This window comes from Capricornis sumatraensis, chromosome 19, assembly GCF_032405125.1.
Source record: "Capricornis sumatraensis isolate serow.1 chromosome 19, serow.2, whole genome shotgun sequence".
Classification (NCBI taxonomy): Eukaryota; Metazoa; Chordata; class Mammalia; order Artiodactyla; family Bovidae; genus Capricornis; species Capricornis sumatraensis.
In genome coordinates, this window is record NC_091087.1 from 15,112,591 (window position 1) to 15,184,679 (window position 72,089).

A 72,089-nucleotide genomic window follows, 5' to 3' on the forward strand; every position below is an offset into this window, starting at 1 on the left:
CCTAACTAAAACAGTATCAAACTAAAAAATAATTACACAAAGAAGAATGGGAAAACAAAAAACCATTGAGAGTAAACAACATGCTGCTAGGAAACCAAGGTGTCAATGAAGAAATCAAACAGAAAATATAAAAATACCACGGCACAAATGAGAATAGAATGCAACTTTCCAAACTCTATAGGATACTGCAAAGGCATTTCTAAGAGGGAAGCATACAGAGAGAGAAACCTACCTCAAGGAATTAGAAAAATCTCAAGCAAATAACCTAGACCACAACTTAAAAGAATTAGAAAAAGAACAAGGATCAAAGTCAACAGAAGGAAGGAAATAATAAAGTTAAGAGAGGAAATAAAGACCAAAGAAAACATATAAAAGGCCAATGAAACCAAGAGTCATCTTTTTAAAAAATAAATGAAACTGATAAACTTTCAGCAAGGCTCATTAAGAAAGAAAAGAGAGAAGGCACAAATAAAATAGAAAATGAAAAAGGAAAAATAACAACCAATATCTAGAGATATAAAATATTATAAAAGAATAAAACAGTTACATGCCAACAAAATGGACAATGCAGAAGAAATGGATAGAAGCATACAATCTTCCAAGACTGGCTCAGCAAGAAATAGATAATTGGAACAGATGAATTGCTACTAATGAAACTGAATTAACAACAACAACAACAAAAAGGATGGGTTCACAGGACAATTTCAGCAAAAATATCAAGAAGAGCTGTTGCCTATCCTTCTCAAAATATTAAAAATATTTGAAGATGAGGGGATACTCCAAAATTTATTCTATAGGACCACCACTATCAACACCAGAAAAAGATATTGCAAAAAAATGCCAGGCCAAGATCTCTGATGACTATAGATGCAAAAATCTTGAACAAAATGTTAATGAACTGATTTCAACAAGGTATGAAAAGGCTCATATATCTTGGACAGGAGGGATTTATTACAAGAGTGCAATAATTTTTCAACGTATGCAAGTCAATCAAAGTGATACACCCCATTAACAAGAAGAATAAAGCTACATGATCCTCTCAATAAATACAGAAAATGTGGTTGACATAATTCAATATACCTTTATGATAAAATTCTCACTAAAGTTGGTATAAAGGGGACATAGCTAAACATAATAATGACCATTTATTACAAACCCACAGCTACCACCATACTTAACAGTGAAAAACTGAAAACTTTTCCTCTAAAATTAGGAACAAGACAAAGCTTACCAGTCTTACCACTTTCTATATATCATGGTATTGGAAATCTTATTCATAGCAATCAGACAAGAAAAAGAAAGAAATAGCATCCAGTTTGGAAAAGAAGAAGTAAAATTGTCACTATTTGCAGAGAACGTGATACTGTATATAGAAAACCCAGAGGTCTCCACCAAAAAACTATTAGAACAAATCAATGAATTCAGGAAAGTTGCAAAATACAAGATTAATATACAGAAATCTATTGTTTTAAGATGATAATGAAGTATCAGAAAGAGAAATTAAAGAAACAATTATATTTACAATCACATTAGGAAAAAGAAAAATCTAAGACACCCAGAAAAAACCTAAACCAGGAAGGAAAAATCCTAAACTCTGAAACCTATAAAATATTGATAAAGGAATTTCAAGATGATTCAAAGAAATAGGAAGATATTCTTGGATTTGAAGAATTAACATTCTTAAGATGTCTTTACTACCCAAAGCAATCTGTAGATTTAATACAATCCCTATCAAAATACTCATGATATACTTCACAAAACAATAATAAAATAATCACCAATTTTATACATAATTGCAACAAAAACCAGAATTACAAAGCAATCCTGAGGAAAAAGAACAAAATTGGGGGTATTATTTTCCCAGATTTCATACTATATTACAATAGAATTGAGTAGAGAGCCCAGAAATAAACCCACACACATATGGTCAATTAATCTAATTAGTTAGTTAATTATTATTTATACATGATTACACAGAAGAACTATACTGAAAAGGTTCTTAATGACCCGGATAACCATGATTTTGTGATTACTCACCTAGAGCCAGACATCCTGGAATGTGAACTCAAGTGGGTCTTAGGAAGCATTACCACCAACACAGGTAGTAGAGGTGATGGAATTCCAGCTGAGCAATTTCAAATCTTAAAACATGATGCTATTAAAGTGCTGCACTCAATATGCCAGGAAATTTGAAAAACTCAGCAGTGGCCACTGGTGAAAAATATCAGTTTTCATTTCAGTTTCAAAGAAGAACAATTCCAAAGAATGTTCAAACTACTGTGCAATTACACTTATTTCATTCACTAGTAAAGTGAAAGTGAAGTCACTCAGTAGTGTCCAACTCTTTGCGAGCCCTTGGACTGTAGCCTGCCTGGCTCCTCCATCCATGGGATTTTTCCAGGCAAGAATACTGGCAATACTCGCATGGATTGCTGTTTCCTTCTCCAAGGGATCTTCCCAACTCAGGGATCTAACCTGGGTCTCCCGCACTGCAGGGAGTCTATTTACCATCTGAGCTCAAAACCCTTCAGGCTTGGCTTCAGCAGTGCATGAACTGAGAACTTTCAGATTTACAAACTAGTTTTACAAAAGGCAGAGAAACAAGAGATCTTACTGCCAACATTGCTTGGATCACAGAGAAAGCAAGGGAACTCCAGTAAAACATCTACTTCCGCTCATTGACTATGCTAAAACATTTGACTGTGTGGATCACAACAAACTGAAATGTCCTTTAATAGACGGTAATGCTAGACTTTACCTGCGTGAGAAACCTGAATGTGGTCAGGAAGCAATGGTTAGAATCAGACATGGAACAATTGACTGGCTCAAAATTGGGAAAGGAGTACAATGAGACTGTGTATTGTCACTCGGTTTATTTAACTTCTAAGCAGAGTACATCATGTGAAATGTCAGGCTGGATGAAGCACAACCTGGAAACAAGACTTCCAGGAGAAATATGAACAATCTCATGCAGATGATACCACTCTAATGATAGAAAGTAAACAGGAGCTAAGATAAGCAAAGAGGAGAATGAAAAAGCTGGCTTAAAACTCAGCATTCAAAAAAATATGATCTTGGCATCTGGTCCCATCATTATATAACCAATGAAAGGGGAAAAGTTAGCAATAGTGACAGATTTTATTTTCTTGGGCTGCATAATAGCTGCAGATGAGGACTGCAGCCATGCAATTAAAAATGCTTCCTCCTTGGAAGGAAAGCTCTAACAAATCTTAAAAAGCAGAGACATCACTTTGCTGACAAAGGTCCATATAGTCAAAGCTATGATTTTTCCAGCAGTCATGTATGGATGTGAAACCTGGACCATAAAGAAGGCTAAGTGCCAAAGAATTAATGCTTTTGAATTGTGGTGCTGGAGAAGTCTCTTGAGAGTCCCTTGGACAGCAAGGAGATCTAACCAGTCCATCCTAAATGAAATCAGTCCTGAATATTCATTGGAAGGACTGATGCTGAAGCTGAAGCTCCAACACTTTGGCCACCTGACATGAACAGCTGACTCACTGGAAAGACCCTGATGCTGGCAAAGATTGAGGCAAAAGGAGAAGGGGGTGCAGAGGATGAAATGGTCAGATAACATCACCAATTTTATGGATGTGAGTTTGAGCAAGCTTCAGAAGATAGGGAAGGACAGGAAAGCCTGGCATGCTGCAGACCATGGGGTCACAAAAAGTGAGACAGGACATATTAACTAAAGAACAACAACATGAAATAAAAATCTAAAGACAAAAACACAGACAAAGCTCTTTGGTGTCCCACATAAAGCCTTCCATAATATGTTCAGTACTAAATTCCCCAGCTTCTGTATTTAGCAGAGCCATATTTTACCACAGGTCTTAACCTACCTTTCTATCCTACCCTGTACATACTATTTAGAGAACAAGAGTCCAAAAGCTGTATCACTGCATCAGTAATTCTCAACTGACTGTTGTGGTGGTGTGCCAGGGTCCAGCCCCAGTGGATCCAGGGTAATTCGAACTGGGGATGGAGTCAGCGTCCTAGGAATTAATTGCTTAATTAAGGATATAGAGGGAGATTAGAAAGAAATAGTGTAGTAGGAATATTATTGGAGAAAAAGAGGCTGAATACCTTGGTTTACATGGGATACCAATAAAGCTTCAAGACAAGAAGCTTGCACCACCTACGTAGGCCACCGGCGCCCACTTGAATATCGGAGGGTGCCCCGCCTTGGGCTCCCTCTCGTGTGGAACTTAAAAGCCAGGGCAAAATTAGCAGGCTTGGCGAGCACCCACGCTCCAGACAGGAATTCAGCCAGAAAAATGGAGAACAAGAAAGAACGACACGGGGGAATCAGTCTTTCCAGAAACTGATCCAATTTCTTTATTTTTAGGTTTGCTTATATACCTTTTGTTACACATACAGACAAATGGAAATTTTAAAGTCATGCGGGGGTCAGCAGTCCTGACCTTTATCAAAATCAGGTGTTTCATATAAATGTATACAAAAAAAGGTCTTAGGGGTTTTACATCATCTTCTGGCCATGAGGCCTGCTGACATTTTATGATCCTTTCTTTCTGATAACGGTCAGTCAACCAAAAAACTTATTTTCCAGGGATGATTTTTCTTAAACCAGGCACCACCCTCTGAAGGTACCAGATAAAGTCGCATTCCTATAGGGTGAGGGTGTAGTGGGTTACAATTAAGAAAGGAATTTACTTAGCCTAAGGTTTAACATGATTAATCTTAAAGGTTAATACTTATTTCTCCTATATGCTAGTTATATTCATTATAAGGGCAGGGAATATGGAGATTTAGCAGCAAATATTGGCTCAACAAATGAAAAATCCTCCACCAACATGATTTTTATCTTTAGAAAAACCCAATGCTAACTAAGACTTTCAAAATACTCCAAATTCTCTGTGCTGTTTATGGTTGAGAGGTTGTAAACAATCATGTACATAGTAGCAAGAGTGTGGATAATCCTGTCACATGAGCTAGTCTGCCAGCAGAGAGGTTTGACCTGAGACACCCTTGTCACACCCAGGAATTTTTATTAACTGGAGCTGTAGGTTAACTCCTCCTCCAGGAGAGGTAGGGGACAGCCCCCATAAAGTCAGAGGTGTAAGTGAGAGCATAAAGCAGTAACGTAGGCAGACTCTGGTTTTTGGGGGTAGATGTTCAGGAAAACCCAGGGGGAACCCCTGAAGCCAGATCACGCCTTTGCGTTTTGTCGGGCTTCCTTCCTCATGACCTTTGCCATGGGCGGGATTCCTCATGCTGGCTCCCGGCAGTGGTGGAGATTTACAATGTGTGGAGACATTTTTGATCACCCTGTCATAACTGGGAAAGGGTGGGGGTTGCTACTAGAAGCTAGTGGGTAGAGGTAAGGAATGCTGCTAAACATCCTGCAATGCACAAATTCAGTTCAGTTCAGTCTCTCATTCACGTCCAATTCTTTGTGACCTCATGCACTGCAGCACACCAGGCTTCCCTGCATATCACAACTCCTGGAACTTCCTCAGATTCATGTGCATCACGTTGGTGATGCCATCCAACTATCTCATCCTCTGTCATCCCCTTCTCCTCCTGCCTTCAATCTTTCCCGGCACCAGGGTCTTTTCCAATGAGACAGTTTTTCGCATCGGATGGCCAAAGTATTAGAGTTTCAGTTTCAGCACCAGACCTTCCAATGAATATTAGGGCTGATTTCCTTTAGGATGGACTGGTTGGATCTCCTGTAGTCCAAGGGACTCTCAAGAGTCTTCTCCAACACTACAGTTCAAAAGCATCAATTCTTCGGTGCTCAGCTTTCTTTAAGGTCCAACTCTCACATATGTGACTACTGGAAAAACCGTAGCTTTGACTAGATGGACCTTTGCTGGCAAAGTAATGTCTCTGCTTTTTAATATGCTGTCTAGCTTAGTCATAGTTTTCATCCAAGGAGCAAGCATCTTTTAATTTCATGGCTGTAGTGACCAAATGCAGTGATTTTGGAGCCCATGAAAAAAAAAGTCTGCCACTATTTCCATCTATTTGCCATGAAGTGATGGGACCAGATGCTGTGATCTTAGTTTTTTGAATGTTGAGTTTTAAGCCAACTTTTTCACTCTCCTTTCTTTCATCAAGAGCCTCTTTAGTCTTCTTTGCTTTCTGCCATAAGGGTGGTGTCATCTGCATATCTGAGTTTACTGATAATTCTCTTGACAATCTTCATTCCAGCTTGTGCTTCATCCAGCCTGGCATTTCTCATGATATACTCTGCATATAAGTTAAATAAGCAGGGTGACAATATACAGCCTTGACGTACTCCTGTCCCATTTTGGAAACCAGTCTGTTGTTCCATGTCCAGTTCTAACTGTTGCTTCTTAAACTGCATACAGATTTCTCAGGAGGCAGGTAAGGTGGTTTGGCAATCCCGTATCTTGAAGAATTTTCCACAGTTTGATGTGATCCACACAGTCAAAAGCTTTAGTGTAGTCAATAAAGCAATAGTAGAAGTTTTTCTGGAACTCTCTTGCTTTTTCAGTGAGGCACTTTGATCTCTGGTTGCTCTGCCTGTTCTAAATCCAGCTTGTACATCTGGAAGTTATTGATTCACATACTGTTGAAGCCTTGCTTGAAGAATTTTGAGTGTTACTTTGCTAGCATAAGGGATTTGATTTAGGTCATATCTGAATGGTCTAGTGGTTTTCCCTACTTTCTTGAATTTAAGTCTGAATTCTGTTCCAGTGGAAGTGACAAATAGATTCAGGGGATTAGATCAGATAGAGTGAGTGAAGAACTATGGACAGAGGTTCGTGACATTGAACAGGAGGTAGTGATCAAGACCATCCCCAAGAAAAAGAAATACAAAAAGGCAAAATGGTTGTCTGACAAGGGCTTACAAAAAGCTGAGAAAAGAAAAGACACAAAAGGCAAAGGTGAAAAGGAAAGATATACCCATTTGAATGCAGAATTCCAAAGAATAGCAAGGATGGAAAAGATAGTCTTCCTCAGGGATTAATGCAAAGAAATAGAGGAAAACAATAGAATGGAAAGACTAGAGATCTCTTCAGGAAAATTAGAGCTATCAAGGGAATATTTCATGCAAAGATGGGCTCAATAAAGGACAGAAATGGTATGGACCTAACAGAAGCAGATGTTAAGAAGAGGTGGCAAGAATACACAGAAAAACTATGCAAAAAAGATCTTCATGAACCAGATAACCATGGTGGTGTATCACTCACCTAGAAGCAGACATCCTGGAATGTGAAGTCAAATCGGCCTTAGGAAGCTTCCCTAGGAACAAAGCTAGGAGGTGATGGAATTCAGGCTGAGATAATTCAAATCCTAAAAGATGATGCTGTGAAAGTGCTACACTCAATATGCCAGCAAATTTGGAAAACTCAGCAGTGGCCACAGGACTGGAAAAGGTCAGTTTTCATTTCAATCCCAAAGAAAGGCAATGCCAAAGAATGTTCAAACTACCGCACAATTGCACTCATCTCACATGCTAGCAAAGTAATGCTCAAAATTCTCCAAGTCAGACTTCAACAGTACATGAACTTCTAGATGTTCAAATTGGATTTAGAAAAGGAGGAGGAACCAGAGGTCAAATTGCCAACATCTGATGGATCATCAAAAAACAAGATAGTTCCAGAAAAAGATCTACTTCTGTTTATTGACAACGTTGAAGTCTTTGACTGTGTGGATAACATCAAACTGGAAAGTTCTTAAAGAGATGGGAATACCAGACCACCTGACCTGCCTTCTGAGAAATCTATATGCAGGTCAAGAATCAACAGTTAGAACTGAACATGGAACAACAGACTGGTTCCAAATTGGGAAAGGAGTATGTCAAGGCTTTATATTGTCACCCTGCTTATTTAACTTCCATGCAGAGTCATCATGAGAAATGCTGGGCAGGATGAAGCACAAGCTGGAATCAAGACTGCTGGGAGAAACATCAATAACGTCAGATATGCAGATGACACCATCTTAATGACAGAAAGTGAAGAACTAAAGAGCCTCTTGATGAAAGTGAAAGAGAGTGAAAAAGTTGGCTTATAACTCAAAATTCAGAAAACTAAGATCATGGCATCCAGTCCCATCACTTCATGGCAAATAGATGGGGAAACAATGGAAACAGTGAAAGACTTTATTTTTTTTGGTTCCAAATTCACTGCAGATGGTGACTGCAGCCATGAAATTAAAAGATGCTTGCTCCTTAAAAGAAAAGCTATGACCAACCTAGACAGCATGTTAAAAAGCAGAGACATTACTTTGCCAACAAAGGCCCATCTAACAAAGCTTTAGTTTTTCCAGTAGTCATGTATGGATGTGAGAGTTGGACTATAAAGAAAGCTGAGAGCTGAAGAACTGATGCTTTTGAACTATGGTTTTGGAAAAGACTCTTGAGTCCCTTGGACTTCAAGGGGATCCAATCAGTCCATCTTAAAGGAGATCAGTCCTGAATACTTATTGGAAGGACTGATGCTGAAGCTGAAACTCCAATAATTTGGCCACCTGATGCAAAGAACTGTCTCACTTGAAAAGACCCTGATGCTGGGAAAGATTAAAGGCAGGAAGAGAAGGGGACAATAGAGGATGAGATGGCTGGATGGCCTCACTGACTCTATGGACATGAGTTTGAGTAAACTTCAAGAGTTTTTGATGGACAAAGAAGCCTGGAGTACTGCAGTTCATGGGCTCACAAATAATTGGACACAACGGAACTACTGAAATGAACTTGCTAGCATATGAGATTAGTGCAGTTGTGCAGTAATTTGAACATTCTTTGGAACTGACTTTCTTTGGGATTGGAATGAAAAGTGATCTTTTCCCATCTTGTAGCTACTGCTGAGTTCTCTAAATTTGATGACATATTGAGTGCAGCACTTTCACAGCATCATCTTTTAGGATATGAGTTATCTCAGTTGGAATTCCATCACCTTCACTAGCTTTGGTCATAGTGATTCTTCAAAGCACCCAGTTAACTTTGCATTCCAGGATGTTTGGTTCTAGGTGAGTGATCACACCATCATGATTATCTGCGTCAGTAGATCATTTTTTTATAGTTCTTCTATACAAAATTCTATATAAAATTCAAATTATTGCAAAAATTGGACTAAAATTGAAGAAAGCAGGGAAAACCACTAGACCATTTAGATATGACCTAAATCAAATCCCTTACAACTATACAGTGGAAGTGACAAATAGATGCAAGGGATTAGATGTGATAGAGTGTCTGAAGAGTGATGGACAGAGGTTCATGACATTGTTCAGGAGGCAGTGATCAAGACCATCCCCGAGAAAAAGAAATGCAAAAAGGCGAAATGGCTGTCTGAGGAGGCCTTACAAATAGCTGAGAAAAGAAGAGACACTAAAGGCAAAGAAGAAAAGGAAAGATATAAGCATCTGAATGCAGAGTTCCAAAGAATAGCAAGGAGAGATAAGAAAGCCTTCCTCAGCGATCAGTGCAAAGAAATAGAGGAAAACAATAGAATGGGAAAGACTAGAAATCTCTTTAAGAAAATCAGAGATCCCAAGGGAATATTTCATGCAAAGATAAGCTCAATAAAGGAAAGAAATGGTATGGGCCTAACAGAAGCAATGCACCAGGCATCCCATAAAAAGATTTACTAAACTCAAAATGTCAAAATTCCTGAATTTGAGAACACCTTCTCTGGACCATGCGCACCTATCATAATAAATTGACATGCAATTTATTTTTAATTGATTGACATAGGCTGAATACTCCCTTTTTCTCACCTTCCCCTTCCTCTCTCTCTTTAAGAATTTGTACAGTAAGTCACATAACTGACTGTAGGTTTAGTTGTTGTTTTTTTTTTAAACACTTTCATACCCTTGCCTCAGTGGATCATCAAACTTCACTGTACCAAGAGGGGAAGTAAAGTATAATAACAGAAATATTACTAGGCTTAAGGTCTAGGTTGACTCTGAATTCACTTATCAACTGTATAACCATGGGAAATGCAAAAACCACACTGAGTCTTAGTGACTTTTTATTGCAAAAATGATAGTATAAGATTGTACTTTTTCTTATTTCAGTTCTAACTCAAGTACTTGGGCTCAAACAGAATGGCAGCATTCCCATATTACACATCAGGAGACTGCAACTCAAAGAAATTAATTCAATTTCCCACTGTAATGTGATCTATAATATCCACAGCAGAGGACACTGATCTCAGAGGCACTCAGTAAGATGAGACTTCAATCTATTGAAGAACTTTTGGCTTCATTATTATTATCATTAATTCATAGGTTCATCTCAGTGTGAACACAAATATTACATACAGATAACTGAAACTCAAATGGACCATTCACTTTTTCCTCTTTTTAAATTGACAAATGGCCTTACCCAGGTGTGGAGGTGAGCCCGTATTCACATTATGACCCTAGCCTGAAAATATAGTTCTTTCATTTTCTTGGCTGCAAAATGTGGTTTTTTCTTCCTTACACCTTCACTTTCTAAGCTGCTTCAGAAACACATCTGTTTTCTATCTGGTGAGAGAGGAAAACATGAATGCTTTATTATCCCCTATATAATCTAATACATTGCATTGCCTATGGATTGTGTATTTTGTAAAAAAAAAAAAAAAAAAGGCAGAAATCTCTAGAGGTACAAGACAGATCTAGAACAGACAGCTTCCATGAACAAGCAGATGCCAGGGACATCCCTCAGATCTTCCAGTGGTCAGGCTCAGGGGTCCAATCTGCTCTTTTCAAGACGGACAGGTGATCACTTAATCCCCTAACAAATTTTATTTATAGAGGAGCATTTGAGATTGCAGGCCACCTGCACACATGTGTTTGGAAGAGCCAGTAAGGTCTGGATAGCAGCCTCATTCTGTAATCAGTGAGAGAAGTCAAAATAAGTAACGGCTGGATTCAGGCCCTTCAGAGTATCTTTCCTGGACACAGCCAAGGCTCTCTCCATTGTTATATCAGGCTGCTCTCCAGACTAGAAGACCACCGTGAGAATGGCCACCCCTCTAGTGCTGTTATGCTGAAAGAAAAGCCTTCTCAATGCCCAACTTGTCGTTTAATGAGATCCCAAATACTCTTATGTCCAGTGATGAACTTTAGTCTTTTTTGTTATTATCCTCTCAGAGAATAAAAATATCCAGTGGTCAAGTCCAAGTTGATATCACATATTTTATTTTATTCAATGAAAATGCATCTCTTGAACTATTTCCTTTTGGATGGATCTCTGGGAAAATAATATTCTAAAGAAGAAAGAAAAAAATCTTATATGAAATTGGGCAAAATATTTGGGCAAGTAATTCATAGAGAAAGACATATGAATGGACAATATATGAAATATTCTCAATCCCTTTGATAACTAGAGAGATAAAATTAAAATCCAATAAGATCTATCTTTACTCCCATCAGATTGGAAAGCACTAAGAAGTTTGAAAATGTTAACTTTGGGCCAGACTGTGAAGAAAAGGAACTCGTGTCTGTTGGTGATATAACTGATTTAAGCTCTTTGAAACAGATCAATCAATAGCCAGCCAAGCATTTTGTCACCTAGTGGTAAGATTCCTCAGTGTGAATCCTATCAGTGTTGTTCTGTTTAGATCTATGGTAAAGATCAGTGGATAAAAGAGTGTTATTCCAACATTTCTGGAGAAGATCCCTGGGGAGTCAGAAGGGGCTAAGAACTAGAGCCTATTTGAAAAGCTCAGACCCCAAAAGAAGACACAGCCCTTCCATCACAATAGGAGATGGGGAGAACGGCTACAAGAAGATTGTGGGTTTTGAGGAAGGTCTCATCTAATGGTTTTAATTTGGTCTACAAATTGTAGAATGGGTTGAGGAGAGGATGTGCTAAGGGTTTGACAAGAACCCTGATATTGTCTATTTCTAGTTGAGAGCAGGGAAACTGCTTATTAGAAAAACAATACAGTAAAATTGTGAAGCAGTGTTGTGGGGATAGTATAAAGATCAAGGAGGTTCATGAACTGGTGAGCTGAGACTCAGCTCTGTCTGATCCTAACACTGATAGCTCTTCTTGCCTTCCTTCCAAGGCTAACGGTTTCCTTCATGGCACCCACACTGGCACTTCAAAGCTGCCGCCACTTGCTTTCCATTCATTTCTTCTTCCTAATGCCTGCCCATAACTCTCCACTCTCTGTCCCCATCCACATCTTAGTACACAATCCAGAATTCTCAGTAAACGACTGGGAAACTCCCTAAGTCACAGCTGTGCAAGTTGGCAGAGGGGATTTAAATTGCACGGAATGACATCTTGAAGTGTGATTGGGCTTCCAGCTTTATGTTTTTGTTATTGGTGCACACTTATAAAAACAAAGGCAAAACCAATACAGTATTGTAAAGTAAAGTAAAGTAAAAATAAAATTAAAAAAAAAAAAGGTGAATGGTTTATTTTAGAGCACAGTTTCCCTAGAGGGAATCAAACACTATACACTGCAGATGGGAGATAACGCCATATATTTTTACACAGCTACTCAATATGTTTCTTCTATATTTTATAGGGAGGTGATACATAATATGTACGTTTACATAAACGTACATATGCATGCGATGTATATACATACATATGCTGTGGAGAGTAAATAGAGGCACATAACATACATATATGTATACACATATTAATGTATGTATACATGCATATATATATGTATGTGGGTGTGTATTTTATCGCCTTCCTATAAAATATAGAAGAAATACATTGTGTCAGTATGCAAAAATACACAGTCTTATCTGCCTTCTACAATGTATTCCATTCCCTTTTGTGAAAATAGGTGCTCTAAAATAAAATAAAATATCTTTGTGATAAGGAAAGAAAGAGAGAGAGAAAGGATATTACAATATATTTAGCATCTAGTAAGGAATGGGCACTGACAGAATAGATGGTAGCTAAATCATTGCTTTAGCCATACTGGGGCACACTGCTGAATGTCAGCCCTGCCTGTGTGTTCCCAGGACTACACAACGTTTAACGCTGGATCCAAAATAAGATAAAGACTTCTTATCAAGAAACTAAAGATCTTGATAATGCAAATATTGGAGGTCACCATTTCTGCATTAAAATGAATCACCTATGCGGGCTGTATGCTTTGGTAGTTCTGATTCTAATTTGGAGAAGGGAATGGAACCCCACTCCAATACTCTTGCCTAGAAAATCTCATGGATAGAGGAATTAAGACACGACTCTGTTAGTCACCATACTATTCTGAAACTCCATCATTTCATTTTGTTACCTATACTTCACATACATCCTTTTACACTCAGCAGGGGCACAGAAAACTTTGTCAGCATTTTGATTTGTAGTTCAGGAGGTAGATTCCCGTAGGATGGATAATGGTGATCTAACTTTTATCTGAACATGAACATATGTGTTTCTTTTTTTTTTTTCCCTCCCAAGAGAAAGGCACTAATGCCTAGGCAATAAATTCTAAGTAAAGACGTTTGATTTCAAGTCTCACAAACTATTCTCTGGACCTCTCCTGGACTTGAACCAGTCGATTGACATGAATAGCTCCCATTGCAACACTAACTGCTAAGAACTCTCTTGCCTAGCAGATGAAAGGCCAGATAGATTGATGAATGCAAATAGGCAAAATAACGATAATACATCTCGATGACCTTCAGATTCTCTTGATTCACCTCTCCATTGGAGGAACATAAAAATTTACTTGAAAAATATTTCAAATATCACCATGATATAGGGGGAAAAACAAATTAACAGTAAAGCATTGGTATGAAATTCTGATGACTCTGACCTTGACATGCTGGTGATTCAGATCAGTACAAAAGAATGCAGGGTAACTATCTTCAATGCATAAAAGCAACAGAACCCTTTGAAAGTTATCATAAAGGCCAGTTTTCATTTTTGGATGAAAATCTTATGGCCTGTAATCAGTTGCTTCATCAGAAACATAAGTTCAATACATTTTATAATGAATTATAAATCACGTAATGAGGAAGGCAGCAGCATCAATTCAGGTAATAAGCATTCCCATACAACAATGGCAGGCGGAACAATGCAACACAAAGTGCACTGAATCCCTGACAATGCTTCTTTACTTTACTCAAGGAAAAAATAATTAATATAGGTTGTGATGAAATAGAATTTGAGGATGGGAATCATCTGGTAAGTCGAAAGGAGAGAAGAGCATATCTGAGGAAATTAAAATATAGAGAAGGTGACTGAGCATCAGCAAAGACTCAGGGCAGCAACAATCAAGCAAACTTAGAAGTCTTCCATGCTGTCAGGATGACAAGGGTAATACTGGTTTTGTTCCTAGCTGTTCAGTTCAGTTCAGTCACTCAGTTGTGTCCAACTCTTTGCAGCCCCATGGACAGCAGTATGCCAGGCTTCCCTGTCCATCACCAACTCCTGGAGCTTGCTCAAGCTCATGTCCATTGAGTCAGTGATGGCATCCAACCATCTCATCCTGTGTTGTCCCCTCCTCCTCCAGCCTTCAATCTTTCCCAGCATCTTTGGTCTTTTCCAATGAGTCAGTTCTTCTCATCTGGGAACCAAAGTATTGGAGTTTCAGCTTCAGCATCAGTCCTTCAGGATATTCAGGACTGATTTCCTTCAAGGGACTCTCAAGAGTCTTCTCAACACCATAGTTCAAAAGCATCAATTCTTCAGCACTCAGATTTATTTATAGTCCAACTCTCACATCCATACATGACTACTGGAAAAACCAAAGCTTTGACTAGATGGACCTTTGTTGGCAAATTAATGTCTCTACTTTTTAATATGCTATTTAGGTTGGTCATAGCTTTTCTTCCAAGGAGCAAGTGTCTTTTAATTTCATGGCTGCAGTAACCATCTGCAGTGATTTTGGAGCCCCTCCCCCAAAATAGTCTGTCACTATTTCCATTGCTTCCCCATCTATTTGCCATGAAGTGATGGGACCAGCTTCTTCAGCGTTACTGGTTGGGGCATAGGCTTGGATTACTGTGATATTGAATGGTTTTCCTTGGAAACGAACATGGATCAATCTGTCATTTTTGAGATTGCATCCAAGAACTGCATTTCAGACTCTTTTGTTGACCATGATGACTGCTTCATTTCTTCTAAGGGATTCCTGCCCGCAGTAGTAGATATAATGGTCATCTGAGTTAAATTCACCCATTCCAGTCCATTTTAGTTCTCTGATTCCTAGAATGTTGACGTTCACTCTTGCTATCTCCTGCTTGACTTCTTCCAATTTGCTTTGATTCATGGACCTAACATTCCAGGTTCCTATGCAGCATTGCTCTTTATAGCATCAGACCTTGCTTCTATCACCAGTCACATCCACAACTGGATATTGATTTTGCTTTGGTTCCATCCCTTCATTCTTTCTGGAGTTATTTCTCCACTGATCTCCAGTAGAATATTGAGCATCTACCGACCTGAGGAGCTCCTCTTTCAGTATCCTATCATTTTGCCTTTTCATACTGTGCATGGGGTTCTCAAGGCAAGAATACCGAAGTGGTTTACCATTCCCTTCTCCAGTGGACCACATTCTGTCAGACCGCTCCACCATGACCCACCCGTCTTGGATGGCCCCCCACGTCATGGTTTAGTTTCATTGAGTTAGACAAGGCTGTGGTCAGTGTGATCAGATTGACTAGTTTTCTGTGATTATGGTTTCAGTGTGTCTGCCCTCTGATTCCTCTTGCAACACCTACCGTCTTACTTGGGTTTCTCTTACCTTGGACGTGAGGTATCTCTTCATGGTTGCTCCAGCAAAGGACAGCTGCTGCTCTTTACCTTGGATGAGGTTGCTCCTCATCCCTACAAGATATTTTTAGAACTAAAACCCAAAAAAGATGTCCTTTTCATTACAGGGAACTGGAAGACAAAAGTAGGAAGTCAGAAACACCTGGAGTAACAGGCAAATTTGGCCTTGGAGTACGGTATGAAGCAGGGCAAAGGCTAATAGAGTTTTGCCAAGAGAACACACTGGTCATAGCAAACACACTTTTCCAACAACACAAGAGAAGACTCTACACATGGACATCACCAGATGGTCAACATCAAAATCAGACTGATTATATTCTTTGCAGCCAAAGATGGAGAAGCTCTACAGTCAGCAAAAACAAGACTGGGAACTGACTGTGGCTCAGATCATGAACTCCTTATTTCCACATTCAGACTTAAATTGAAGAAAGTGGGGAAAACCACTAGACCATTCAGGTATGACCTAAATCAAATCCCTTATGATTATAAGGGTTGAAGTGAGAAATAAATTTAAGGGACTAGATCTAATACTCAGAGTGTCTGATGAACTATGGACGGAGGTTCATGACATTGTGCAGAAGACAGGGATCAAGATCATCCCCATGGAAAAGAAATGCAAAAAAGCAAAATGCCTGTCTGAGGAGGCCTTACAAATAGCTGTGAAAACAAGAGAAGTGAAAAGCAAAGAAGAAAAGGAAAGATATAAGTATCTGAATGCAGAATTCCAAAGAATAGCTAGGAAAGATAAGAAAGACTTTCTCAGCGATCAGTGGGAAGAAACAGAGGAAAAGAACAGAATCGGAAAGACTAGAAATCTCTTCAAGAAAATTAGAGATACCAAGGGAACATTTCATGCAAAGATGGGCTCAATAAAGGACACAAATTGTATGGACCTAACAGAAGCAGAAGATATTAAGAAGAGGTGGCTAGAATACACAGAAGAACTGTACAAAAAAGATCTTCATGACCAGATAATCATGAGGGTGTGATCACTCACCTAGAGCCAGACATCCTGGAATGTGAAGTCAAGTGGGCCTTAGAAAGCATCACTGCAAACAAAGCTACTGGAAGTGATGGAATTCCAGTTGAGCTATTTCAAATCCTGAAAGATGATGCTGTGAAAGTGCTGCACTCAATATGTCAGCAAATTTGGAAAACTCAGCAGTGACCACAGGACTGGAAAAGGTCAGTTTGCATTCCAGTCCCAAAGAAAGGCAATGCCAAAGAATGCTCAAGCTACCGCACAATTGCACTCATCTCACACACTAGTAAAGTAATGCTCAAAATTCTCCAAGCCAGGCTTCAGCAATACGTGAACTGTGAACTTCCAGATGTTGAAGCTGGTTTTAGAAAAGGCAGAGGAACCAGAGATCGAATTGCCAACATCCACTGGATCACCGAAAAAGCAAGAGAGTTCCAGAAAAACATCTATTTCTGCTTTATTGACTATGCCAAAGCCTTTGACTGTGTAGATTACAATAAACTTTTGTTCCTAGCTGCCTGATATGTAGGAGGTACTCAAAAAATCTCTTGTTCAATTTATTGATTTGATACAATATGTATTGAATTCCAGATTAAGCAATGTAGCCATTATTTTATATGCAAGTAATGGAAGTGGGGGGATGGAAATTGTTTCCAATAATAGCAGATAGGTCCTATTGGACAAACTTCTAGGAGAAAGCAACGGTAAACTCTGGACAAAATACAAAATTCAACTACACAAAGGCTCAGGGAAGGGAATAGGAGAGAGAATGGAGTAGGAATTGATACTTCAAAGAAAGGCATGGCTTTTGTGAGGATTGGTTTTATGTATCAACTGAGTCATAAAGTTGTCAGCTGAAGATTATCTCTGGGTGGATGCTAAGAGGGTGTTTCCAGATGAGATTAGCTTTTGAATCAGTGTATTCTGTAAAGTCCTAGTCTTCCACTGATGGCTCAGTGGTAAAGAATTTGCCTGTAATGCAGGAGACTTCCATGAGGCACAGGTTCAGTCCCTGGGTTAGGAAGATCCCCTGGAGAAGGAAATGGCAACCCACTCCAGTATTCTTGCCTGGAAAAATCCCATGGACAGAGGAGTCTGGTGGACTGCCATCCATAGGTTGCAAAAGAGTCGGGGACAACTGAGCAGGTAAGCAACAACTCAGTAGAGTAGATTGCCATCTGCAGTATGGATTGGATCATCAAAGCTGATGAAGGCCTGGATAGAACAAAAGGAAAAGTAAGAAACAGTTCAACCCTTTTTCCTCCTACTTGCCTACATGTGCTGGGATATCAAGTCTTCTCCTGACCTTTGACTGGAATATTCATCATTGGTTTTCCTGAGTCTCAAGCCTGTGAACTGGCACTAGAGTTCCTCCACCATCCTTACTGGGTCTCCAGCTTATAGCTGACTGATCACGGGTCTTCTCAGCCTCCATAATCATGTTAATCATGTCCACCAATTCCTCATGCGTGTATATCTACCTATCTACTTACTTGTTTCTCTTTCCCCAAGAATGCTAAAACAGTTCTGGGTGAATACTCTGTTTCTATAAATTATCTGAAGGAGATAGGTCCCCTTGTGAGTGCTACAAATAGGCAAAGCTACAACAGGAATTCTACAGGCTTACTGGACTGAAAAAAAAACAGTAAATGAAAACACATTTAAGCAACTATAGCCATTGGAAAGTGAGGGGAGAAATTCGGGAAAGGAGAAAGCAAGAGATGGAAAGCCCCCAATACTGTAAAATAGCTCTTCCCAGGTCTCTGCATGACTCTTGAGCCAGGTAGGTACAAAGCGTATTTCAGGTAGTGCCTCTACAACTAAAGGAACAGGCCTGAGAACAGATGGCCAAACATAGAGGAGACAGTTTGCAGTTGAGTTCAGCCAAGTTAACTGCCAGCTTAAAAATTTCTCAATACTCTTTGAAAGAATATGACAAAATCCATAATCCTAAAACACTGAAGTGAAATGGCTAGAATAAGAGCTAATTTTTTAGCATACAAAGAAAGAAGTACATTCTTTTAAAGAAAAAAGAAGATAACCTTGAGATGATCCAATGTTGGAATTAGCAGACAAATATTTTAAGGATATTGTATAATTATGCTTAAGGAAGGAAAAATGTGCTCATCAGGAGCTAAATATCATAAATCTCAGCATGAAAATAGATACCTGAAATACATAAGGAAAATCACTGGAGAAAAATGGGCTTGAAAAAATGGAGATAACAGAAGGAAGTCCTGATGTGGACAGACCACTAGACACAAATCTGAAGGACAGAGATAATAAAGGTCAGAAAAAAAAATGAGCAGAACCTCAGAATCCTGTGGGGGCAATATAAAAATGTCTAACATATGCACAATTGGAGTCCCAGAAGGAAAAGAGAGGCAGAAATGAATAGTGAAAAATAAATTAGAAGGAATAGTGACCCAAATTTCCCAAAGTCATACAATTATAAGTTCTATAAGTTCAGTGATCCACGTGTATAATAAATACATATACTACCACATCATTTCACATTAGCACCAAACTACAGAAAACCAAAAAAGGAGAGAAAAATTTAAATATGGATGAGAAAAATTATATACCATTTAGTTTTTATTGGTTTTCCATTAGATAAAATGGAGGCCAGAAAAGAAATGAAATAATGTCTTAAAAGTTCTAAAACAAAAAAGAAATATGCATACACACACAGAGAAATCTATCATCAGTGAAAACATTCCTTCAGAGTAAAAGTAAAATAAAGGCATTATATTTTTAAAAAAAGAACATTAAGGGAATTGTGCAATTAGAAATGCTAACATCTTCAGGCAGAAGGGAAATTATGCCAACTTAAATTTGATTTTAAAAAATCAAACATTTCAGATTGGAAAAAAAAGAGCAGTCATTGGAAATGTTCAATGGAAATGGCAAATATATGGAATGAACAAGATCCATAAGGGTCTTCAGGCATGAGCTTGAATTTCTCTGTGAGTTTGTAATCCATTCATTAATCTGTGAAATGTTCCAAGGAAATGTAAAGAAAATTTCAAAGATCCATATTTATAGCATAATAGAATACCTGGAAAATGAAAAACAAGAGAAAGCTAGTATAGAAAGTTAGAGCAAACACATAGTTTGCTTGGGTTTCCCTGATATCTCAACTGGTAAAGAATCCACCTGCAATGCAAGAGACCCCAGTTCGATTCCTGGGTTGGGAAATACCCCTGGAGAAGGAATAGGTTACCCACTCCCATATTCTTGGGCTTCCCTGGTGGCTCAGACAGTAAAGAATCCACCTACAATGCAGGAGACCTGGGTTCGATCCTTGGGTTGGGAAGATCCCCTGGAGGAGAGCATGGCAACCCACTCCAGTATTCCTGCCTGGAGAATCCCATGGACAGAGGAGCCTGGTGGGCTACAGTCCTTGAGGTCACAAAGAGTCCGACACGAAAATGAGCAAATAAGTACAGCACAGAGTTTGTACACAGCGTATCAATAAGGTCTTACAAATTTTTCAGAAGCCACTCAGCAATCTGTCTAGGAAATTTAAGTTTCATTGCAAGAGAAATTTAAAAGACATTGTTCACTTTTAGGTCTTCAGCATTTCTGGTGAAGAAGTTAAAGGAAGACATCTGAGAATCCCAAAAAGAGAAAATGTGGCATCGAAGTGCAGGCTACTGTTGGGAGAAGAGATGCTCCGTAGCAGATCTACAGGTTCTATAGGCAAGGACACCGTGCAGGGTCACAGGAGACAAGAGCTAGCTCTGACGCTAATGACAGGGAAATGCAGGATTTCTAGTTGGTAGAGATTTCAGAGACATAATGGTTCCAACTATTATTTTTAGGAAGGAAACTAAGGCCCAAAGATGTTTCATGACATCAGATGTCAGCAAACATTTTTGACATCAAAACTAGGGTAAGAACCAAGAAAAAAGAATAAAATTTGGCAACAAATAAATTATCATTAGCATATAGAGGACAATTTATACTTTATTTGCCTAGAAGAAGAGTGGTCTAGAAAAGATGTATCATACCTTCATTTAACTTTCTGTAAATTCTATAATACTTTGTTATTTTGTTTGTATCCACCCTTTCTCTTTCTCTTTGATAAAATAAATAAATAAAATACAATGTATTATACACTCTACTGTGTACTGAATTTTACCATACACATTATCTTACATTATCTCTCTCTCTTTATGTATCATATAAATCTATATTGAGAGGAAAAAAATAAATTGGATCTTGTTGGAGCCACTACATTTTTGTATCTTTTTTACAGCACCTTAGCCATGATTTAACTAATAGAGAAATGATAACAAGTAAGTTGTACATTGCCATAAAAAAAAAAAACTTTAAAACATTTGTTGTTTTCTTAATGGTTTGGTGTTGGGTGGCAAAAACACAGATACCACAGCAAGCAAGTTATAACTTTCAAGAAAGACTGTTAGTTTTTCAAGACTTACTCCAAAAACACTTGTTTGAAAACCGAGGAATGATTTTATTGGTTGGATGCTCCCTGCTTCTTCTGGCAAAATCTTATAAGAGGAAAATCTTGAGAAGAACAAGCTCAGGAGCAGGCAAAGTGGAATGAAGCTGAGCTCTGGGGATGAAGATATTCCTTTAAATTTAAACCAAATGGATATCCAGATATTGGGGAGCTTTAGGGTGGAACAGCTTTACTGCTACTGCAGCCAAAACAGCAAGTCACAAGATTCCAGCCCTTCCTCCAGCATTTCTCATTACGATTTGTCAACCAGAAAATAGAAGTCAGTGCAAATAAAGACAATATGATGGTGCCTTTTCCCTCAAGCTTGCTGCTGAAGGAATCACCACAAAAATGAAGGAGAGAGAGAGAGAGAAATCAAGCACAGGGGTCAGAAAATAAAACTGATTGCAGAGGCTTCAGATTTCTGTCTAGAAGAGAGTTTCAAGTCTAGTTTGTTGCACGTGGTACTGATAGAAGCAAATAAACTGTCTACTACAGCTGAGGAAGTTGTATTGCTAAGGAGACCAGAAGCCAAGTTGACAAACGCCTGTGATTTTTCACTCCTTGAAGCAATGCTTGTCCTATATCCCTGCGTGCATGCTCAGTCACTTCAGCTGTGTCCGACTCTTTGTGACCCCATGGACTGTAGCCCAACCAGGCCCCTCTGTCCATAGGATTCTGCAGGCAAGAATACTGGGGGGGGTTGCCATTTCCTTCCTTCAGAGGATCTTACGTCTCCTGCATTGACAGGCTGGTTCTTTACCACTAGCACCACCTGGGAAGCCCAAACAGTTACAAACCTATACACTTCCAAGAGCTGAGTATGTTCCCTCATCAGTTTCTGTCGCATCCAAAAGGTAATGAAAGAGAAGAATCTTTCAGATTGTGAAGTCAGAACGCCTGGAGCATAATCGACAAGACAGCTTCTCCCAGAGAGAACTTTGCTGACAGGTTGAGAATATTGGCCATGCCTGCCTGGAGGATTTGGTAACTACAATGAATCACTGACTTCTGTGTGCTTTCCATTTTTTCCTTTTCTCAATGGGAATTGAGTTGAGGTATATCATTGCCATGATATACTGGGATTGAGGGAAGGCAGATAACTTGCTGAGATGTTTGCTGCTAAGTCACTTCAGTCATGTCCAACACTGTGCGACCCCATAGATGGCAACCCACCAGGCTCCCCCATCCCTGGGATTCTCCAGGCAAGAGCACTGGAGTGGGTTGCCATTTCCTTCTCCAATGCATGAAAGTGAAAAGTGAAAGTGAAGTCGCTCAGTCGTGTCTGACTCTTAGCGACCCCATGGACTGCGGTCCACCAGGCTCCTCCATCCATGGGATTTTCCAAGCAAGAGTACTATAAGCTGCTAAACTTCAAGGAGCCAGAGCTGGGCTTGATGAAAGAGGAATTCATATCATACACAGACATGGACTTTGAACTGGTTACGGTAGGTGGATGAGACCCTGAGTTTTTCCATTCAAGTTGAGTAAGTTTTGAGAGGGTAATGCATGATTTGGTTGGCTATGAAGGGCAGACAGGGATAGAAACTTGATTTTCTCTCAAACGTTGTCCCCTCTTCTTCCATAGAAACAGAACCTAGGAACATAGACTTTCATTGGGTCCTCTATCTCTTTAGAGTGGCAAAGGCCAGTCAGCTAGAGGCTATATTTCTGGTCATCCCTTGCACATCAGTGCAGCCATGAGACAGGTTTCTCATCATTGATGTGTGAGTTGAAGTGATGGGAAAAAAGGGCATATCCCTGAGTGAACTCTTGTAGCAGAGCTGCCAGGCTGTCCTGTTCTACCTGTCCCCAAAGCTGTTCCTTGAGAGAATCACTGTGTTGTACGATTTCTTTTTAACAGCATCTTAGTGCATTCTTGCCTGGAAAATGTCATGGACAGAGGAGCCTGGTGGGCTACAGTCCATGGGGTCTCAAAGAGTCGGACATGACTGGTCGACCAACATTTTCATTTTTTCAGTGTATACTCTAAGCCACACAAGGAATCACTTTGATTACACAGTTTTCAAACTTAGACAATTACTTTAGGAAGCAACCCACACAAAGTTCACTGTCTCTGTATTGTGAGCCTTAAGCAAGAGGTTGTTGGCCAAATGATCCTTACAGTTCATCTCTGTCCACTCCCCCTTTCCCACTTCTTGAGAGGAGAACAACTGAGGACTGGCCAAGTTCAAGAGTGCTGGGCCATGTTTCCAATGAACCGGTACCTGGAAAGTTAATGATTCAAGATAGTTAATTTCCACCTTTCTTACTAGATCTTCCATCGGAAGATTCAGTGGCTAAGAGAACTAGAAGGGGACGAGGCTTGGTTTGCCCCCATCCTCCCCGCCCTTCTAACAGCCCAGCCACTCAAAAGGTAGCAACTGCAAGTCTTCTTTCTTTGACTCTCATTTGGTCCCCATTTTACACACTTTTCCTCCCACTTATCTAAATTGGTTTTGGTTATCGAGCTTTCTTTCTCTTCTCTTTTCCTCACCTTGACTTCTATTTGGGTGTTAAATCAAATTCTGAGTTTTCTTCTCTCTCTCCTGTTTTATACTGGAGAATGTGAATAAGTTCTCTGCCAATAACTTTGAATATTATATCTGCTCACTGCTGTTCAGTCTCTGCATGACTTCTTATTATGTGCGACCATAGGTACAGCCCCCTCTCTCTCAAGGACTGATTTCTTCTGGGTAGCTGACCATTTTCTCCAGAATTTTCTTTACAAAAGAGGGAAGCAAACTTCCAGGCTCCAGGCATTCCCAGCCTGTCCTGTACGACTGCTGGATTTTGTCTAACTCAAGAGAAGATATTGCTATTGATTTAGCTCTTGATTTGCAGATTATAACGCAGAAGTGTAAATCTCTTCCCACATTGTCGTATTTCTCTCCTGAGATGGTTACTCTGTATATGTCTATTGTGGATAGACCAGTCTTTTCCATGTTCCTGAATATTATATGGCATTTGAAAACTTCTCTTTCTGCCATACTCTCCCCTACTTACCACCTGTCCAAACTAAGCCCATCATTCTCTCCTTTCTTTTTTTAGAGACTTTGACTTAAATTTTACAAATAATGAAAAACACGTTTTTAAAAAATTTTCCTTGCTAAAAACTTTCTCTTTCTTACTCAGCAATATATTATGTATACTTATTCATCTAATTCATTGTTTTATCCATCTGTACATTATTATACAGCATTAATACACCATAAATTCAGCCCATCTGTCTTGATCCAATTCGAGTACCATCTCCTTCCCAAAGTCTCCTTCAAACCCTTTGGCCCATGTGGATTTTCACATCAGACATCTTTTACACACACAAGCTAGAGAAATGTTCAATATTGGGCTCTGTTTTACGCATTTGTAAGAAATCATAATCCTTTGAAACTAGGTACTGTACCTTAATTCTCCTTTTGTCTTTGCAGTGTCTAAGGCAACAAGTACTAGGTATTAAATATCATAATCCCTTTGGTTGCAAGTAGTGTCTTAAACTGTCTTAAACATCTATATCTTCCCAGTATCAAATTTAGAGTATGCTCAGTATATACTCATTCATGTGAATGAATACAGGAATAAATCACTCAATTAAGCTTCATCCTCTTATTTTGGGAATATTTTAATCTTTCTCAACTCCAATGTTTGAATTAAAATGTAACACCCATTAATCTCCTTTCTCTAATAAGACTGTACTTACAGAAGAGATGATAACATGTATGATGTTTTGACAATAGTGTCTATTAATAGAACATAAAGCAGAAAAATGAAAGCAAAGTGAAAATCCTATAAATGATTTTTTGGAAAGTTGGAAAACTACTTTAAAGCTGAAAACAATCTTGGAAATTAATTCTCAGGTGAAAGTAAAAAGGAAGACATTCTCTCAGAGTTCAAAACTAGCCCAGAAGCAGGAGGGAGGTGGGGGCAGAGGCCACACTTCAAGAATACTAGAAAAGATTTTATAACAAATTAGGCTGCAGATGAAACTGCTCCTGATGTTACAAGATATCATTATACACAGCTACAGAATGCTGGTATGCATTAATAATAAAGATCAGCATAGCCTTCTAGGGAAAGATAGAGTCTTCTTTTAATTAACTTACATTTTTTTATCAAATTGATTGAAAAGCTCTTATCCTTTTTATTTCTTTTTTACTTTCAAGCATTTTGTGCATGAACCCAGAGTACATTTATCCTTATCTGTTGGTGTTTTTTTTTTTTTTTTTTAATGACATTCTTGCTTTGTGGTTGAGAAATATTAGTGCCACAAACCAGAAAAAAAGCAGGGGATAGAATGAGAAAACGTTTTGCCAGAAGTTTTCATTTTTGTCTCGGTTCAAGGGATTTGTTAACAAAATAAGCCACTTGCTATATGCAAATAAATAATACAAATACTTATTAGAGAATTATCTAGCTTACTTTCAGCATACTTACATTAAAAGAAAAGAGAAATAGAAAGAGCAGAAGATACACCATCAAATTGGGTTTTGACCAAAATCCGGACTCAAACAGCACTGGGAAGTCCCATGACACAGCACATCTGGAGTCCCAGTTGGGAAAGAATCTAGGCAGCGTGTCTGCTTGGTTGGTGACACTTCAAAAGATTGCAGTGTTGAGGGGGGACTTATAATCCCAAAGTGAAAGTCACTCAGACGTGTCCGACTCTTGTGACCCCATGGACTATAGAGTCCATGGAATTCTCCAGGCCAGAATACTGGAGTGGGTAGCCATTCCCTTCTCCAGGGCATCTTCCCAATCCAGAGATCGAACCCAAGTCTCCTGCATTGCAGGTAGATTCTTTAACCAGCTGAACCACAAGGGAAGCCCAAGAATATCGGAGTGGGTAGTTTATCCCTGCTCCAGCAGATCTTCCCGACCCAGAAATTGAACTGGGGTCTCCTCCATTGCTGGTGGATTCTTTACCAACTGAGCTATCAGGGAAACAGAGTTATAATCCCAGGACGGATGCAGACTGACAGTATCATCAATCTGTGCCCAAACTGCAAGCCTGGTTTCATGTTAATGCCAGTGGTTTTGTCAAATAAAACTTGCAATGTTGCTTAGCCTATGTCTTGGCTAGTCAGGCCCCTTCCAGGGGCTCAACGATCTCAAGATTCCTTCCCCATCTTATCTATGATGCTTCCAGTCTTGCACTCATGGCAGGCAGTCACTCCAAGTCAGGGCAGTGCCCAGACAGGTTAGAAGCAGGGTCAGAGGCCTGCTCTGCTTTGTCTCTGAAGCCTAAACAAGATTATTTATTCAGTTTCCCTACCAGAAAACCTATATAGTTCATTGCAAGAAAAAAAAAAAAATCTTATTTTTTTATAGGCAAAGTGCATGCTAAGTCACCAGTCAGGTCTGACTGTTTGAGGCCTATGGCCTATAGCCAACCAGGCTCGCCTGTCCATGGAATTCTCCAGGCAAGGATACTGGAGTGGGTTGCCATGCCCTCCTCCAGGGGACATTCCTGACCCAGGGATTGTACCCATGTCTCTTACATCTCCTGAACTGGCAGGCAACTTCTTTACCACTGGTGCCCCCTGTGAAGCCCCACAGGAAAAGCAGAAACATAGTATTCCTTACACTAAGTCACTGAAGGGCAATTGCATGCCAGAAGAGGACTTGGGAACCTTACCCTAGGCAGTGCACCTGACATCAGTACTTCATAGGCCAGGAGGACTGCACTGGACATCTCAGGGAAGACAGTTCCTGCCAGCTCTTCATGCGTACGTGCACATATCTATGGTGGCTTGCTTTCCGACTGTGGCTCCCTATGAAGAGCCCACCTCTTTCAGCACAGAACTTAAGTCTCTGGAATTTACCTGTCAGGGGACATCAGTGAAAATTTTTCATGAGCCTGAACATATATGTTGGGGCCACTTGCATCTGAGCTGTAGTTGAATCCACTGAGGTGAGTGAACTCATCTAAGGAAGGTATCAAGGCAAGAATGGTTCTGTCTGTATTTTATCTTTATTTTTCTACAGATCTAGGATAAACAATGCATTTTGCTCTATGTGCTTATGCATTACATTAATACTAGTAGCCCTTTAATGGGCTTAAATTATTTACATAGTTTTGGGTTAAAAATAAGAATCATATTCTTTGTTTCTTTTTACTTTTTGTCTGCATTTCACAGCATGTGGGAATTTAGTTTCAGGACCAGGGATCAAACCTGTGCCCCCTGCAGAGGAAGCAGGGTCTTAACCAGGAAAACTCCAGGGAAGTTCCTATACTTATTTTAATAACAATGATGGTTGAAATGTTTAAAATCATTTATAACTGAAGCCATGTGCATTAGTTATTTAGAAATAGTTACATAAGAGTTAATCAATAAATAAATAATAGTTAACCAATAAATAGTTAAATAATTAGTTATTTCGGATTATATCTTAGTTCTAGGACCCACAACAGATTTCCCAACCTGGGGATCTGGCAAAGGGACTGAGAACCCCCACGGAATTTGACTTCGGAGCCCAGTGGGATTTGATTACAGAACTTACACAGGACTGGGGAAACAGACTCTTGGAGGGCACAAGCAAAACCTTGTGCACACCAGGAGAAAACAGCAGTGACCCCACAAGAGACTGACCCAGACTTTCCTGTGAGTGTCCAGGAGTCCCTGCAGAGGAGTGGGTCAGAGGTGGCTGCTGCGGGGTCGGGGTCACTGAGGGTGGCAGTGTGTGCATGGACCTTCTGAAGGAGGTCACCATTATCTTCTTTACCTCCAGTTTGGTCTCAGGTCAAACAACAGGGAGGGAATACAGCCCCACCCATCAACAGAAAATTGTATTAAAGATTTATTGAGCATGGCCCAGTCCATCAGAACAAGACCCAGTTTCCCCCATCAGGAAGCTCCCATAAGCCTCTTATCCTTATGTCAGAGGGCTGCTGCTGCTGCTGCTAAGTCGTTTCAGTTGTGTTCAACTCTGTGCGACCCCAGAGACGGCAGCCCACCAGGCTCCCCCATCCCTGGGATTCTCCAGGCAAGAACACTGGAGTGGGTTTCCATTTCCTTCTCCATGTCAGAGGGCAGACAGAATGAAAACCACAATCACAGATAACTAATCAGACTGATCACATGGGCCACAGCCTTGTCTAACTCAGACTCTTTTCAGTCATTTGGTAAGTACTTTAGAATAGCACACCAAAATGAGATATGCATCTCTTCCAAAATTAAAAAAAAAAAGTCTATTATGTAGGGACAATGCATAGTAGACTTTTTGAATCTCATTTTGAATCTCATTTTGGTGTGCTATTCTGAAGTACTTACAAGCGACTCAAAAGATTCTGAGTGGAGCCCAGGAAAAGAGAAGGTCTGCAACAGATCAAGGCTGCAATGAAAACTGCTCTGCATGAACAGTAAATGAACAAGATTTAAAGGAGGGGACTTTCCTGGTGGTCCAGTGGTTAAGACTGCACTCCCAAGGCGGGGGGCCCAGGTTCAGTTCCTTGTCAGGGAACTTATTCCTGAATTATTTTCTGTATTGTCCCTACATAGTAGACTACTTTTAATTTTGGAAGAAACACATGTCTCATTTTGGTATACTATTCTAAACTACTTACCAAGTAACTAGCCAGATGCAAACACTTGTTCTTTAGCTTGGACATAGTAGTGCAACCAATCTCAAACAGTAGAGTCCTGCATGGTTGACTGATCTCTCAGGCTCTTGAATTCTTATGGGATTTTGGCATTCCTATGTCATACCAAATTGTCTAGATATTTGTGACTTCCTAGTCATCAACTCATCCGTGTAACAGGATGATATAACTTCCTGTGGAATGGAGGGATGGTCAAGATGCCTGATGTTTAGACTAGAACAAAGAACTGAAGAGCTGATATAGCCCTGAATTGAGGCAGTGTCTCAGCACAGATCAAATGTGTAAGTCGAAAAGGGTGATTAAAGAATTTACTTCCTGTTTTTGCTTTTTTTCAGCACCTTCCACATTTCAGGCTCTTGATATGATCAAGTAATCTCTGAAATCACTCCAGAAACATGTTTGTTTGTTTACGGTTGCTACTTCAGTAGGTAAAGGCAACTCTACTGCCTTCTACACGGCCCTTTCTATCATAATTACATTCACTTCACAAATCAGAGACCCAGCATAAGAATTTTGCCAGTTACTATGTATGTCTATGGAAATAACCACAGGGTGAACTCAAGTATCTATTGAACTCTCTGTTACATGGACATGAGCCAAAATTCCACTGATCACCTAATCGCAATACGCTCCCATTCTCTAAAGAAGTTGTGATACATTTACACAGTGGAATACTATTCAGCCATAAAAAGGAACACATTTGAGTGAGTCCTAATGAGGTGGATAAACCCAGAGCCTATTATACAGAATGAAGTAAGTCAGAAGTAGAAAAGAAAATATTGTATATTACCATATATATATGGAATCTAGAGAGATGGTATTGATGATCCTCTTTGCAGGGAAGCAAGGGAGATGCAGAAATAGGGAAGAGGCTTTTGGTCACAGTGGGGGACAGAGAGAGTGGGATGCCTTGAGAGCACAGTACTGAAACATATGGATTACCATATGTAAAATATATAGCCAGTGGGGATTTGTTGTATGATGCAGGGAACCCAAAGCTGGTGATCTGTGACAGCCTAGAGGAGTGGGATGGGAAGGGAGATGGGAGGGAGGTTTGAGAGGGAGAGGACACATGCCTGCCAGTGACTGATTCATTTTGATGTATGGCAAAAACCACCACAATATTGTAGAGTAATTATCCTCCAATTAAAAATAAAATTTGAAAAATAAGCACCCCTTCTGGTTGGTAGACCACAATGGTTAATTCAGCAATTAGTGTTGATTCAGAGAAAGGTGGGTAATTTCTTCTTTCTTGGTTCATATTACTCTGATAAATAGCTGCTGGTCCCTCTGGAGAAGGCTAGCAGAATAAATTATGGTATAAAATTTTGGTGGTAGAGTAAGAGTGTTCCTAAAATTGACTTGATTCTCTCCTCCCCACATTTATACAAGTTTACCCTGGGACTGTTCACTGGCTCAAGTCTGGGAATTTGTTGAAGACTCATGTCTATAGCATGTTGATTCATTAATATATGTTTTCACTAGAAATAGAGATTTTCAACTCAAACACATAAGGTGATACAGCGGTGGGATGCACACCTATTTAATTTAGAAGGACACTATGATTAATTAGCCAATGCCAAAGATCTCTGTGGGTCAAATCCTTTTTATTACTACTCTGGTTTGACTTTCCTTCTGGTTACCACACCAACCCTGTCTCTGTGATTAAGTGCTTCCACTTGATACCTCTAACCTCATGTTTCCATCATTTTGATTGAATTCAGAGAACTCAGTTTGATGGCACTATTTGCTACTCTTACTTTTGTCCTGAAGGGAATAATCACCACAGAATTCTTTAGGATAATGGGGTTCTACTCATAAAGGTAATTCTCAAGCTTTATTGAGGGGAGTATTCTCTGACCTCTTTTGGAAGACATAGTTAGGAGCTGAGTAAGCAGTTCTCGCATACCAATCTCACATACTAACTAGTATTTCAGCTTCATTCAGTGTAGCCTATGATTCCACATTTCAACCGATCAAGGAACCAACTTCCAGTCACTCCCAACCACTCTGCTTATTGTAATCACATCTACCAATTTGACTCCATCCAACACTATTTTCCCTTCATTCTTATCCAACATCCTTAGGCTCCATTTCCATATACATACCCCCAGTGTCTGATGCTATAAGTTGGAAAACCAAGCAATTTATCTGTTCCCTTAGTATATTCCAAACCTTGTCTGGTTATAGGACTAGAGGCAACAAGAGGTGACCGGGTTAGGCCCTGAGAAGCTCAGTAATTCTCTGTAAGTTGTTTGCCACAGAAGAGGTCCCTACTATTTCTTCAAGAAAGAAAATGATCTTAGGTAGGATAAAATAATTGCTTATAGTGAGACAAAATATTTTTCAGAATTTAGAGATTCAAAGTGAAACTCAGTCATATCCAACTCTTTGAGACTCCATGGACTGTAGCCCACCAGGCTCCTCTGTCCATGGAATTCTCCAGGCAAGAATACTGGAGTGGGTAGCCACTCCCTTCTCCAGGGGAACTTCCTGACCCAGGGATCACTTTGTAGGGATCACATCTGCATTGCAGGCAGATTCTTTACCATTTGAGTCACCAGGGAAGCCCAATCAATGCCCTAAAGAGAACATAAAAGACTTTGCTTGGTTATTAATTCCATTTGAAATGTAATTCAGCAACCCATAGAAAGAGACCTCAGCTTTCTTTTAACAAATCTGGTTTTTGCGAATCCTCAAGCTCTCTACTGTACTTAAGTACTTAAGTACTTTACCCTACTAATTTTTTTTTAATTTAAATTTATTTATTTTAATTGGAGGCTAATCACTTTGCAATATTGTATTGGTTTTGCCGTACATCAACATGAATCCACCATGGGTGTACACGTGTTCCCAATCCTGAACCCCCCTCCCACCTCCCTCCCTGTACCATCCCTCTGAGTCATCCCAGTGCACCAGCCCCAAGCATCCTGTATCCTGCATCAAACCTGGACTGGCGATTTGTTTCTTATGTGATATTGTACATGTTTCAATGCCATTCTCCCAAACCATCCCACCCTCTCCCTCTCCCATAGAGTCCAAAAGACTGTTCTATACGTCTGTGTCTCTTTTGCTGTCTTGCATACAGGGTTATCGTTACCATCTTTCTAAATTCCATATATATGCATTAGTATACTGTATTGGTGATTTTCTTTCTGGCTTACTTCACTCTGTATAATAGGCTCCAGTTTCATCCACCTCATTAGAACTAATTCAAATGTATTCTTTTTAATGGCTGAGTAATACTCCATGGTGCACCCTACTGGTTTTAAAGGAAAGATACAACAGCAGCAGCTAATTTATAACACCAGGTTGTGCCTTCCACAGTCACTTACTTTTAGGTGTGCATAGGTGATAATTTAAGAATTTTGTCACTTCATGGTATGAACAATCAGAGGTTCTTTTAGTACTAGAAAACTTTATCTTTGATTTCTTTAAATTGCATCAAAACATAGAATCATTTCTAGACCCCCAAACCCATTTGGAAAGACTATACTGCAACATCTTCTAATACCAGAAGAGTAAAATTATAATGAGTCATTTGGAGAATGGGATTTATTATAGAAATTAGAAATTATACAATTTTGGAAGGAGCTGGGAAAGTATAAATTTCTGAAAGAATTTGTATAGTTGGAGGATAAGAGAGAAGTCACTAATAAGAAATCATGAAGAGAGGCTGGTAAAGAGATCTAAGGAATACTTTGTCTCTGTTCCTGGTGGTTCTGAAATCACTAAAAATCATCAGGGCAGAAGACTGGAAGACTGGGTAAAAGCCAGATGTGAAGCGAGAGGAATCTGGAACCTGCAAGAACAAAGCAGAACCCAGGAAAGCAGGGTGGACCCTGTTTCTATCAGTCACTGCAACTGAACCTGACAAGGCGGGTGACCTACAGGATGCACTCTTCCTCTTTTCCATAGGAAAAAAATGTCTGCTTCAGGAAACTGAAGCAGCCCGAATGTTACCCCACAGCCTGAGGTCAACAGTAGACTCGAGATAGTGCTTGGTCCTGCAGGGGCCTCCTGCATTTAGTCACATGTATTGGATGACCCTTCACTCTCACTGTATAAATCTCATGCAAAAACCTCTTAAGAGCAGCTCTAGGCCAGGCCCACATCAGGAAAAAAATACTGGAAAATCCTCTCCCCAATATCCTTGTATTTTAGAGATGTGCCACAGTTAGGATTAGAACTGTCAAGGGTAAGGCTCCACAGCTTAAGATCCTAATCCCTACTGTATACTGAACTTACAAATGAGAAAAGTAAAAATCACAGAAACCAAATAACTTGTGCAAATACCCTCTCAATCCCAAAGTCATTTATCAAACAGGTAATATGTATCAGGAATTTAGATGAGTTCTAAATAAAAATGATTTCTAATACAGTCTTGTATTTTTCTGTTATTCTTTGGACAGATTATTTCATTACTCTTCAAAGCTAAAAGCAAATCATTGTACCACTGTCAGAAGATCTTTATACCTGTTGAGTCTGAGAACATAAATAACCTAATGATCTTTCCTTCTTATGCGCAGTGAGTCTGCCAGATGAAGAAGTAAAATTTCTCATGGTATGGCCAACCTACACTTTGGGATTGTTGTTGGGGTTTGAAAGTCATACTTAAAGTGTATGTGTTTATATTCACTGGAAGATATTGATAGAATACTGATTTTATCTTTTCAGTGTGTTTCTCAGTATGAAGTCAGTGCTCATAATACATTTGTCAATGATGTGTCTGCTCTTGAGGAGAGGGTCTACCGTCTACATCCATGACACACTAAAAGTGAAAGCGTTAGTTGCTCAGTGGTGTCTGACTCTTTGCGACCCTATGGACTGTAGCCCGCCAGGCTCCTCTGTCCATGGGATTCTCCAGGCAAGAATACTGGAGTGGGTTGCCATTTCCTTCTCCAGGGGATCTTCCGGACCCAGGGATCAAACCCAGGCCTCCCGCATTGCAGGCCGATTCTTTACCTTCTGAGCCTCTAAGGAAGCGCTACTGGAGCAAAATACAAGCGGAAGAGTGAAATCAGCACTGAAAAATCAAACAATGTGAATCATATTGGCATGTCTGTCTTTTCCCAGGGTCCCGTCACAACACTGGGATGGAAAGGCACTGACTACATGGTCAGAGTTTCACTCCCTGTAGTCTCTTTTATTAAACAAAACGAACAATTAAATTATGTGTGTGAGAGTGAAGCCAGAAAGATAAGTCTGTACAATAGGATAAAGATGCTGAAGGAAAAATAAAGTGTAAATAGGGGTGATACCTTAATTTTTATCAAACAAACTGAAATCACGTTTTTGGTCTATGATCTATTGGAAGAATGTTTTCTATTGAGCCGTTTGTAAGTCACTCCCATAAGTCTATCTGAATCACTGCTGGCTACCATTCCCATCGCCTCCAGTAGTCCCTGTTCAAGCCCTTTAATGTAAAAAGACAGGCAGAATGCAGCCAGGCAAGATTAAAGGTCTTCCCTGACGAGGAATGAAGAGGAATTACACAATTTACAAGAGAAGAGATAATAAAGGAGTGAGTCTATAGAAATACTTTGATGAATTATATAGAGGCAATTTTCTGACATTAGCAATGTAGAGGAGAAGACAATGTTTCTGATATATAGATGTAAATTCATCATCCAGACTCCATTAAAGAGAACTACAAAAGATGAGTTGATTTGAGCATTGCTTACAGCTATTGGGTGATGTTAGCAGGCCCCTACCATGAAACTTGGGCTCTGTAATAAGTGAAGGCTCGTGTGGATGGAAATAGCAAGAAACTATATAATTCAGCCACCTGGATCTATGACTGTAATGCCAATCTTGGGGTTTGACATTACATGTAAAAGTGCATATTTCACAAATATTGCCCCTGACCACAGAATAACCTTGTGCTACAGTGAAAGCAATAATTGTGTCTTTTAAGAAATGGTCATTGAAAACTTTCCTTTAAGAAGCTGTGAGTCTTCTCATACCCAACTCTAGAAAAATAATAATTCTAGATAGCAATTATATTTTACAGTTGTAATGGCAATAGAAAAATGCCAATGATTTAATAGAAAAATGCCAATGATTTAATAGGAAAACTGTAAGAATGCTTTCTTTTCTTTCTTTAATTTCTTTATTTCACTTTTAGTAGCAGGAAAAAAAAAGAGGTGGGGGCTTCCCTGGTGGCTCACACAGTAAAGAATCTGCCTCCAACGCAGGAGACCCAAATTCAATCTCTGGGTTGGGAAGATCCCCTGGAGGAGGACATGGCAACCCATTCCAGTATTCTTGCCTGGAGAATCCCAAGGACAGAGGAGCCTGGCAGGCCACAGTCCATAGGGGTGGCAAAGAGTCAGATAGGACTGAGCAACTGACACACACAACACACACAGCAGGGAAAAAAAAAAAAGGAGCATCATCTGTGGGCATCCCAGATCTTTTATTGTATCCTATAAACCTCCTAGCTGATTTTGCATGAAATAATGAGAAGAGATCCTTCTTCTAGATCCAGATGTTTATTTTTTAAGAGCCCAGTACCCTTTCCTTCTTCCAATTCCACCTGTGTTGCAATCATTTTGATGCTTGTCTATTTTAAAAAAACAAAGGCACATGAGTCTAGGCAAGGCCATTAGATGTAGTTATTTTTTTCTGCATAGCAGAAAACTGTGTGTCTTAATTAGGTAAGTTGTTAATTTGTAAATCTTGTAAACTGATATATATATATATATATATATATATATATATCAGTTATATATATAATATTTAAGTTGCTTACAGATGGAAACAGGGGCTTCCCTGGCTCAAATCACCAGGTAAATAATCTATCTGCAATGCAGGAGACCCAGTTTCTATTCCTGGGTTGAGAAGATCCCCTGAAGAAGGGAATGGCTACCCACTCCAGTATTCTTGCTTTGAACACTCATGGACAGAAGGGCTTGGTGGGCTATGTCCATGGGGTTGAAAGAGTTGGACACGACTGAGTGACTAAGCATGAGCGCACACATTTTATATTACCTTTTGCTTATCCTTCTGTTTATCCTCTCATCCACTGATGGGCACTTGGGTTGCTTCTACAGTTTGTCTACTGTGAATAATTATGTTATTAAAGTTGGTGTCCATATGGGCCTTTGTTTGAAATTCTTTGGGTTATATGCCCAGAAATGAAATTGCTGGATAATAGAGTAATTTTATCTCTAACTTTCGAGGCACTGCCATGCTGTTTTTCATACTGGTTGCACCATCTTATATTACCACCAACAATGCACAGTAGTTCAGTTTCTCTACAATTTTACCAATGCTTCTTATTATCTGGGATTTTTTTTTCTTATTTGCTTATTTTGCAAATAGTCACCCTAACAAGATATATGTGAAGCAGAGACTCCTTTTGGTTTTAATTTGCATTGCCTTCATGCTTAGTGATATTAAAAATCTTTTCTTATGTTTTTTGTCCATCTGTATCTCTTCTGTGGAGAAATGTCTATCTAAGTCCTTTGCCCACAAAGATCAACTTAAAATGGATCAAAGACTTAAATGTAAGAGCTAAAATTCTAATACTCTTAGAAGCAAACATAAAGGAACAGAGCTTCATCACATTAGATGTGGCAATGATTTTTTGGATATGATATACCAAAGGCACAAGCCACAGAAGAAAAGCAGGCAAATTGACTTCACCAAACTAAAACTTTTGTGCATCAAAGGACACAACCAACAGAGTTAAAAGAATAATTCACAGAATGGGAGAAAATATTTGCAAAACTGATATCTGAAAAAGAACTGAAATCCAGAATATACAGAGAATTCCTAAAACTCAACAATAAAATTTTAAGTGTTGGACCAAGGGTAATCATGATAGTATTTGAATATTATCCTTCATAGCAGCTATCATTTTTAATTTTTTTTTTTTTTTTTTTTTACTAAATTTGTGCTAGGAAGCCTGAACTGGTGGGATCTAAATTCTGAAGGGTAGAAGTAGTGAAGGCATTTTAGAGTAAAAACCTTCATTTCCTTTGAGTTTTTCCCCAACATTTTCTTTCTAGTATTACATATTAGAAGATAAATGAAACACTTATGAAATGTTTATGGAATGAAACATATCTGCATTTAGAAATAGAGCAGGCACTTGTTATTAGCAAAATGTATTGGGAAGTTGGAGCAAATAATTAAGAAGAAAAGCAGACAATGCCAGACAAAAGCTACTGAAGGCAGGGAGCCATTTTAACTGGTGGAGGTGTGGTTTGGCATGTGGTGGGACTGAAGTCTTGATTCCTAGTCACTCGCTCTTGCATTCACTGTGACTGAAGACTGTCAAATTGTAACTAAAGGTACCGATCAGGAACGGGGGAAGGAGAAAAAGAGCCCAACGGTGGATGGAAATTACTGCCCAACTTTGGATGGAAATTGCTCCTCAGCTTTGTAGGACAGAAGTGAAGGGAGCTCACTGGAAGTGAGAGCTAGCATAAGCAGAATGGTAAATAACGTAAGGACAATGCTGACACAGGGTACTACATTCAGCAAGATGGACTCAGATCTGCATAGGATTACCTTTAATCTTATGACGGGCCCAGTCACATATCTACCCTTTTCCTTATCTTTATTTTTAATCCAACGCATAGCTCTCATACTCTTTCTACTAAAGGAAACCTAGTGAAATGCTTCTTTCTACATAAGTAGCACTTGCTCATTTATTAAGCTAAGTGGTGTCCAAACTGTATTATCTATTGAGTGAATTGTTAAGCAAGATTGGGAGGGAAATTAATGAAGCACAGGAAAACCTGAAACTTAGAGGAATAATCTCCTTCCTCCATGAAAAGGGGTAATAGGATGTAATGCAGCTGACAAATCAAGCATGTTCACACTTTGATCCTTTATCTTGTAGGTTCTTCTCCAGTTTGAATCCTAGAACAGTGGCATGTGGTAACTTCTACAAATAAAAATGTACTGCCTGTAGAATTAACTATGTTGGCATAATAACAAATAGCTAGAATTTCAGAAATATGCCATATATTTCTTATTTTATGTATAGGAATTGGTAATAATTTAACCTTTTAATGTTTAAACCAAATGTCCATTCAAATGAGTTAATGAAAAGTTCAAAAATTTCTTACTTTTTCTTTATTATCCCCTTATCTTTGAGTTATTCATAACCAAAGTTAGCATGAAATGACATAGGCATCCAATCTTTTTAAAATAATTACAGTGATGACACTTGTGATTATTCTGTCATAACAAGAAAACTCAAGGCTGTGCTGGTGCAAAAGATGTGACCTTTTTTTTTTCCAAGAAGGAATAACGAAGATGTGAGTTTCCTTGTGGAAGAAGATTCTTTTTGCCACCAAACTGATATTAATTTCCTGTTCAAAAGAGGCTAGATTGTCAATGTGACACTTTAATCAGCCAGCAGTGTGACTGGGAAACACCGACTTCACAATCAATGTCAATGTATTTCATGTCGTCTCAACACTGCTTAGTCATTTCACTTCAGAAGTGCATGAGGAGGGTCAATACATTTCATTAGTTTGTTTCATCTAAAGGCAAGCACAACATGAGAAGTTTGATTATATTAAAAGAATTGCCTTAATGTGACACCGATTCCTTGATTGTGCAATACCAGACATTCAAGGGCTGGAGGGTAACCAAATTATCCTTCAGCGAAACATTTATTTAGCCTACACCAGTCAAACGGGCTGCAGATGAAAGAAGAAAAGAGGAATCCAACTCAATTTACATAGTAGAGATGAGATTACACTGTCATAAATGCATTATAAAACAGGATCATGCAGAATGACTTGGAAGAATGTCAGGGAAAAGTATCAATTCTTTTCCACTGTCTAACTGTAGTAGTAAAAATATTTGTGATTCTAATATTTAGTAGTTCTTTTAACTGTATTGCCATATAATTAACATTTTTTTTCTCAATGGAATTTATAAGTTCATGACTATGAAGTAAAAAAAAAAGTGACTGTGTTAGTCTGTTCTAATTCTTTCCTTTAGAAACCTTCAGTGGTACTTTAATCCACAACTCTTCTCTAATCTACTTTTCCTCCTGACCACTTACTACGGTGAAAAGATTACTACCTTTATATATATATATTTTAATGAAATGGATCTTAGGAAACATCTATGCATTTTGACTTTTATCATATATGATTTCGTACAAAGCTTCTTGTGGCTTGCTTTGTTTCATTTCTTCAAGTACCTGTGCCATTTGAGGCAACAGTATACAGTTAGGGTCTGAAGAACTGTCAGTAAGAACATTTCTTTTTTACAAGTTGATTTCTGAATATAAGTTTCCTATCTGCTGAAACCATCTGCTGTTAGTGAACTCATGAATTGTGCACGCTATGTCCCTTTCTAATTTTTGTTGCTTAGATTTGAATCCTTTACCCCAAAAACTTTCCTTAAAGTTTGCCATATTAGCAATTACCTGTTTTAAATTATTATGTGAGAGAGCATTTAACCAAAACTTTTGGTGCACCCAACCACTGAATATCTTTTCTAGGACCTCTGAGTCTTCAGGAGGATATATACTTTTATATAGTTGAAATCACATTTTTCTTACTATCTTCATTCTATTTCTTGAGAAAATATTGTATAAAATATATTCAATTTTTTTCTTTATATAAATCAAATGATATTATTAAACTATCATGAGTATTATTTCTCCAAAATCTTAAAATAAATGCACTTTATATTTCACTGACTAATGCACTAGCATTAAAAAACACAATTTAAAAAAAAATCATACATCATTGATTTATTTTTCTACATTCATTTTATTTCATAAATGAAATCAGCATTCTTTTTTGACCAGGAAATGACGATTTTGTAAAAGTGATAGTTGGAAGGAATGATGCTAAAGCTGAAACTCCAGTACTTTGGCCACCTCATGCGAAGAGTTGACTCATTAGAAAAGACTCTGATGCTGGGAGGGATTAGGGGCAGGAGGAAAAGGGGACGACCGAGGATGAGATGGCTGGATGGCATCACCGACTCAATGGACATGAGTTTGAGTGAACTCCGGGAGTTGGTGATGGACAGGGAGGCCTGGCATGCTGCGATTCATGGGGTCGCAAAGAGTTGGACACGACTGAGCAACTGAACTGAACTGAAAAGTGATAATTAATGCAATAATATAGTATACCCTTTCAAAAATATATTTATGAATTTTAAAATCCATTATGACAAAGTAATTTGTACTATTGCTTGCTGTTAGTCAGTCACTAAGTCATTCGTGGCTCTTTGCAACCCCATGGACTGCAACACACCAGGCTTCTCTGTCCTTCACCATCTCCTGGAGTTTGCTCAAACTTATGTCCACTGAGTCAGTGATGCTATCCAACCATCTCATCCTCTGTCACTCTCTTCTCTTCCTGCCTTCAGTCTTTCCCATCATCTTTTCCAGTGAGTCAGCTCTTTGCTTCAGGTGGCCAAAGTACTGGAGCTTCAGCATCAATCCTTCCAACGAATATTCAGAGTTGTTTTCCTTTAGCAATGACTGGTTTCATCTCTTTGCTGCCCAAGGGACTCTCAAGAGTATTTTCTAGCACCACAATTCAAAAGCATCAATTTTTCAGTGCTCAGCCTTCTTTATGATCCAACTCTCACATCTGCACATGACCACAGGAAAAACCATAGCTTTGATATACAGACTTTTGTTAGCAAAGTAAAGTCTTTGCTTTTTAATGTGCTGTTTAGGTCTGGAATCAAGATCGCCAGGAGAAATATAAATAACCTCAGATATGCAGATGACACCACCCTTATGGCAGAAAGTGAAGAGGAACTAAAAAGCCTCTTAATGAAAGTGAAAGAGAAGAGTGAAAAAGTTGGCTTAAAGCTCAACATTCAGAAAACAAAGATCATGGCATCCGGTCCCATCACTTCATGGGAAGTAGATGGAGAAACAGTGGAAACCGTGTCAGACTTTATTTTTTTGGGCTTCAAAATCACCGCAGATGGTGACTGCAGCCATGAAATTAAAAGATGCTTACTCCTTGGAAGAAAAGTTAAGGCCAATCTAGATAGCATATTGAAAAGCAGAGACATTACTTTGCCAACAAAGGTCCGTTTAGTCAAGGCTGTGGTTTTTCCAGTAGTCATGTATGGATGTGAGAGTTGGACTGTGAAGAAGGCTGAGCGCCAAAGAATTGATGCATTTGAATTGTGGTGTTGGAGAAGACTCTTGAGAGTCCCTTGGACTGTAAGGAGATCCAGCCAGTCCATTCTGAATGAGATCAGCCCTGGATGTACTTTGGAAGGAATGATGCTAAAGCTGAAACTCCAGTACTTTGGCCACCTCATGCAAAGAGTTGACTCATTGGAAAAGACTCTGATGCTGGGAGGGATTGGGGGCAGGAGGAAAAGGAGACGACAGAGGATGAGATGGCTGGATGGCATCACTGACTTGATGGACGTGAGTCTGAGTGAACTCCGGGAGTTGATGATGGACAGGGAGGCCTGGTGTGCTGCGATTCATGGGGTCACAAAGAGTTGGACACAACTGAATGACTGAACTGAACTGAACTTAGGTTTGTCACAGTTTTTTCTTCCAAGTTGCAAGTGTCTTTCAATTTCATGGCTGCAGTCACCATCTGCAGTGATTTTGGAGCCCAAGAAAATAAAATCTGTCACTGTTTCCATTTTTTTCCCCATTTATTTGTTATCAAGTGATGGGACCACATGCCATGTACTACTGTTACTGACCAGTATCTCCACTATATCACAGTCTGAAAATATATACAGCTTGATAGTGGTCACAATCTACGATGACCAAAAAAATATATTTTTAGCATAGATTCTGGCAAAGATCTGTGTCAGTCAACAAACAAAAACTGAGAACATTGATACTGTTTCAGAACTGAGGACAGAGGGAATGGAAAGTGCCTCAAAAGGAGAAGGCATCTTAACACTAAAAAAACAAGGCAGGCAGTTCCATATAATGAATGGGTCAGTATATTATACAGTAATTTATTCACAGGATGGGATTGAGATTGAGTGGGCAGTGATCTAGAAGCATTCACAGCTATAGTCCATACACTGGAGGAGCCAGTGGGACAATTTTATAGTTAACCTAGGGTGTGGAGGTAGGTTCTCGGACAAGCGTAAGATATGATTCATGAATCGATTACTAGTATCATGGGTGTCAAGAATATATCAGGGAAAGTTTTTGTCATTGTTTGGAGACTAACAGAAGATAAAGGCTACCTGGTCTTCAGTTCAGTCACTCGGTCATGTCTGACTCTGCAACCCCATGAACCGCAGCATGCCAGGCCTCCCTTTCCATCACCAACTCCTGCAGTCCACCCAAACCCATGTCCATTGAGTCGGTGATGCCATCCAGCCATCTCATCTTCTGTCATCCCCTTCTCCTCCTGCCCTCAATCTTTCCCAGCATCAGGGTCTTTTCCAATGAGTCAACTCTTTGTATGAGGTGGTCAAAGTATTAGTTTCAGCTTCAACATCAGTCCTTCCAGTGAACACCCAGGACTGATCTCCTTTAGGATGGACTGGTTGGATCTCCTTGAAGTCCAAGGGACTCTCAAGAGTCTTCTCCAACACCACAGTTCAAAAGAAGCAATTCTTTGGTGCTCAGCTTTCTTTATAGTCCAACTCTCACATCCATACATGACCACTGGAAAAACCATACCCTTGACTAGACGGACCTTAGTCGGTGAAGTAATGTCTCTGCTTTTTAATATGCTGTCTAGGTTGGTCATAACTTTCCTTCCAAGGAAAGTAAGTGTATTTTAATTTCATAGCTGCAGTCACTATCTTCAGTGATTTTGAAGCCCAGAAAAATAAAATCAGCCACTGTTTCCCCTGTTTCCCCATCTATTTGCCATGAAGTGATGGGACCGGATGCCATGATGTTAGTTTTCTGAATGTTGAGTTTTAAGCCAACTTTTTCACTCTCCTCTTTCATTTTCATCAAGAGACTCTTTAGTTCTTCTTCACTTTCTGCCATAAAGGTGCTGACATCTGCATATCTGAGGTTATTTATATTTCTCCCAGGAATCTTGATTCCAGCTTGTGCTTCCTCCAGCCCAGCATTTCTCGTGATGTACTCTGCATAGAAGTTAAATAAGCAGGGTGACAATATCCAGCCTTGACGTACTCCTTTTCCTATTTGGAACCAGTCTGTTGTTCCATGTCCAGTTCTAACTGTTGCTTCCTGACCTGCATTCAGATTTCTCAAGAGGCAGGTCAGGTGGTCTGGTATTTCCATCTCTTGAAGAATTTTCCACAGTTTATTGTGATCCACACAGTCAAAGGCTTTGGCATAGTCAATAAAGCAGAAATAGATTTTTTCTGGAACTCTTGCTTTTTTGATGATCCAGAGGATGTTGGCAATTTGATCTCTGGTTCCTCTGCCTGGTCTTAATGATTATTAACAAATCTATTAACTACAAAGCCCTTGATAATAGAGAATTATTTCACTGAACACTACACTTCCAGGTAGGGTCAGGTGAAGGACAAGAGGAACTGTCAGGGGCCAAGATGGCCTCAGTTATGCTACCAGCCATACAGACACAAAAAGTGATGAAGTCTGTCTTATACACGGGGCACAGAGGGTATCTACTTGCTTTTTGATGCTTGGTGCCTGGCAATATGCTGGAGTCTCTGTGAGTTCCAATGTCTTTGGCTTTGAGTGACAAAACATTTAACCAAAACTCATGTAAAGCTTACCCTGGAGAAAGGATAGGCTACCCACTCCGGTATTCTTGGGCTTCCCTAGTGGCTCAGATGGTAAAGATTCTGCCCACAGTGTGGGAGATGGGGTTCTATCCCTGGGTTGGGAAGACCCCCTGGAAGAGGGAATGGCAACCCACTCCAGTTTTCTTGTCTGGAAAATTCCCATGGACAGAGGAGCCTGGTGGGCTACAGTCCATGTGATCTCAAAGAGTCGGTCATGACTGAGCGACTAAGCACAGCATATAAAGATAAAAGCTATTCTTCACACATAGAAAGAAATCTGGCATTTAGTGGACTTGGGGATTGTGGCTCAAATACATCTTTTCCCCTTTTACCTATTCACCCTCAGCCATGCTGTCCATAACCTCATCATGTCAATAATTCAAGGTGGCTCCAATCATTTCAGCCTTACACAGCCATGTTCCGATGGAAGACAACCAACATGGGGCTCCCTCATGCACACCACCCCTTCTTTTCGGAAGGATACTCTCTCTCAACACCCCTGGTGGACATTCGTGTATAAGAACTGTGTGGCATAACTAACCTTCTCACCAAGGGAAGATGGAGGGGGAGTAGTTATAAATGTCTGCTTCTATAATGAATATAGGAAAAGGAAGATGGTCACAAAGTAGATAATCAATAGTGTATTCTACAGCATGAGGGGTATTCATCAGTAATAAGCAATAAGTAATAAAGTTTAGCTCTAAGAAGAAAACTATAATTTTCAGTTCATTAGAAAGTTTGGGGAACTGATATTTATAATTTCAAGTAAAAATATAATACTAATTTTTAAAGGTTGAATTTAAGGTACAGATAATTAAATGAGATAAAAGAGTTCTATAAAACAACAAATAAACACTTCTTATACAATGAAATGCTATGCCAACTTTGAAAAGGATGAGGCCAATCTCTAGATTCTTGTAAGGAACTCCCTGAAATATACTTTTATGTACACAAATATATTACTGAAAACTGTAAAGTGCTTGCCAGGAGAAGGCAATGGCACCCCACTCCAGTACTCTTGCCTGGAAAATCAATGGACGGAGGAGCCTGGTAGGCTGCAGTCCATGGGGTCCCTAAGAGTCGGACATGACTAAGCGACTTCCCTTTCACTTTTCACCTTCATGCATTGGAGAAGGAAATGGCAACCCAGTCCAGTGTTCTTGCCCAGAGAATCCCAGGGACGGGGGAGCCTGGTGGGCTGCCGTCTCTGGGGTCTCACAGAGTCAGACACGACTGAAGCGACTTCGCAGCAGCAGCAGCATAAAATACACTCATGCAGCAAATATACCCACAGACAATTTATGCCTGCAAATGGACTGCAAGTCCCTCAAAAGTTACTGACTAAATTTGTGACAGCGCTTGAATCTAGAAACCTAGGGGTTACGGAGAGAAAGAGACTAATTTTTCAATAAATCGTTTTTTCATCTTTTGAATTTTATTCCACATTGAGATCTGTTACCTATTAAATGCATTTGATTTATTGTTATACACAGGTATGTATCTGTGTTTATCTGTGCTGGGCTCAGTCATGTCTGACTCTTTGCTACCCCATGTACGATAGCCCGCCAGGCTCCTCTGTACATGGAATTCTCCAGGCAAGAATAGTGAAGTGGGTTGCTGTTTCCTACTCCAGGAGATTTTCCCAACCCCTGGATAGAACCACATCTCTTGCTTCTGCTGCATTGGCAAGTGGACTCTTTATCACTAGTGCCACAGGTGTGTATATGTGTATGCATAAATATAAATACTAATATCATAAATACATAAATAACATCATAATTAAATAAAATATTTATTTTCAAGGTGAGAGAGAGGAAAAGAGAAGAGATTTATCACAGCAAAGAGACCATGAGAATGTCCTATTGTGCAAGTTCAGAGCAAGGGCCAGCCGAAACCACAGCTTAATCTGAAAGCTGGAAACACAGTATTGCCCCATATGTGAGTTTATAGGAATAAACTGGCCTAAAGTAGACTAATAAGAAATTTCAGAATGATGTCTTCATATGCAATATTAACTAAGACATGTCACCAGTTACAAAATGATGATGATAACGATAAAACTTCAGGCATAGGAGGGATGGTTTGAGAGAATAGCATTGGAACATGTATATTACCATATGTGAGACAGATGACCAGTGCAAGTTGGATGCATGAAGCAGGGCACTCAAAGCCAGTGCTCTGGGAAGGTCCAGAGGGATGGGACGGGGAGAGAGGTCAGAAAGGAGTTCAGGCTGGGGGACACATGTATATCTACAGCTGATGCATGGTGATGTATGGCAAAAACCAAAACAACTTTGTAAAGTAATTAGCCACCAATTAAAATTAATAAATTCAAAAAACTTCATTGTTTATAAATCAATATTTCTTGGAAATATAGAAAAGTCCTTTGAATTAAAGTAAAATAACATATTTAAACTAGGAGGAGAAAAATTGGGCCTATTAACTGTACTCCAAGGAAAAGAATTTTCTTCACTCCCAATTGGTTTTTAATGTTTCAGGGAAGCTGTAAGAGAGAGAATCACATTTATGAGTGAATTTCTGTTTTAAGGTTGTTTTTTTGCTCGTTCTCTCCTTTCCATTTCTTCCCTTTGCCTGCTTTTCTGCTTAATAATTAAAGCAGAAGGAAATTTTAAACAAGCTCATCTTGAAATTGGTCATAGACGAGGATTTTTGATGACTTTCAGGTCTTTCTATTTCCAAAAGTTAGCCTCTTTATAAACTCACCAGACCCCGATATTATTGTTATTAGCAACAATAACTCCTAGCAAATATATCTCAAACCCCTGTTATAAGATCATTTCCAATTTTCACCATCAAGGGAAAGTCCAAGGCATATTCCAGTTAAAAACTATTGCCGAGAAGTCTAGCTCTGTTCAAAGTTTGAGGCATCATTTCTTCAAGGAATTCTGGAATTTTAACAGTTTAAACAAAAAGTATTATACAGTCTCATTTCCCATTAGGATACACTTCCTAAGCCTCAGCTTCCAATATTATGAAATATCATATGGGACTACATTCAATTTTATTTCATGCATGTTTATGTTTAAATGTCTATACATGCTTTCCACATGGTACATATTTCTTAATAATAAAAATACATTTAATGAGAGTCATAAAACAGAACTAAATAAGAATGTAAAATGGCTGTGCTATTTTTTTTTAATTGTTGCTTGAATGCCTGATTATCCAGTTGCATATCTCACTCATACCCCCACCTCCAACTCTCAATTTGTTATTGTTAATACGACTTACTTTCCATTTAGCTACTCAATAGTCAGCACTATCTTGAATCTTGAGAAAAATTCCTACACTTTCTGTGACTTTTCAAAAGTAATTTAATTGACTCAGAACTTGACCTTCAAACTAGAGCAGGGAGATTAAATTGATGCGAAGCATAAATCGCTGAAAAATTCTTAAGGCTCCCAGGAGGCCAGGTTTCCTGGTGCCCATAGTCTACCATGAGCCAAGTTTGGGGTGAGTTCCCTCCTGCATGATGAATGTGAAGGATTGTTCACTCGATTGAGAAAGTCGATGGACACAATGTGCTTTTAGGATCTTCCATAGCAGTCAAACGGTCTGTGTCTCCAGCTGAGGGAAGATTGGAACCTCCCCTTGGAAAGACTTGAAAGATAAGTTATATTCTCTGGAGCAAAGTAGGTTTGTTATTTATTAATAGGCATTAACTTATGATGAATTGGAGTAATTAATGTGCCCCCTTGGTCAGAACTGGGGGGGCAAGGAAAATTAGTTGAGGGCTTAAAAAATGCTTATGTGCATTTAGCGTCTTAGGGAGCAAGGTAACCTTAATAAATTAAGGATTTTGGTCTCTAAATATAATTTTCTAGCTAAAGCATTCCAAACTAACTTTTATATAACAAACACCACGGATATTCTTGTTATTTACAATACATCAGTGGGGAGATGAGGCTTCACGTAAGGTATCTATACTTTCTTTTATGAAATAGCCTTTACAACATAAGATATAGCTAGACTACCAAATAAATTACATGCATTAAGATGAAGGTTTGTGTTGAGTACAGAGCAAATGCACTTCAATTTAGATTCATTAATTAACTTAACTTAAGTCAACAGCAAGTCCAGCAAACTGAATAGCTGTTACGACAAACTCTTCCAGGCCCATCACAAGCTTGTGAAATCATCTTCATGATAGCATTTAGAGCTCTGGAAAAGGAAAGGCACTGTGGAAATTCCAGGTTGGGTTTATTACAGTTGGTGTTATTATAAAAACCCCATCAGCCAGAATAGGTTAGTTTAATTGAAATTTTCAGTTTAACTGAGGCTGATCCAAAATGCTTTCTTATTTTAACAGCTATAGCTTAAGGCTGCCTTACAGGTATTAATTCCTTTTCTTGTCATAGATAGTGCAGACAAAAGCAAAGTTTTAACTTTGCATTTTTGCAAAAATGTGGTTTTTCTTTCTGGATGAAATCACATTAAGTACAGGAAAGGAAACGTAATCGAAGACACATCTTTGTCACTGGCTTGCTGTGTGTCTTGAGCATTTCCCACCTTCCTGCTCTTTACAACTGAGACAGAAACACTTGACAGTCCACCCTCCAGAGCTGTCAGGAGGTTCACATTTGCAACGAAATGTGCATACACTTTGGTTAGCATATAGCATTATAGAGATATTAAAAGCTCTGTGGTTAGAGAAATCACACTGAGCCAAATTCTAGCTAACCCTAGAATTTTACCCTAAGAGGTTTTCTGCACAGTTCACATTCAGTAGTTCTTTGCTACAGCATTAAAATTTTAATAAGCTGCATCTGTTACCTAAAAGGATAACTTGAAAATTATGTCTGTCAATAATCAGGATTTAACTTAGGTTCTATTTTTAAAAGGTATTCTTGGCTGCCATGAAATGAGTACATGTTGTCTCCCAGATACATGTTGCACAAACTATCTGTAACCTCATCTCCATCCAAGGAAGAACAAGAATCCTAATTTCCTGCTTTTCAATGATTTAGAACTTTCCCCTATTCTTTCCTTGTAAAGGAGGTGGGCAGTGTGAGACTTTTAAAGGTTCAATGCACATCCCTTTACTCTTCCAACAACCATTTTAGCCTTTCAATTTTAAGTTATTAGAATTTACAATAAATAAAGAAAAGAAGAAGTGAAGCTGCTCAATCATGTCCAACTCTGCGACCCCATGGACTGTAGCCTGCCAGGCTCCTCCGTCCATAGGATTTTCCAGGCAAGCATACTGGAATGGTTTGCCATTTCCTTTTCAAGGGGCTCTTCCCAACCCAGAGATCGAACCCTGGTCTCCATGACTGCCGGCAGACTTTACTGTCTGAGCCAACAGAGAAGCCAATAAATAAAAATGAAATTTATTTTTTTAAAAAAAGAACTCTAATTGAGAGTCTGGCCATTGCCAGACACTATGTCAATTGCAGAAGACGAGAAGAACCTCACATGAGTTGGGTAGCTGATTTTCTCACTGGGGGGAAAGATGACTGAAAAAGTAAATACAGTACAGTGAAATAACAACTATGGTAGAGTTACGAATGTTGTACTAGCAGGACATACACGAGGAAGTGACAAGGGCAGCCTACAGTAGTTGAGAATGTTGTCACATTTCGTGGTGAAGTAGTATTTGACGACTGGAGAAACTGGAACATTTAAGATCCATGGAAGCATGGGCATGTAGATGTGAATGTCTTCTTCAGGAGAATGGTTTCAGTTCTCTGTATTGGAGCTGGAACTGAGGGCCGGGAGGTATATGATAAAAACAGCTTAGACCCATATTGTAATGAACCTTCTACACTGTTCTCAGAAATACAGATTAATACATTTAATGCAATGGGAAAACATACCTTTTAGAAATGTGTTATGCAGTATGGAATCTGTCTATGTAGGGAGACTGGAAATTAATCTGTATTTTGAGACAAAGAAAGCGGGTCTAAATTAAGGCAGTTTTGAGACCTTTCAGTGGGCCATAAATAGAGCATGGTGATCTCTTTGCACCAAGATATGAGGGGTGGCGAGAAGTTCAGGTGCCAAAGGGCAACAGCTTAAGAGAGTGATAAATAATGATACTAACACTAACAACAAAGCAAGTGGGGGAGAAAACGTTTCCTTGGGATATACTATTGGTAATGCTTAGAACATCATGTGGAAATATCTGGGAAGCAACTAGAGATCTTGGTCTATAGCTCAGAAGTGATGGATGAAGCAGAATTGCTCCAAAGCATGCTCCTTTAGCCTTTAGTTTGAAGAGACTAAACATGCTCCTTTAGCCTAGAATCAATGGTTTTCCTAACACAATAACACCTACTTTCTTTCTCATTCCCTTTTAAAAATTGGTATAATGCTAAATATTTTCTTTGCATGTGTCAACTAATACTAAGGTGACAATAAAGCTTACTGTATAAATAGAGTTAGGGAGGGTATTAATATGGCAGGGAAATTGATATAGACTGAGACTGTCCTTGGCACACTGAAACATATGATCACATTAATTATTACCCCCCAATTCTTTACAAGTTGATCTTTCTCAGTGATCACAGGCATACCATCATTATCTTGGATTACAATGTTCCCATCTATATGCATCGCACTTTTACAGACATATTTTCCTCTTTATTTTTCCTGATAAAACTTTTTGTTTCCACTCCATAATTCTAAGATTTGGATAAATGCTTTGCAAGCTATGCCTTAAATTTTAGGGTCTTTGTCAAGAAATTATTCATTAATAAATATGGAATGCATATATACATGTGTGTGTCTGTGTGTATATATATATATATATATATATATATATATATATATAAAATGTGTGAAGTTAATTTAAAATTAACTTTATATTATATTAGGGTTATTACAGATGATTACTGCTTTAAAATTATGCTTAATGTATGAACATTTATGGAAAGTCCTCAACGTAATTTATAGCTGGACTTCTGATTTCTGGTTTGACACTCGATTGTGTGACAATTAGAAACTGTCACCCAATTCTAACAACAAATACAAATCTGAACAAACTGAAAAATTAACAGTCTTAGATCCATCAGAGAAGTGAGGTCACAGGGCAAACGACTGCCCCACAGATTGTAGAGACAGGTAGATACAAAAATTATGGTTTACCAGAGACATCTGTAGAAATGAGTCTGGTATAGGAAAACCAAAAACTGTAATTGAATAATTGCTAGAGTCTTATTGTGGACAAATCTGAGAATTTGAAACTCCAGGGGACACAGTCATAGGGAAAACCATAATTTTATCAATTTTACTTCTAAGAGCTCTACTAGATGCTGCTGCTGCTGCTAAGTCGCTTAAGTTCTGTCCGACTCTGCACGACCCCATAGACAGAAGCCCACCAGGCTCCACCATCCCTGGGATTCTCCAGGCAAGAACACTGGAGTGGGTTGCCATTTCCTTCTCCAATGCACGCAAGTGAAAAGTGAAAGTGAAGTCACTCAGTCGTGTCCGACTCCTAACGATCTCATGGACTGTAGCCTACCAATCCCTTCCGTCCATGGGATTTGCCAGGCAAGAGTACTGGAGTAGGTCACCACTGCCTTCTCCGTTCTACTAGATACTCACAATGAATATCAGAGAAAAATTCCCTTGTGTTTCCAGTAGGGGGAGAGAAAGAGGAGACATTTTAAAATACACTGGGTCATTCCATTCTTCTTAATAATGCTTCATTCATGTTGATGTATGGCAAAACCAATACAATATTGTAAAGTAATTAGCCTCCAATTAAAATAAATAAATTAAAAAAATAATGCTTCACATTAAAAGAAATTATTTTATTAGCACTAACCTGCTGGGTCTTTATTAGAGCTTAATGTATCAGAGGGAAGGGAAATACCCAGCTAGAGCTCTCTCTAGTCTTCCTCTAGAGGAAGAGAATTACACAATTCTAGTCCCCTCTGACCAATCTGTCACACACAAGGAGAGAAAATACCTGAGAAGTTTTACTGATGTTCACAGTCCAGGACCAGAAGCTCACCAAAAGTCTGAAAATTAATATAGGACAATGGGATGATTGCCTTCACACTTAGCACTACATTACAAGGCCTATTTATTGCAGTTCTCTTTACTAAAGCTTCTCTGGGTGGTTCACTGGTAAAGAATCCGCCTGCAATAATGGGAGACCTGGGTTTGATCCCTGGGTTGGGAAGATCCCCTGGAGATGGGAAAGGCTACCCACTCCAGTATTCTGGCCCTGAGAATTCCATGGACTGTATAGCCCATTGGGTGGCAAAGAGTCGGACACAACTGAGCAATTTTCACTTCACTTCTTTACCTAGTACATGATGATAAACATTCAACAAAAAATAACAAGGTTCACAGAAAGACAAAAAAACAGTTTGAAGAGTATCAGAAAAAGATTCAGACATGGCAGGAATGTTGGAATTACCAGGTTTAGGCATTTTTAAAACCTCTGATGAATTTGCTACAAATTTTCTATTAGTTTGTAATAGAAAAAGTAGAAAGTATGTGAAAACACATGAGTAATATGAGCAGATAGATAGAGTGCCTGATGAACTATGGAATGAGGTTCATGACATTGTACAGAAGACAGGGATCAAGACCACCCCCATGGAAAAGAAATGCAAAAAAGCAAAATGGCTGTCTGGGGAGGCCTTACAAATAGCTGTGAAAAGAAGAGAGGTGAAAAGCAAAGGAGAAAAGGATAGATATAAGCATCTGAATGCAGAGTTCCAAAGAATAGCAAGAAGAGATAAGAAAGCCATCTTCAGCAATCAATACAAAGAAATAGAGGAAAACAAGAGAGTGGGAAAGACTAGAGATCTCTTCAAGAAAACTAGAGATACCAAGGGAACATTTCATGCAAAGATGGGCTCGATAAAGGACAGAAATGGTCTGGACCTAACAGAAGCAGATATTAAGAAGAGGTGGCAAGAATACACAGAAAAACTGTACAAAAAAGATCTTCACAACCCAGATAATCATGATGATGTGATCACTAATCTAGAGCCGGACATCTTGGAATGTGAAGTCAAGTGGGCCTTAGAAAGCATCACTACAAACAAAGCTAGTGGAGGTGATGGAATTCCAGTGGAGCTGTTTCAAATCCTGAAAGATGATGCTGTGAAAGTGCTGCACTCAATATGCCAGCACATTTGGAAAACTCAGCAGTGGCCACAGGACTGGAAAAGGTCAGTTTTCATTCCAATCCCAAAGAAAGGCAATGCAAAAGACTGCTCAAACTACCACACAGTTGCACTCATCTCACATGCTAGTAAAGTAATGCTCAAAATTCTCCAAGCCAGGCTTCAGCAATACTTGAACTGTGAAATTCCTGATGTTCAAGCTGGTTTTAGAAAAGGCAAAGGAACCAGAGATCAAATTGCAAACATCCGCTGGATCATGGAAAAAGCAAGAGAGTTCCAGAAAAACATCTACTTCTGCTTTATTGACTATGCCAAAGCCTTTGACTGTGTGGATCACAATAAACTGTGGAAAATTCTGAAAGAGATGGAATACCAGACCACCTGACCTGCCTCTTGAGAAATCTGTATGCAGGTCAGGAAGCAACAGTTAGAACTGGACATGGACCAACAGACTGGTTCCAAATAGGAAAAGGAGTACATCAAGGCTGTATATTGTCACCCTGCTTATTTAACTTCTATGCAGAGTACATCATGAGAAACGCTGGACTGGAAGAAACACAAGCTGGAATCAAGATTGCGGGGAGAAATATCAATAACCTCAGATATGCAGATGACACCACCCTTATGGCAGAAAGTGAAGAGGAACTAAAAAGCCTTTTGATGAAAGTGAAAGAGGAGAGTGAAAAAGTTGGCTTAAAGCTCAACATTCAGAAAACGAAGATCATGGCATCTGGTCTCATCACTTCATGGGAAATAGATGGGGAAACAGCAGAAACAGTGTCAGACTTGAATTTTTTGGGCTCCAAAATCACTGTAGATGGTGACTGCAGCCATGAAATTAAAGGACGCTTGCTCCTTAGAAGAAAAGTTATGACCAACCTAGATAGTATATTCAAAAGCAGAGACGTTACTTTGCCGACTAAGGTCCGTCTAGTCAAGGCTATGGTTTTTCCTGTGGTCATGTATGGATGTGAGAGTTGGACTGTGAAGAAGGCTGAGCGCCGAAGAATTGATGCATTTAAACTGTGGTGTTGGAGAAGACTCCTGAGAGTCCCTTGGACTGCAAGGAGATCCAACCAGTCCATTCTGAATGAGATCAGCCCTGGGATTTCTTTGGAAGGAATGATGCTGAAGCTGAAACTCCAGTACTTTGGCCACCTCATGCGAAGAGTTGACTCATTGGAAAAGACTCTGATGCTGGGAGGGATTGGGGGCAGGAGAAGAAGGGGACGACAGAGGATGAGATGGCTGGATGGCATCACGGACTCAATGGACGTGAGTCTGAGGGAACTCTAGGAGATGGTGATGAACAGGGAGGCCTGGCATGCTGCGATTCATGGGGTCGCAAAGAATTGGACACGACTGAACGACTGAACTTTACTGAACTGAATATGAGCAGAGAAATTAAAAATTTCTGAGACAGAATCAAAACAAAATACTTGAAATAAAAAATGTATTTAACATATGAATGCCTTAAATAGCTTTATTAGTAACCTAGACACAGCTGAGGAAAAAATCTTTGAGCCTGAATATATGATAGTGGAAATTTCCAAAACTAAAAAGTGGAGAGAAAAAAAGACTGAAGGAAAAAGAAAAAAAAAAAAAAACAGAACAGAATATCAAAGAACTGTAGGACAACCTCAAAACCTCAAAAGTTGTAACATATGCATAGTGGGAAACCCAGAAAGAAAAGAAACAGGAAAGAACAGAAGGAAAATTAGAAACAACAATAACTCAAATTTTCTCTGAAATAATCTCAAACTGCAAACCACAGATGAAGGAATCTTGTAAAATATGGAACAGGATAAATACCAAAAAATTACACTTCAGTCCATTATATTCTAACTACATAAATCAAAGATGAAGAAAAAAATCTTGAAAGAGAGCAGGGGATGGAATCCTACCTATGAAAAAGCAAAGAATTACATCCAAATTCCAAACTATATCCATGCAAGTAAGAAGAGAGTTTAGTGAAATACTTAAAATGTTGAAAGAATAAAATCACCAAACTAGAAAGTTGAACCTTAGAAAATTATCATTCAAAGTGAAGGACAGCTAAAGTCTTTTCATATAAACAAGAAGAGGAAATATTTTTTCAGTAGAATAACACTGCAAGAAAAATTAAAAGAAATTTCACAGAGAGAAGGAAAATGATATGTTACAAATTGGATCTTCCCATGGAAGAGACTGGTTCCAAATCAGGAAAGGCATATGTCAAGGCTGTATATTGTCACCCTGCTTATTTAACTTACATGCAGAGTACATCATGAGAAACATTGGGCTGGAAAAAGCACAAGCTGGAATCAAGATTGCCAGGAGAAATAATAACCTCAGATAGGCACCACCCTTACAGCAGAAAGTGAAGAGGAACTAAGGAGCCTCTTGATGAACATGAAAGAGGAGAGTGTAAAAGTTGGCTTAAAGCTCAACATTCAAAAAACTAAGATCATGGCATCCAGTCCCATCACTTCATGGCAAATAGATGGGGAAACAATGGAAACAGGGACAAACTTTCTTTTCTTGGGCTCCAAAATCTCTGCAGATGGTGAACACAGCCATGAAGTTAAAATTCGCCTGCTCCTTGGAAGAAAAGTTATGACTAACCTAGACAGCATATTCAAAAGCAGAGACATTACTTTGCCAACAAACGTCCATCTAGTCAAAGCTACGGTTTTTCCAATAGTCATGTCTGGATGTGAGTTGGACCATAAAGAAAGCTGAGTGAGTGTCATGAATTGATGCTTTTGACCTGTGTTGTTGGAAGAAGACTGTTGAGAGTTCCTTGGACTGCAAGGAGATCCAACTAGTCCATCCTAAAGGAGATTAGTCCTGGTTGTTCATTGGAAGGACTGATGTTGAAGCTGAAACTCCAATACTTTGGCCACTTGATGCAAAGAGCTGACTCATATGAAAATACCCTAATACTGGGAAAGATTGAAGGCAGGAGGAGAAAGGTATGACAGAGGATGAGATGGTTGGATGGCATCACCAACTCAGTGAACATGAGTTTGAGTAAACTCAGGGAGTTGGTGATGGACAGGGAAGCCTGGCATGCTGCAGTCCATGGGGTTGCAAAGAGTCAGACATGACTGAGTGACTGAACTGAACTGAAAGAAAGGAAGAGTATTAGAAAATAAATAAGTGAAAGTAAAATTAAAACTTACTTTTTTCTTATCCTTGAGAAACTAACAAAAATATGTTCAAGATAATAATGGCAACAATTATGCATTCTTATGCATTTGTATGTTTTTATATGCATAAACACATAAGTTAAATGAGTGATAGCAATAATACAATGGATAGGAGGGAGGAATTAAAAATATTTTGTTACTATGAAGCATCTGTATTGCCTGCAAAATGGTACAGTATTATACGAAAGTGGACATGGATTTCATGAAATGCTTATGGCAAATTCTAAGCCAACCAGTAAAAGAAGGTGAAACACACACACACACACACACACACACACACACACACACAAAAGATGTACAATTGACAGGTTAAGAAAGAAGACAAATGGAACTATTTATAATGCTCATTTTAAACTACAAAAGGAAAAAAAAATGTATGGAAGACAAAAACAGAAATGAGAACAAAGAGCAAAAAATAGAAAATAGTGACAAATATGGTAGGTGTTAATTTTTCCAGTAGTCATGTACGGATGTGCTACTTGGACCATAAAGAAGGCTGGGTGCCAAAGAATTGATGCTTTCAAATCATGGTGCTGGAGAAGACTCTTGAGAGTCCTTTGGACTGCAAGGAAATCAAGCCAGTCAATCCTGAAGAAAATTGACCCCAAATATTCATTGAAAGGACTGTTGCTGAAGCTGAAGCTTCAATACTTTGGCTACCTGATGCAAAGAGCTAACTCAGTGGAAAAGATCCCAATGCTGCGAAAGACTGAAGGCAAAAGAAGCAGCAGCCATCAGAGGATGTGATGGTTAGATAGCAACACTAATTCAATGAACATGAATTTGAGCAAACTCTGGGAGATATTGGAGAACAGAGGAGCCTGGCATGCTCCAGTCCATGGGGTCACAAAGAGTTGGACACAATTTAGCAACTGATTAATAACAACAATTAATCCAGTTATGTTAATAATCATTTTAAATATCAAAGGTCTAAATACACTAATTAAAAGAGATTACTAAAGAGATTACTTTGATCTACCAGAGTATATCAAAAAACAAGACCCAACTATATGTTGATTGACAGGAAATTTACCTTAAATATAAAAATACATATATATTATAGAGATAAAGATATATGATTCAAACTCTGATCAGGTAAAGTAGGAGTAGCTATATTAATTTCAGGCAGTGCAGACTTCAGAGCTGAGAAAGTTACCTGTGATAAAGAGGGTCATTACAAAGTGATAAAAGGTCAGTGCTTCAGGAAGATTTAATGACCTTTAAGGTGAACTTAAAAGTAAAATATCAAAATATGTGAGGCAAATACTGCAAGTTGAAATTGATGAATCTATTACTATATTAGGTTTAATATTTTGAAAATTAATTCATTTAAACCATCACATCAGCAGATTAAAGAAAAATTACGTGATCACACTCAATAGATACAGAAAAATTTTTTTACTTTATAGTCTTTCATTATTTTGACACCAACCAGAGTTGTACAGTTTGACCATCTACCTCATTCAATAAACTTAGCTCCTAGAGATTTCAGACTATGACTAAAACTCAAATGCAACATCAAAGTTTGAAGAATTGACAGAGTTGAAGGTACACCAACTATTTCGTAGCATATAGCATATAACCACTTTGATGAGGGTAGACCCAGTCATGTCTGATCACCCCATCTTAGATGGTACCTTTCTTTATTTTCTATTACTTTTACCTTCATAGTTTTTCTTTTAATTTTAAAATACAAAATAAATAATATTCCTATATATCAGGAATGAACAAGGGAAATTTAAAACTGAAATACATTACCATTTAAAATAGCAACCTCTAAAGTGAAATACATATATATATATATATATATATATATATAATATGTACATGATCTATATGAGAAAAATTACAACATGTTGAGAAACAAAATCAAAGAAATAAACAAATGAAGAGATAGTCCTTGTTCATGGACAGAAAGAGTCAATAATGTCAATTCTTTCCAACTTGATCTATACTGTCAACGAAATCAAAATCCCAACAAGTTACTTTGTATATATCAACAAAATGATTCTAAAGTCTATTTGGAGAAACAAAGCACCCACAATAGCTCTATTGGTACTGAAGGAGAAGAATAGTTGGGAGAACTGACATGCCCAACTTTAAGACTCACTAAAAACTACTGTGATAAAGATAGTACAGTATTAGCAAAAGAATAGATAAATAGATCAATAGAAGAGAGTAGAAAGCCCAGAAATAGGGTCACATAAATATAGTCAACAGATCCTTAGCAAAGGAACAAAAGCAATAGGGTGGATTATAAATGATCTTCTGAACAAATGATGCTGGCACAATTGGACATCCACAGGCAAGACACAGATCTTACATCTTTCATAAGAACTAACACAAAATGGATCACAGACACAACTACAAAATGAAAAACTATACACAAAACAGAAACATAGATCAACAGAACAGGATAGACAGTCCAGAGGAAAACCCCTACACCTACGGTCACCTCGTCTATGACAAAAGTGGCAGGAATATACAATGGAGAAAAGACCATCTCATCAGTAAGAGGGACTGGGAAAACTGAACAGCTACATGTGAAAGAATGAAATTGGAACACATTCTAACAACACACAAAAAATAAACACAGAAAGAATTAAAAGATCTAAATGTAAGACTGGACACTATACAACTCTTAGAGAAAAACATAGGCAGAACACTCTGACATAAATTGCAACATCTTTTTTATTCCACCTCCACAGTTCAATTAAATCACTCAGTCATATACAACTCTTTGTGACCCCCATGGACTGCAGCATGCCAGGCTTCCCTGTCCATCACCAACTCCCAGAGCTTGCTCAAATTCACGTCCACCGAGTCCGTGATGCCATCCAACTGTCTCATCCTCTGTCATACCCTTCTCCTCCTGCCTTCAATCTTTCCGAACATCAGGGTCTTTTCCAATAAGTCAGTTCTTTGCATCAGGTGGCCAAAGTATTGGAGTTTCAGCTTCAGTGTCAGTCCTTCCAATAAATATTCAGGACTGATTTATTTTAGGATTGACTGGTTTGATTTCCTTGCAGTCAGAGGGACTATCAAGAGTCTTCTTCAACACCACAGTTCAAAAGCATTAATTCTTCAGCTCTCAGCTTTCTTTATAGCCCAACTCTGACATCCATTCATGACTACTGGAAAAGCCGTAGCTTTCACTAGATGGACCTTTGTTGGCAAAGTAATGTCTCTGCTTTTTAATATGCTGTCTAGGTTCTTCCAAGGAGCAAGCATCTTTTAATTTCATGGTTGCAGTGATTTTGGAGCCCCCAAAATGAAGTCTGTCACTGTTTCCATTGTTTCCCCATCTATTTGCCATGAAGTGATGGGACAGGATGCCATAATCTTAGTTTGCTGAATGTTGAGTTTTAAGCCATCTTTTTTTCACTCTCTTCTTTCACTTTCATCAAGAGACTCTTCAGTTCTTTACTTTCTCCCATGAGGGTGATGTCATCTGTATATCTGAGGTTATTGATATTTCTCCTTGCAATCTCGATTTCAGCTTGTGCTTCATCCAGCCCCACATTCCACATGATGTACTCTGCAAACAAATTAAATAAGCAAGGTGACAATATACACCCTTGATGTACCCTTTCATGATTTGGAAACAGTCTATTGTTCCATGTTCAGTTCTAACTGGTGCTTCCTGACCTGCATACAGGTTTCTAAGAAGGCAGGTCAGGTGGTCTGGTATTCCCATCTCTTTTAGAATTTTCCACAGTCTGTTGTGATCCACACAGTCAAAGGCTTTGGCATAGTCAATAAAGCAGAAGTAGATGATTTTCTGGAGCTCTCTTGCTTTTTCAGTGATCCTACAGATGTTGGCAATTTGATCTCTGGTTCCTCTGCCTTTTCTAAATCCAGCTTGAACATCTGGAAGTTCACTGTTCATGTAGTGTTAAAGCCTGGCTTGGAGAATTTTGAGCATGACTTTGCTAGCATGTGAAATGAGTGCAATTTTTCAGTAGTTTGAACATTCTTTGGCATTGCCTTTCTTTGGGATTGGAATGAAAACTGACCTTTTCCAGTCCTGTGGCCACTGCTGTGTTTTCCAAATTTGCTGGCATACTGAGCGCAGCACTTTCACAGCATCCTCTTTTAAGGTTTGAAATAGCTCAACTGGCCATGCTTAGTGAATCTTCAATCCAATTTTCTGCTGATGGGTGGGCTGTGTGTCTTCCCTGTAGTTTGGCCTGAGGCCAAACTGCAGTAGGGGCAATGGTGACCTCCTTCAAAAGGACTTATGCTGGCATAGCTCTCAGGACTGCTGTAGTTAGTGCCCCTGACCCTGTAGCAGATCACTGTCACCCCACACCTCCACTGGAGACTCCCAGACCCTCGCAGGCAAGTCTGGTTCAATCTCCTGTGTGGCCACTGCCCCTTTCTCCTGGGTTCTGGTGCACAAAAGTTTTCGTTGTGCCCTCCAAAACTCTGTTTCCCTGGGAGTTCTCAGTGCTTTTGCCGGATTTCCAGGTTGGGAAATCTGTTGTAGGCCCTAGAACTTTTGCAATGGTGTGAAGAAGGCTGAGCGCCGAAGAATTGATGCTTTTGAGCTGTGGTGTTGGAGAAGACTCCTGAGAGTCCCTTGGACTGCAAGGAGATCCAACCAGTCCATTCTGAAGGAGATCAGCCCTGGGATTTCTTTGGAAGGAATGATGCTAAAGCTGAAACTCCGGTACTTTGGCCACCTCATGTGAAGAGTTGACTCACTGGAAAAGACTCTGATGCTGGGAGGGATTTGGGGCAGGAGGAGAAGGGGACAACCGAGGATGAGATGGCTGAATGGCATCACTGACTTGATGGACATGAGTCTGAGTGAACTCTGGGAGTTGGTGATGGACAGGGAGGCCTGGCATGATGCGATTCATGGGGTCGCAAAGAGTCAGACGCCACTGAGTGACTGAACTGAACTGAATTGAGAACTTCTTTGGTATAATTGCTCTCCAGCTTGTGAGTCACCTCCACAGCTGCTCTATAGTGGTGCTAATGGCTACCTCCTTCAAGAGAACTCATGTCGCATGCCATGCCTCCCAGGTCTGCCTCAGCCAGAGCCCCTGTCCTTGCGGTAGGTCACTAGTGACCCATGCCTCCACAGGAGACTCAAACACACAAGGGCAGGTCTGGCTCAGTTTCTTGTGGGGGGTCACTGCTCCTTTCTGGGTCACTGGGTCACTGCAACAGGACCCATTTGGTTCTGGTGTGCACAAGGTTTTGTTTGCGCCTTCTGAGTGTCTGGCAGGTCTGTGATTTCATTTTAAACCAGATTGCACCCCTCCTACTATCTTGTTGGGGCTTCTCCTTTGCTGCTGGATGCAGAGTATACTTTTTGGGTGGGATCCGACATTTTCCTGTTGATGGTGGTCCAGCAGCTAGTTGCGATTTTGGTGTTCCTGCAGGAAAAGATGAGCGCATATCCTTCTACTCTGCGATCTTGGGTGACATACATACATTTAGCCTTGCAACAATTTTTCATTAACTGTTATGAGTTGCTTGTCTTGAGTTTGGTCCTGTGCCAGCCTCCATGCGGAAGTGCTCAATAATGTGCTATTATTCTCTCTTTCACTCTGCTGTTTTCTTCAACACACCAGGCACTGATTCACTGTAGGGTTTTTACACTATGAAAAGGGAAAAATATATGGCACGGATAGATGAACTCCCCAGCTCAGTAGGTGCCCAATATGCTACTGGAGAAGAGCAGAGAAATAGCTCCGGAAGAAATGAAGAGGCTGAGCCAAAGTGGAAACAAAGCCCAGTTATGGACGCATCTGGTGTTGAAAGTAAAGTCTGATGCTGAAAAGAACAATGTTGCATAGGAACTTGGAATGCTAAGTCCATGAATCAATGTAAATTGGAAGTGGTCACACAGGAGATGGCAAGAATGAACATCAGCATTTAAGGAATAGCGAACTAAGATGGACAGGAAGGGGCGAATTTAATGCAGATGATCATTATATCTACTACTGTGGGCAGGAATCCCTTAGAAGAAAAGGAGTAGCCCTCATAGTCAACAAAATAATCTGAAATGCAATCAGTTCCGTTCAGTCGCTCAGTCATGTCTGACTCTTTGCGACCCCATGAATCGCAGCATGCCAGGCCTCCCTGTCCATCACCAACTCCTGGAGTTCACTCTAACTCACGTCCATCAAGTTGGTGATGCCATTCAGCCATCTCATCCTCTGTCATCCCCTTCTCCTCCTGCCCCCAATCCCTCCCAGCATCAGTCTTTTCCAATGAGTCAACTCTTCGCATGAGGTGGCCAAAGTACTGGAGCTTCAGCTTTAGCATCATTCCTTCCAAAGAACACCCAGGGCTGATCTCCTTTAGAATGGACTGCTTGGATCTCCTTTAGAATGGACTGGTTGGATCTCCTTGCAGTCCAAGCGACTCTCAAGAGTCTTCTCCAACACCACGGTTCAAAAGCATCAATTCTTCAGTGCTCAGCTTTCCTCACAGTCCAGCTCTCACATCCATACATGACCACTTTTTTCCATAGCCCCTCGGGTGCAATCTCAAAAACGACACAATGATCTCTGATGTTTCTAAGAAAAATCACTTATTACCATAGTAATCCAAGTCTATGCCCCAGCCATCAGTGCTGAAGAAGCTGGATTTGAACGGTTCTATGAAGGCCTATGAGACCCTTTAGAACTCACACCAAAAAGAGATGCCCTTTTCATCATAGGGGACTGGAATGCAAAAGTAGGAAGCTAAGAGATACTTGGAATAACAGGCAAGTTTGGCCTTGGAGTACAAAATGAATCATGGCAAGGCTAACAAAGTTTTGCCAACAGAATGCAATGGTCATAGCTAACACCCTCTTTCAACAACACAAGAGACAATTCTAGACAAGGACATCACCAGGTGGCCAATACTGAAATCAGCTTGATTATATTCTTTGCAGTCAAAGATGGAGAAGCTCTATACAGTCAGCATAAACAAGACCAGGAGCTGACTGTGGCTCAGATCATGAACTCCTTACTTCCAAAGTCAGACTTAAATTGAAGAAAGTAGGGAAAACCACTAGACCATTCAGGTGTGACCTAAATCAAATCCCTTATGATTAAACAGTGGAAGTGACAAATAGATTCAAGGGATTAGATCTGATAGGCAGAGTACCTGAACAGGTATGGATGGAGATTCATGACATTGTACAGGAGGTAGTGATCAAAACCATCCCCAAGGGAAAAAAAAAAAAATGAAAAAAGGCAAAATGGCTGTCTGAGGAGGGCTTAAAAATAGCTGAGAAAAAAAGAGAAGTGCAAGACAAAGGAGAAATGGAAAGATACTCATCTGAATGCAGAGTACCAAAGAATAGCAAGGAGAGATAGGAAAGCCTTCTTAAGTGAGCAATGCAAAGAAATAGATGAAAATAATGGAATGGGAAAGACTAGAGATTTCTTCAAGAGAATTAGAGATACCAAGGGAATATTTCATGCCAATATAGCCACAATCAAGGACAGAAATAGTATGAACCTAACAGAAACAGAAGAGATTAAGAAGAGGTGACAAGAATACACAGAAGAATTGTACAAAAAAGATCTTAATGACCCAGATAACCACAGTGATGTGATCACTCATCTAGAGTGAGACATCTTGGAGTGCAAAGTAGAGTGGGCCTTAGGAAGCATCACTATGAACAAAGCTAGTGGAGGTGAAGGAATTTCAGCTGAGCTATTTCAAATCCTAAAAGATGATGCTGTGAAAGTGCTGCACTCAAGATGCCAGTAAATATGGAAAACTCAGCAGGGGCCGCAGGACTGGAAAAGGTCAGCTTGTTTTCATTATAATCTCAAAGAAGGGCAATGCCAAAGAAAGTTAAGACTACCTCACAATTGCACTCATTTCACATGCCAGCAAAGTAGTGCTCAAAATTCTCCAAGCAAGGCTTCAACATTAAGTGAACCGAGAACTTCCAGATGTTCAAGCTGGATTTAGAAAAGGCAGAGGAACCAGAGATCAAATTGCCAATATCTGTTGGATCATAGAAAAAACAACAGAATTCCAGAAAAACATGTACCTCTGCTTCATTGACCATGCTAAAGCCTTTGACTGTATGGATCACACAAGCTGTGGAAAACTCTGAAAGAGATTGGAATACCAGACCACCTGACCTGCCTCCTGAGAAACCTGTATGCAGGTCAAGAAGCACCAGTTAGAACTGAACATGGAACAATGGACTGGTTCAAAATTGGGAAAGGAGTATGCCAAGGGTGTATACTGTCATCTTGCTTATTTAAATCATATGCAGAGTACATCATGTGGAATGTGGGGCTGGATGAAGCACAAGCTGGGATCACCATTGCTGGAAGAAATATCAATGACTTCAGGTATGTAGATGACACCTTCCTTATGGAGGAAAATGAAGAGGAACTAAAGAGCCTCTTGATGAAGTTGAAAGAGGAGAGTGGAAAAGCTGGCTTAAAATCAACATCCAAAAATTGAAGATCATGGCATCTTGTCCCATCACTTCATGGCATATAGATGGAGAAACAGTGGAAAGAGTGACAGACTTTATTTTGGGGGTCCAAAATCAGTGCAGATGGTGACTGTAGCCATGACATTCAAAGATGCTTGCTCCTTGGAAGAAACGCTATGATCAACCTAGACAGCATATTAAAAAGCAGAGACATTACTTTGCCAACAAAGATATGACTAGTCAAAGCTATGGTTTTTCCAGTAGTCATGTATGGATGTGAGTGTTGGACTATAAAAAAGGCTCAATGCTGAAGAATTGATGCTTTTGAGCTGTGGTTTTGAAGAAGACTCTTTAGAGTCCCTTGAACTGCAAGGGTATCAAACCAGTCAATCATAAAGGAAATCAATCTTGAATATCCATTAAAAGGACCGATGCTGATGCTGAAGCTACAATGCTTTGACCACTGATGCGAAGAGCTGACCAATTGTAAAAATCCCTGATGCCTGGAAAATTGATGGCAGGAGGAGAAGGGGAAGACAGAGGATCAGATCACTCACTCACTCACTCAACGGACATGAGTTTGAGTAAGCTCTGGGAGATGGTGAGGGACAGGGAAACCTGGTGTGCTGTAGTCCATGGGTTCTCAAAGAGTCAGACACAACTGAGCAACAACAGCACTTAAACTTGCAAGCATTTGCATAGAAAAGAAAGCCATAAACAAAACAAAAGGACTACTATCAGAATGCAAGAAAATACTTGCAAATGAAGCAACCGACAAGGGATTAATCTACAAAATATGCAAACAGCTCATGGAGCACCATATCAAAACACACACACACAAAAAAAAAACAGTCAAAAACTGAACAGAAGATCTAAATACACATTCTTCCAAAGAAGATCTGCAGTTGGTTATAAAGCATATTAAAAGACGCTCAACATCACTAATTATTAGGGAAATGCAAATCAAAACTATAATGAAGTACCAGCTCACATCAATCAGCATGGCCATCATCAAAAAATGTACAAACAATAAAGCTTGGAGGGTTGTGGAGAAAAGGGAATTCTCTTATACTGTTGCTGGAAATTTACATGGATATAGCGACTGTTGAAAATAATCTATGGAGTTTCCTTAAGAAGCTAAAAATAGAGCTACCGTATGATCCAGCACTCCTACTCCAGGGCATGTATCTGGGGAAAATTATAATTCAAAAAGATTCCTGCACCCCAGTGTTCATTGCAGCACTGTTTACAATAGCCAGGGCATGGAAGCAACATAAATGCCCAAATGTCTATCAGCAGAGTAATGGATAAGGAAGACGCAGTGCATATATATATATAATGGAATATTACTCAGCCATTAAAAGAACAAAATTATGCCATTTGCTGCAACATGGCTGGACCTAGAGATTGTTTTACTGACAATCAGAAGCAAGTCAGACAGAGGAAAACAGATATCATATGACATTGCTTTTATGTGGAATCTAAAAAAGGGCTACAAATAAATTTATCTATAAAATGGATAGAGTTATAGATTAGAAAATAAACTTGTGCTTACCGGGGCATAAGGGAGGGGAGGCATAAATTGGAAGATTGGGCTTGACACATACACACTAATATATATAAAACAGGTATCTAAGAAGGGCCTACTAATATATATACACACATAGTACAGGGAACTCTACTCAATATTCTGTAATTTCCTATATAGGAAAATAATCTAAAAAAGAGTGGGCATTTTTTTATGTATAATGGATTCACTTTGTTATATACCTGAAACTAATACAGCATTGTAAATCAACTATAACTCAATAAAAACTTTAAAACATAAGAGATAAAACACGCAGAAAATAACATAGGAGAAAATGTATGTGGATATAGACTTGGATATAGCAATGACTTTTTAGATGCAGCACCAAAACACAATACACAGAAAAAAAAATTCAAAATTGGACTTCACTAAATTTGAAAACTTCTGTACTGTGAAGTACAGTGTCAAGTGAATGAAAAGACAAGGAGAAAATATTCACCTGATAAAAGATTGTTGTCCAAGAATACAAAGAACTCTTAAAACCCAACAATAAGAAAATGAGCAACCATTTACAAGATGGGCAAAAGACTTGAACAGATATTTTACCCAACAAGATATACAGATGACATATAAGCAGCCTCATATGTCATTGAGTTCAGTTCAGTCGCTCAGTCGTGTCCGACTCTTTCGACCCCATGAATCGCAGCACGCCAGGCCTCCCTGTCCATCACCAACTCCCAGAGTTCACTCAGACTCACGTCCATTGAGTCCGTGATGCCATCCAGCCATCTCATCCTCTGTCGTCCCCTTCTCCTCCTGCCCCCAATCCCTCCCAGCATCAAAGTCTTCTCCAATGAGTCAACTCTTCACATGAGGTGGCCAAAGTACTGGAGTTTCAGCTTTAGCATCATTCCTTCCAAAGAAATCCCAGGGCTGATCTCCTTTAGAATGGACAGGTTGGATCTCCTTGCTGTCCAAGGGACTCTCAAGAGTCTTCTTCAACACCACAGTTCAAAAGCATCAATTCTTTGGCACTCAGCCTTCTTCATATGTCATTAGGACATTACAAATTATAACAATGATGCCTCTACATACATATTCAGTTCAGTTCAGTTCAGTCGCTCTGTCTTGTCTGACTCTGCGACCCCATGAATCGCAGCACACCAGGCCTCTCTGTCCATCACCAACTCCCGGAGTTCACTCAAACTCATGTCCATCGAGTCAGTGATGCCATCCAGCCGTCTCATCCTCTGTTGTCCTCTTCTCCTCCTGCCCGCAATCCCTCCCAGCATCAGGGTCTTTTCCAATGAGTCAGCTCTTCGCATGAAGTAGCCAAAATATTGGAGTTTCAGCTTTAGCATCAGTCCTTCCGATGGACACCCAGGACTGATCTCCTTTAGAATGGTAGAATGACCAAAATCCAAATCACTGAAAAAAGGAATTCTCCTTTATTGCTGGTGGGAATTCAAAATATGATATAACTACTTTGGAAGACATTTTGGCGGTTTCTTACAAAACTAACATATTTTTATCATGCAATCCAGCAATTGTAGTCCTCACATTTACCCAAATGAATTGAAAACTTGTGTCCACATAAAAACCTACATTTGGAAGTCAGTCATAATCATCAAAACAAGAAAACAACCGAGACATTCTTCAGTTGTGATTGGATAAGTAAACTGTGGTATATCCTGAGGATCAAATATTATTCATCACTAAATAATGAGCTAATAAGCCATGACAACACATAGGGGTAATTCAACTGCTCATTATGGCAACCCACTCCAGTATTCTTGCCTGGAAAATCCCATGGACAGAGGAGCCTGGTAGACAACAGTCCACGGGGTCGCAAAGAGCTGGACATGACTGAGCAACTTCACTTCCACTTTCACTAAAGTGAAAGAAGTCAGTTTAAGAGACTACATACTGTATGATTCAACTACACAACATTCTTGGAAAGACAAAACTGTAGAAACAGCAAAAAGATTAGTAGTTGCATGGTTAGAGAGGAGAATGGTATGAATATGTAGAGCACAGATAATTTTAGGGCAGTGAATGATTAAACATGAAATTATACATGTGTCAAAACTCATATAATATACAAAGCCAAGCATGGACCTTAATGTAAAGTAAGGACTTTGGCTGATGTATCAACTGTAAATTCATCGATTGCAACAAACATACCACTGTTGTGCAAGATGTTGCTAGCGGGGGCATTGTGTACATGCAACCATAAGGAGTATATGAAACTCTTTGTACTTTCTCAATTTTACTGTGAGCCTAAAACTGCTCTAAAAATAAAGTTTATTTATTAAGATATTTAAAAAGTTGAAGGAAAACAAAAGAAAAACATTCATAGAGGTTGCTTTGTATACGTTATTATGAGTGTCATTTCACTTTAGCAAATACTATCAATAAAGACTAAATACAGTGAAACCACCTTCATGCACAGCTTCTACCATTTTGCCTCTGAGTTAAGCCGCTAACAGGAATGATACTTAAATAATGGGTCAATACCTATTCATTTTCATACTCTTCAAATCAACACCCTTCTCCAATTATGGGCCTCCAAGACAATCTGTTCCCCAAAGAAACAGTATAAATAGTCAACGTGGGCTCAACAGACTGTAACATGTGTGTCCCAAATTGCTGGATTTAGGTCATTATATTTTTCCAGGTAGCTAATTTTCTCCTTTGAAATGCTCACAGAAGGTCAGAAGCTGTTGAAGCATCAAACCTTTATAAATTGAACAGTTTCATTGTGAATGGAGGGAAGGCTACTGGCCTGCAGAAAGACAGTTGTGAGTATCCCTGGCTAACCTTTGACTAGGACACGTTCCACAATAGGAGATCAATAGCCTACAGTCACCCAGAACCGACTTCAAGTCTCCAAGCACAGCTGACCCTTTACAAAGAAAATATTCACATCTCTAAGTTGGTAATGCTGGTGATTCTATATCTTTTCTGCTTACTGATTAATTTACAGGAAAATATGGTTGTAGAGGAGATCAAGGTAAGTATGTTTCATAAGCCCTGGGCAATTTTCTCAAATAACAACCCAGACACTGTAAAATCTTATGAGGTCTATTACATATGTTCTTTTCCGCCGAGTTGGTTTACCACAGCACGTTCCCTTGCTCCTTGGTGCTAAATTCGGTCCTTCACAGGATGGAATGCCTTCACTGTGAGCCTGATTTTTGGTTGTTCCTAGGAGAGAGGATCTCACAATTTCATTAAACACACTTGGTTGTAATTATACAATGAAAAATAGGGATTGAGATCTAGTATTATTGGTATTTTATTTGGTTAAATGTCTGCATCTCCTGCTGACTAGTGATATTTAACGATGGAGGGCATACAGAATGATCTAAAATGAATCAACTATCTTCATAGTAATATTATTTTTCCTTTTTTCTTTTTACACTTGGAGACTATCATAAATCACTTTCTTAGGTTCTTTTCCAGTTCCCAGTATTTTGCTAGTTCTTCAGTCTTCCATTTGTCATTGTCTGGTTTCATGAAAATTTTCTTCTTGGGTCAGCTTCTCTTTTTAGTCATGTTACACACGCATCCCAGAAGACGTCCTTGTGGTCCTTGTGGGTGGAAAAGCTGTGAGCTTTGAATTGAGACAGAAATGTCTTCTACTGTGACTGGGTACTTCCTTGATAGTTTCAGGCAAATCTTGGGCTCTCATAGGAACTCGTTTTCCTTGTCCATTAGTGGAGGCATTGTGATGATTAAATTAAATGAAGAACGTGAAATCGTTCAATAAAGCTATCTTTGTTGCTGTCAGTTTAACCCTTGTGAGATGCTGTGAACAAGTTTTCAAAATCTCTAGCAAGCATCCCTCCAACTACACCTTGATTACCTCGATTACCTCCACTAATGAATCGGCCCTAGACTGCTCAAATTATTTTAAAAAGACGTTTTATAGAAATAAAACATGCTTCCTTTTAGCTTCTACAAATTGTTTCTGTCTTCTCTTTGAAGGAACAAATGAAACAAATCTAATAAATACTTTTCCATTTAGCAGTATTTCATAAGATTTTTAAAAGATATTTAAGTATCTAAACCTTGTTATGGGTAGTTTAAAAATCATAGAAAATTTGCAAGGATACTATAGTTTCCATATACAGTATACCCAATTTCTCCTATCATTAACACTTTATATGACTATGGAACATTTGTTACAACTAAGAAATAATATTGTTACAATTAATGAAATGAAAATAACTAGTTATAATGAATTACATTATTTTTTTTTCTAATGACCCTTTCCTATTTCAGTATCCCATCCAGGATACGACATTACATTTAGACAGCATAGCTTCTGAACACCTGAGCTATGACGGTTTCTTACATGTTCCTTATTTTGGATGACTAACAGTTTTGAGGAGTACTGATCAAGTATTTTTGAAGACTGCCCCTCGATTGGGATTTGTTTGATGACTTTCTCTTGGTTAGAGTGGAGTTAAGTGTTTCTAGGAAAAGACTATAGAGGTAAATTGCCATGTCAAGAGTATACGCTGTCAACATGACTTATGACTGTTGATGTTGCCATTGGGCACTTGGCTGAGGTTTGCCAGTTTTTCCACTCAAACTTACTTTGTTTCCTTCCATACTTTGCTTGGGGCTTTCCAGGTGCCTCAGTGGTAAAGAACCTACCTGCCAATGTAGGAGACACAAGAGATGTGGGTTTCATCCCTGGGTTGGGAAGATCTTCTGGAGAAGGAAATGGCAACCCACTCCAGTATTCTTGCCTGGAAAATGTCATGGACAGAAGAGCCTGGCAAGCTACACTCCATGGGGTCCATGAGGGTCTGACATGACTCAGCCCACATACCTCACCCTCTGAAAGGAAGTTAGAGGAGCCCACGCTTAAGGGATGGGGAGTTATACTTCATCTTCTTGAGGAAGAGGGATATTTACATAACTTATATGAAATTTCTGCACAAAAGATTTATCTTTTTTCCTCCATGTATGTATTTATTTGACCATGTAAACAACTCTGCCTTCCCGTTTTGATTCTGACCCGAGTGTATTTGGCAGCTATTTCTCTTACTCTAGCTGGCAGGAATTTTTACCTAGTTTTATGAACCATGAACAAACAATTCTTCTATGTTTTTATTCTTTTCAGTTGGTTCGAGAAGAATGTAGAATAAAAAAACACCTTTACTTCATCATTCTTAACCACATATCTTCCCAAATAATTATATTTTAATAACTCATTGTATAGATGCATTTTAATTTAACAACTATCTTACTGATGAGCTCTTTAGTTAGCTTCCAAGAGTTTTCAATTACTATCCTGAAAAAAAAGGAAACTTTGTGATCTTTTCTTACCAAGATAAATTTCTAGGTTTGGAAGCACATGCATATTTAAAATTTTGATTATTAAAAACAGAATTGTATGCATCCACCATCATCAATGAGAGAAAACGTCAATTGCCTCATACTTCACCAAATACAGAGTAAAATCATTATAGGCATTTTTATGGAATATATGCTGCTATTTTCATTATTATTAATAATGTTGGGCATTCTTTTTACATGTTTACTGGCTATTTGCATTTTTTCTCTTGTGAACTATCTGTTCAGAACTATCTGTTCATTTTGTCATTGATCACTGAGCACTCTTGCTTTTCACAGAATGGAACCACATTCATAATCAGGGCAGGCAAGAGAACTTTAGAATAACACAAAATACACTACACACTAAATATAGGTCATATATTTTCCTGCATTAAAAATTGTAACACCAAATATTTACAATGCAAAACTATAGCAAAATAAATAATAAGATTCTTAGCATAGAAATAACTCATCTGCCTCTGGCCATTTTGGACCCAGTACAAGCACATAAAAAAGTAGACACAGAGAAATAAATAGCCATTCATGAGATAGATAAAAATTAATATATATGATATCATACCTTAAAACTATCCATATATCTTATTCTTAAATGTTCATGAAATTTAAAAATTGATTTTATAATATACTTCAAAGAACATTTCAATAAATTATAAAATGTGGAAATGGTGCAATTCAGATTCAGAACAAATAAAATTTAAAAATAAATTTATGACAGAATTGGAAATTAACAATGATCTTAAATTAAATTCTCAGTTTTTTGATAAAGAAAAATAAAATTCAAAATTATGGAATATACAGAATATAATTAAAACAAAATTGGTAAAATTTAAAACCATAGGATAAATCTAAAGGAAAGTTGTATAGCTTTTAAAATATGCATTTTTAGATAACCAAGCAAAATAAACAAACCAATTAAATATTTAATTCAATGTTAGAAAATGTAGTAAGATAACCCTAAAGAAAGTACAAAGAAAAATTATTATGCATAAGTGTCTAAATCAATTCATTAGAAGAGATGAGTAATTCCAAGGAAGTATCTTTAAGTAAATCAATAAAAGAAGAATCATTATCT